The 71,554-nt window shown below is 45.2% G+C and overlaps 2 protein-coding genes across 6 annotated transcripts in view; one reads left to right on the top strand and one right to left on the bottom strand.

The window, feature by feature from the left end:
• Positions 1–31,149, top strand: part of cacna2d3a (calcium channel, voltage-dependent, alpha 2/delta subunit 3a) — a 176,678-nt gene extending 145,529 nt beyond the window's left edge. For 2 of the 5 annotated variants that reach the window (XM_056240465.1, XM_056240462.1), the window contains 11 exons: positions 2,618–2,662; positions 3,560–3,622; positions 3,835–3,905; positions 5,172–5,247; positions 20,822–20,874; positions 21,058–21,110; positions 22,805–22,919; positions 28,457–28,574; positions 29,503–29,580; positions 30,127–30,218; positions 30,393–31,149. In XM_056240465.1, coding sequence (XP_056096440.1) covers positions 2,618–2,662; positions 3,560–3,622; positions 3,835–3,905; positions 5,172–5,247; positions 20,822–20,874; positions 21,058–21,110; positions 22,805–22,919; positions 28,457–28,574; positions 29,503–29,580; positions 30,127–30,218; positions 30,393–30,396 — 768 coding nt within the window. In that variant the 3' untranslated portion in view covers positions 30,397–31,149. Of the gene's footprint in view, positions 1–2,617; positions 2,663–3,559; positions 3,623–3,834; positions 3,906–5,171; positions 5,248–20,821; positions 20,875–21,017; positions 21,111–22,804; positions 22,920–28,456; positions 28,575–29,502; positions 29,581–30,126; positions 30,219–30,312 lie in introns of those variants that run through there. The other 3 variants (XM_056240463.1, XM_056240466.1, XM_056240467.1) reach the window with 3 other exon arrangements.
• Positions 31,150–41,260: 10,111 nt separating this feature from the next.
• On the bottom strand, positions 41,261–51,609 carry wnt5a (wingless-type MMTV integration site family, member 5a). The gene is made up of 4 exons (XM_056240471.1): positions 51,527–51,609; positions 47,191–47,438; positions 43,206–43,498; positions 41,261–41,868 (listed from the first exon to the last, which is right to left on the bottom strand). Exons 1-4 carry the CDS (start codon positions 51,607–51,609, stop codon positions 41,410–41,412), a joined length of 1,083 nt encoding a protein of 360 aa, XP_056096446.1. The 3' UTR covers positions 41,261–41,409.
• Positions 51,610–71,554: the final 19,945 nt, after the last annotated feature.

The raw sequence follows: 71,554 nt of genomic DNA, 5'->3' as shown, positions 1-71,554 counted from the left end.
CCCACACTCTTTGTTTGGGGTTTTTATATGCTGGGGTGCCAGACAGGATTTCTGTCATTAATTAAAGTTCACTTTAGGGAAACGTACAAAGATCTTGTGCATCTGTCTTGTTCTGTCACAAAACCCGACACTTAATGAGATAAAGATTATACACGCATACTCAATACAATAATACCCATAATAATCACTCTTAAATAGACCACCAACCATTCAATACGACAGGACACATAGAACTGCGTTCAAAGATGTATATTCAGCACAGCAGTGAAAGTGAAAAAACAAAAAACAGTTCATAAATTGTCCATCAGTAATCCCCACAGTAATCCACAGCAAAAATAGTTCACATAGTCAGTAGGAGGAAAAAAAGAATAAAATTCCCCACTCAAAAACAGTCAAAGTTAAGTCAGGTCATGTCATGTCAGCGCTGGCTAAATTGTACTCACGACTCCTTTTCCCCTTAAGAGTCTGGTCCACATTTTCCCTGGCTTCTCAGACGTGAAGATATAGGCTCTAGGCTCCTCATCCGTCAATCCAGTTCATGTTTTGGAATTAGGCTACTCACTCGTTCGGTTTCCTCTGCAGTATCTCAACGACAATCAGCAGGTCACACAACGATGAGGATAATTTCCTGTTAGTAATCCATAACGCGATCTGCTTAGCACGCACGCCGACGATACACACTCTTACCGCGGATAAAACAAATAACAGCCGCGGGAGTCTTCTGAGGAGCTCCGCGAGGTACTCACTGCATCTCGATAGCCGGCGCCATGTTTTTATAAGCGATGCACGTCATCCAGATAACTAGGGGCTGGACTAAAGACAGCGCCATCTTGACTCGACACACAGGTTACAATGACTGTAGTTACATAAAGGTACGATGACTGTAGTTTCATAAATGATGGAGATGTTTTGATTTTTGTAAATAATGAGCTCAATGTTATGTACAGATGAATAATGAGGAAATAAATGTAGAACATTTAAATTACAATTTATTTATTTATTTCCTGATGACATCGTCACATCACGCACACTCACACACGCACACACGCACTCACTCACACACGCACACTCACACACACGCACTCACACACACTCACGCAGTCACGCACACTCACACACGCACTCACGCACACTCACACACGCACACTCACACACACGCACTCACGCACACTCACACACGCACTCACGCACACTCACACACGCACTCACGCACACTCACACACGCACACGCACTCACGCACACTCACACACGCACACGCACTCACGCACACTCACACACGCACACGCACTCACGCACACTCACACACGCACTCACGCACACTCACACACGCACACGCACTCACGCACACTCACACACGCACACGCACTCACGCACACTCACACACGCACACGCACTCACGCACACTCACACACGCACACGCACTCACGCACACTCACACACGCACACGCACTCACGCACACTCACACACGCACACTCACACACACGGACTCACACGCACACTCACACACGCACTCACGCACACACACACACGCACTCACGCACACTCACACACGCACTCACGCACACTCACACACGCACACTCACACACACGCACTCACACACACTCACACACGCACTCACGCACACTCACACACGCACTCACGCACACTCACACACGCACACACGCACACTCACACACACGCACTCACGCACACTCACACACGCACTCACACACACGCACTCACGCACACTCACACACGCACTCACGCACACTCACACACGCACACTCACTCACGGACGCACACTCACACACACGCACTCACGCACACTCACACACACGGACTCACACGCACACTCACACACGCACTCACGCACACACACACACGCACTCACGCACACTCACACACGCACTCACGCACACTCACACACGCACACTCACACACACGCACTCACACACACTCACACACGCACTCACGCACACTCACACACGCACTCACGCACACTCACACACGCACACACGCACACTCACACACACGCACTCACGCACACTCACACACGCACTCACACACACGCACTCACGCACACTCACACACGCACTCACGCACACTCACACACGCACACTCACTCACGCACGCACACTCACACACACGCACTCACGCATACACACACACTCACTCACACACACACACACACTCTCTCTGTGTACAATTTGAACAAACCTTTATTTACTTTAATTTTGTGCCCATTTTTACAAACGAGGACCTCCCCAAAATTAGTTTGTCATGTTTAGCTAACTTCTAAAGTATACATGTCCAGCAGGTACACACACATTTTATGTTTTTTTAATTAACCTATATATTTTGTTACATTCATTTGTACAATAATGATTGTTGTTGGCTTTAACGCTCTCCCCAGTAGAAACTAATGGGAAAAGTCACATTACAACCCTTGCAGCTGGTCAGCGATGATGTGTGTGTGTGTGTGTGTGTGTTTTCTTTTTTTTAACGTTAGATGAATGATTTGAACCATTTTGAATTTAATCATAAAAATGATATATTTTACAAGCGCATTGGTGTATCATCACATAGTATGCATTTCTCACAATGTTTTTGCTGTCATAATATTGTATGTCTTCAGTGTGCAGCGCTTGACGGGAAGTGTTCTATCAGCTGTGACAGCGATGTGAGTGTCCATATTCACTCTCTCACTCTCTCACTATCTCACTCTCTCTCTCTCTCTCTCTCTCTCTCTCTCTCTCTCTCTCTCTCTCTCTCTCTCTCTCTCTCTCTCTCTCTCTCTCACTATCTCACTCTCTCACTCTCTCTCTCACTATCTCACTCTCTCACTATCTCACTATCTCTCTCACTCTCTCACTATCTCTCACTATCTCACTCTCTCTCTCACTATCTCACTCTCTCTCTCTCTCACTCTCTCACTATCTCTCACTATCTCACTCTCTCTCAGTCTCTCACTCTCTCACTATCTCACTCTCTCACTATCTCACTATCTCTCTCACTCTCTCTCACTCTCTCACTATCTCTCACTATCTCACTCTCTCTCTCACTATCTCACTCCACGCTCACGCTCTCAGTCTCTCACTATCTCATTGTCTCTCTCTCTCTCTCTCACTCCTTCACTCTCTCAGTCTCTCACTATCTCACTCTCTCACTCTCTCACTCACTCACTCTCTCACTATCTCACTCACTCACTATCTCACTCACTCACTATCTCACTCTCTCACTCTCTCACTATCTCACTATCTCACTCTCTCACTCTCTCACTCTCTCACTCACTCACTCTCTCACTCTCTCACTATCTCACTCACTCACTATCTCACTCACTATCTCACTCACTCACTATCTCACTCACTCACTATCTCACTCACTCACTATCTCACTCTCTCACTATCTCACTCTCTCACTCTCTCACTATCTCACTCTCTCACTCTCTCACTCACTCACTCACTCTCTCACTATCTCACTATCTCACTCTCTCACTATACAGTATTTGCAGTTTACAACTCTGTGTTTGTGTTTTTGTTATTTCTCTTAACCGTTTCTGTTCCTCCACTATATGTAGGATATCAGCTGTTACCTTATAGACAACAACGGGTTCATTATTGTGGCTGAGGATCTGTCTTTGGTGAGGATCATCAGTTTGCGCTTCTGTATACTTGTATAGTCAATATTTTATTCCTATATATTCAGAATTCGTGCCAATTATAATGCCCACTGCATTTCTGGAGGCTGAATCAATTTTGAACAATGTTTAGTATTACTGTTAATCTCACGTGCTTAGACACATTAATCCATTCCATTAGCTTGTGATGTTAACGCTGGCAGTGTCTCCTGCAGACTGGTGTGTTCTTCGGGAAGGCTGAGGGAGCTGTGATGGGCAAACTGGTTTCAATGGGTTCCTTTAAGAGGTATGGCAATGCTGAAAGAGAAGAAGACATGAGATCGTTTGTCTTGAGTATGAGCAGTCATTAAACTAGTCCTGAGTGTCCTAACCCTAACCCTTAGAGCCTTAACATAGGTCCTACATCTGCTAATAAACCTACTTGTTATAATGAATAAATTATAACAAACGGAGCCAAACATTCTGAGTTTGAGTAGATTTGTTTAGGCAAATGGTCACAAACACTTTCACTTTCACTAGAAAACACTAGTTTTCTAACTAATTTAGAGGCAATGAGATGTTCAAAGTTCCCTTACAATATACAAATGGAAGAGTTTTTCAGTGTGGGCTAGTAAGGTGGAGAATTGCCCTTCTGGATCACACGACACCAAAGCTTCCGCAGAAACAGGTTTTCAACATATAGTTCTGTATCACAGATCTCAATCAGGACAATATTAAATAAGAAATCTAACAGAGGCAATAGATGCATTCAGGACTTTGCTGAATATTCCCCATATGCACACGGTCACACAGACAACAGAAGACAACACACACATACATAGACATAAACTAATGCAAAGACAGCACACACACACACACACATATGCGTGGATGTGGAATGAACCTTTCGTACACGTCAGTGTTTGAGGTACAGAAAGAGCTGCAAGCAAAATTATAATTATCTCTGATTTACACTTTAATGTGATGTAAAAGGAGGCCAGCTCTCTCTCACACACACACACACAGACACGCACACACACACGCACACTGTCGCCTTTTTCCACCTTTGTTGCCATTGGCTTTTGGCTTGCTTAGTTGGGGACATTAAATTTAACATTTAATTTAATATTCAGCAATATTATTGATCTCCTGCATTGACAGCATTATATGAGAACTGAACTGAGCTGGACGATGACATCACTGTTTTCTCCGGAGCGGCTGTATATATAAATGAACTAAATTAATAACTTTTTTAAAACAGAAATGCACCATCACTGAACTTACTTAAGCTGGACTGTGACGCTATTCTCTTCTGGAAACAAACTCTGTTGCATTATTGTCCTGTTATCTCTGTAAAGCTGCTGTGAAACACTGAAACACTCTGTGTTGTAAAAAGCGCTGTATAAATAATGTGACTCGACTATTGCAATTGTTTATTGCACAAGTTCATGTGTTCAATAGTTCAGTGAGTTCATACACAAACTCATACACACATGCTAGTCATTGACATTTGCATTTCTGTAATGTATTTTTATAGTAATTATGGCTGAAATGTACTTGTATTTGTGTTCAGGGTGAATCTGTATGACTATCAGGCCATCTGTAGGGTGTACGCACACACCAGCGATACGGCACACACACTCTTACACGTGAGTCCTGCACAACACCGTTACACTGCATCTGTTGCATGTATTCCTCATTCCAGTGTCTTTCTATGGTTTCTCTCATAGTTTTAAAACACTAAAACATCATTATTTGTTCACCCCGTCACTCAAGTGCTTGACACACACATTCTCCTTATCATCAGCTGGCATCGCTTCTCAACACACACGGCCCCATCAAAAAGTGTCATCATATTTGGATACGTTTATGGACATATGGCTATAAATCTATGGTTACACTTTATTTCAATAGTCCGCTTTAGACATTCTACTAACTATGAGTAACTTTGCTGCTACTGTACATGTCAACTAACTGTCATTAGGCCATTAGAGTAAGTGTGCAAGGTTAGGTTAGGTTAGTAGAATAAGTTGACATGTTTGAGAAGGAATGTACAGTCAGTATAAACTCTGTTGGGGGAGCATTAAAACTGACAGTACTAATAGTCTAACGACTGCTAGCTGACATGAAGCTGCAAACTTACTTATAGTCAGTGTTGAGAGTAATGCATTACAAGTAACACAAGTTACGTAATCAGATTACGTAAGAGATTTTAATATCATCAGAACTCTCTGCCTCTTAATCCTCTCTCTCTCTTAATCAAAATAATTGATCGTAATAATTGAATAAGAAAATAATTGACACTACTCTGGCTCCGTGTGTGTGACTGTGTTCTCTTCACTGTGTGTGTGACTGTGTTCTCTTCACTGTGTGTGTGACTGTGTTCTCTTCACTGTGTGTGTGACTGTGTTCTCTTCTCTGTGTGTGTGACTGTGTTCTCTTCTCCGTGTGTGTGACTGTGTTCTCTTCTCCGTGTGTGTGTGACTGTGTTCTCTTCACTGTGTGTGTGACTGTGTTCTCTTCTCTGTGTGTGTGACTGTGTTCTCTTCTCCGTGTGTGTGACTGTGTTCTCTTCACTGTGTGTGTGACTGTGTTCTCTTCTCCGTGTGTGTGACTGTGTTCTCTTCTCCGTGTGTGTGACTGTGTTCTCTTCACTGTGTGTGTGACTGTGTTCTCTTCTCCGTGTGTGTGACTGTGTTCTCTTCTCCGTGTGTGTGACTGTGTTCTCTTCTCCGTGTGTGTGACTGTGTTCTCTTCTCTGTGTGTGTGACTGTGTTCTCTTCACTGTGTGTGTGACTGTGTTCTCTTCTCTGTGTGTGTGACTGTGTTCTCTTCTCCGTGTGTGTGACTGTGTTCTCTTCACTGTGTGTGTGACTGTGTTCTCTTCACTGTGTGTGTGACTGTGTTCTCTTCTCCGTGTGTGTGACTGTGTTCTCTTCTCCGTGTGTGTGACTGTGTTCTCTTCTCTGTGTGTGTGACTGTGTTCTCTTCTCTGTGTGTGTGACTGTGTTCTCTTCTCCGTGTGTGTGACTGTGTTCTCTTCTCTGTGTGTGTGACTGTGTTCTCTTCTCCGTGTGTGTGACTGTGTTCTCTTCTCCGTGTGTGTGTGACTGTGTTCTCTTCTCTGTGTGTGTGACTGTGTTCTCTTTTCTGTGTGTGTGACTGTGTTCTCTTCTCCGTGTGTGTGACTGTGTTCTCTTCTCTGTGTGTGTGACTGTGTTCTCTTCACTGTGTGTGTGACTGTTCTCTTCTCCGTGTGTGTGACTGTGTTCTCTTCTCAGTGTGTGTGACTGTGTTCTCTTCTCCGTGTGTGACTGTGTTCTCTTCACTGTGTGTGTGACTGTGTTCTCTTCACTGTGTGTGTGACTGTTCTCTTCTCCGTGTGTGTGACTGTGTTCTCTTCTCCGTGTGTGACTGTGTTCTCTTCTCCGTGTGTGTGACTGTGTTCTCTTCTCCGTGTGTGTGACTGTGTTCTCTTCTCCGTGTGTGTGACTGTGTTCTCTTCTATGTGTGTGTGACTGTGTTCTCTTCACTGTGTGTGTGACTGTGTTCTCTTCTCAGTGTTGTGTGACTGTGTTCTCTTCACTGTGTGTGTGACTGTGTTCTCTTCTCCGTGTGTGTGACTGTGTTCTCTTCTCCGTGTGTGTGACTGTGTTCTCTTCTCCGTGTGTGTGTGACTGTGTTCTCTTCACTGTGTGTGTGACTGTGTTCTCTTCTATGTGTGTGTGACTGTGTTCTCTTCTCCGTGTGTGTGACTGTGTTCTCTTCTCTGTGTGTGTGACTGTGTTCTCTTCTCTGTGTGTGTGACTGTGTTCTCTTTTCCGTGTGTGTGACTGTGTTCTCTTCTCTGTGTGTGTGACTGTGTTCTCTTCTCCGTGTGTGTGACTGTGTTCTCTTCTCAGTGTGTGTGACTGTGTTCTCTTCACTGTGTGTGTGACTGTTCTCTTCTCCATGTGTGTGACTGTGTTCTCTTCTCTGTGTGTGTGACTGTGTTCTCTTCTCCGTGTGTGTGACTGTGTTCTCTTCTCCGTGTGTGTGACTGTGTTCTCTTCTCCATGTGTGTGACTGTGTTCTCTTCACTGTGTGTGTGACTATGTTCTCTTCACTGTGTGTGTGACTGTGTTCTCTTCTCTGTGTGTGTGACTGTGTTCTCTTCTCTGTGTGTGTGACTGTGTTCTCTTCTCCGTGTGTGTGACTGTGTTCTCTCCTCCGTGTGTGTGACTGTGTTCTCTTCTCTGTGTGTGTGACTGTGTTCTCTTCTCTGTGTGTGTGACTGTGTTCTCTTCTCTGTGTGTGTGACTGTGTTCTCTTCTCCGTGTGTGTGACTGTGTTCTCTTCTCCGTGTGTGTGACTGTGTTCTCTTCTCCGTGTGTGTGACTGTGTTCTCTTCTCTGTGTTGTGTGACTGTGTTCTCTTCTCAGTGTTGTGTGACTGTGTTCTCTTCTCCGTGTGTGTGACTGTGTTCTCTTCTCCGTGTGTGTGACTGTGTTCTCTTCTCCGTGTGTGTGACTGTGTTCTCTTCTCCGTGTGTGTGACTGTGTTCTCTTCTCCGTGTTGTGTGACTGTGTTCTCTTCTCTGTGTTGTGTGACTGTGTTCTCTTCTCTGTGTGTGTGACTGTGTTCTCTTCACTGTGTGTGTGACTGTGTTCTCTTCACTGTGTGTGTGACTGTTCTCTTCTCTGTGTGTGTGACTGTGTTCTCTTCTCTGTGTGTGTGACTGTGTTCTCTTCTCAGTGTGTGTGACTGTGTTCTCTTCTCCGTGTGTGTGACTGTGTTCTCTTCACTGTGTGTGTGACTGTGTTCTCTTCACTGTGTGTGTGACTGTTCTCTTCTCCGTGTGTGTGACTGTGTTCTCTTCTCCGTGTGTGTGACTGTGTTCTCTTCTCCGTGTGTGTGACTGTGTTCTCTTCTCCGTGTGTGTGACTGTGTTCTCTTCTCCGTGTGTGTGACTGTGTTCTCTTCTCCGTGTGTGTGACTGTGTTCTCTTCTATGTGTGTGTGACTGTTCTCTTCTCCGTGTGTGTGACTGTGTTCTCTTCTCCGTGTGTGTGACTGTGTTCTCTTCTCTGTGTGTGTTACTGTGTTCTCTTCTCTGTGTGTGTGACTGTGTTCTCTTCTCCGTGTGTGTGACTGTGTTCTCTTCACTGTGTGTGTGACTGTGTTCTCTTCTCTGTGTGTGTTACTGTGTTCTCTTCTCTGTGTGTGTGACTGTGTTCTCTTCTCCGTGTGTGTGACTGTGTTCTCTTCACTGTGTGTGTGACTGTGTTCTCTTCACTGTGTGTGTGACTGTGTTCTCTTCTCCGTGTGTGTGACTGTGTTCTCTTCTCCGTGTGTGTGACTGTGTTCTCTTCTCCGTGTGTGTGACTGTGTTCTCTTCTCCGTGTGTGTGACTGTGTTCTCTTCTATGTGTGTGTGTGACTGTGTTCTCTTCTCCGTGTGTGTGACTGTGTTCTCTTCTCCGTGTGTGTGACTGTGTTCTCTTCACTGTGTGTGTGACTGTGTTCTCTTCTCCGTGTGTGTGACTGTGTTCTCTTCACTGTGTGTGTGACTGTGTTCTCTTCTATGTGTGTGTGACTGTGTTCTCTTCTCCGTGTGTGTGACTGTGTTCTCTTCTCTGTGTGTGTGACTGTGTTCTCTTTTCCGTGTGTGTGACTGTGTTCTCTTCTCTGTGTGTGTGACTGTGTTCTCTTCTCCGTGTGTGTGACTGTGTTCTCTTCTCCGTGTGTGTGACTGTGTTCTCTTCTCCGTGTGTGTGACTGTGTTCTCTTCTATGTGTGTGTGACTGTGTTCTCTTCTCCGTGTGTGTGACTGTGTTCTTTTCTCCGTGTGTGTGACTGTGTTCTCTTCACTGTGTGTGTGACTGTGTTCTCTTCTATGTGTGTGTGACTGTGTTCTCTTCTCCGTGTGTGTGACTGTGTTCTCTTCTCTCTGTGTGTGACTGTGTTCTCTTCTCTGTGTGTGTGACTGTGTTCTCTTCTCTGTGTGTGTGACTGTGTTCTCTTTTCCGTGTGTGTGACTGTGTTCTCTTCTCCGTGTGTGTGACTGTGTTCTCTTCTCTGTGTTGTGTGACTGTGTTCTCTTCTCCGTGTGTGTGACTGTGTTCTCTTCTCCGTGTGTGTGACTGTGTTCTCTTCTCTGTGTTGTGTGACTGTGTTCTCTTCTCTGTGTGTGTGACTGTGTTTTCTTTTCCGTGTGTGTGACTGTGTTCTCTTCTCTGTGTGTGTGACTGTGTTCTCTTCTCCGTGTGTGTGACTGTGTTCTCTTCACTGTGTGTGTGACTGTGTTCTCTTTTCCGTGTGTGTGACTGTGTTCTCTTCACTGTGTGTGTGACTGTGTTCTCTTCTCCATGTGTGTGACTGTGTTCTCTTCTCCGTGTGTGACTGTGTTCTCTTCACTCTGTGTGTGACTGTGTTCTCTTTTCTGTGTTTGTGACTGTGTTCTCTTCTCTGTGTGTGTGACTGTGTTCTCTTTTCCGTGTGTGTGACTGTGTTCTCTTCTCCGTGTGTGTGACTGTGTTCTCTTCTCTGTGTTGTGTGACTGTGTTCTCTTCTCCGTGTGTGTGACTGTGTTCTCTTCTCCGTGTGTGTGACTGTGTTCTCTTCTCTGTGTTGTGTGACTGTGTTCTCTTCTCAGTGTTGTGTGACTGTGTTCTCTTCTCAGTGTGTGTGACTGTGTTCTCTTCACTGTGTGTGTGACTGGTTCTCTTCTCTGTGTGTGTGACTGTGTTCTCTTCTCTGTGTGTGTGACTGTGTTCTCTTCACTGTGTGTGTGGCTGTGTTCTCTTCACTGTGTGTGTGACTGTGTTCTCTTCACTGTGTGTGTGACTGTGTTCTCTTCACTGTGTGTGTGACTGTGTTCTCTTCACTGTGTGTGTGACTGTGTTCTCTTCTCCGTGTGTGTGACTGTGTTCTCTTCTCTGTGTGTGTGGCTGTGTTCTCTTCTCCGTGTGTGTGTGACTGTGTTCTCTTCACTGTGTGTGTGACTGTGTTCTCTTCTCCGTGTGTGTGACTGTGTTCTCTTCTCCGTGTGTGTGACTGTGTTCTCTTCTCCGTGTGTGTGACTGTGTTCTCTTCTCTGTGTGTGTGACTGTGTTCTCTTCTCCGTGTGTGTGACTGTGTTCTCTTCACTGTCTGTGTGACTGTGTTCTCTTCACTGTGTGTGTGACTGTGTTCTCTTCTCCGTGTGTGTGACTGTGTTCTCTTCTCTGTGTGTGTGACTGTGTTCTCTTCTCCGTGTGTGTGACTGTGTTCTCTTCACTGTGTGTGTGACTGTGTTCTCTTTTCCGTGTGTGTGACTGTGTTCTCTTCACTGTGTGTGTGACTGTGTTCTCTTCTCCATGTGTGTGACTGTGTTCTCTTCTCCGTGTGTGACTGTGTTCTCTTCACTCTGTGTGTGACTGTGTTCTCTTTTCTGTGTTTGTGACTGTGTTCTCTTCTCTGTGTGTGTGACTGTGTTCTCTTTTCCGTGTGTGTGACTGTGTTCTCTTCTCCGTGTGTGTGACTGTGTTCTCTTCTCTGTGTTGTGTGACTGTGTTCTCTTCTCCGTGTGTGTGACTGTGTTCTCTTCTCCGTGTGTGTGACTGTGTTCTCTTCTCTGTGTTGTGTGACTGTGTTCTCTTCTCAGTGTTGTGTGACTGTGTTCTCTTCTCAGTGTGTGTGACTGTGTTCTCTTCACTGTGTGTGTGACTGGTTCTCTTCTCTGTGTGTGTGACTGTGTTCTCTTCTCTGTGTGTGTGACTGTGTTCTCTTCACTGTGTGTGTGGCTGTGTTCTCTTCACTGTGTGTGTGACTGTGTTCTCTTCACTGTGTGTGTGACTGTGTTCTCTTCACTGTGTGTGTGACTGTGTTCTCTTCACTGTGTGTGTGACTGTGTTCTCTTCTCCGTGTGTGTGACTGTGTTCTCTTCTCTGTGTGTGTGGCTGTGTTCTCTTCTCCGTGTGTGTGTGACTGTGTTCTCTTCACTGTGTGTGTGACTGTGTTCTCTTCTCCGTGTGTGTGACTGTGTTCTCTTCTCCGTGTGTGTGACTGTGTTCTCTTCTCCGTGTGTGTGACTGTGTTCTCTTCTCTGTGTGTGTGACTGTGTTCTCTTCTCCGTGTGTGTGACTGTGTTCTCTTCTCTGTGTGTGTGGCTGTGTTCTCTTCTCCGTGTGTGTGTGACTGTGTTCTCTTCACTGTGTGTGTGACTGTGTTCTCTTCTCCGTGTGTGTGACTGTGTTCTCTTCTCCGTGTGTGTGACTGTGTTCTCTTCTCCGTGTGTGTGACTGTGTTCTCTTCTCTGTGTGTGTGACTGTGTTCTCTTCTCCGTGTGTGTGACTGTGTTCTCTTCACTGTCTGTGTGACTGTGTTCTCTTCTCCGTGTGTGTGACTGTGTTCTCTTCTCTGTGTGTGTGACTGTGTTCTCTTCTCTGTGTGTGTGACTGTGTTCTCTTCTCCGTGTGTGTGACTGTGTTCTCTTCTCCGTGTGTGTGACTGTGTTCTCTTCTCTGTGTGTGTGACTGTGTTCTCTTCTCCGTGTGTGTGACTGTGTTCTCTTCACTGTCTGTGTGACTGTGTTCTCTTCTCCGTGTGTGTGACTGTGTTCTCTTCTCTGTGTGTGTGACTGTGTTCTCTTCTCTGTGTGTGTGACTGTGTTCTCTTCTCCGTGTGTGTGACTGTGTTCTCTTCTCTGTGTGTGTGACTGTGTTCTCTTCTCTGTGTGTGTGACTGTGTTCTCTTCTCCGTGTGTGTGACTGTGTTCTCTTCACTCTGTGTGTGACTGTGTTCTCTTCACTGTGTGTGTGACTGTTCTCTTCTCCTTGTGTGACTGTGTTCTCTTCTCCGTGTGTGTGACTGTGTTCTCTTCTCCGTGTGTGTGACTGTGTTCTCTTCTCAGTGTGTGTGACTGTGTTCTCTTCTCTGTGTGTGTGACTGTGTTCTCTTCTCTGTGTGTGTGACTGTGTTCTCTTCTCCGTGTGTGTGACTGTGTTCTCTTCTCTGTGTGTGTGACTGTGTTCTCTTCTCTGTGTGTGTGACTGTGTTCTCTTCTCCGTGTGTGTGACTGTGTTCTCTTCACTGTGTGTGTGACTGTGTTCTCTTCACTGTGTGTGTGACTGTTCTCTTCTCCTTGTGTGACTGTGTTCTCTTCTCCGTGTGTGTGACTGTGTTCTCTTCTCTGTGTGTGTGACTGTGTTCTCTTTTCTGTGTGTGTGACTGTGTTCTCTTCTCCGTGTGTGTGACTGTGTTCTCTTCTCTGTGTGTGTGACTGTGTTCTCTTCTCCGTGTGTGTGACTGTGTTCTCTTCTCTGTGTGTGTGACTGTGTTCTCTTCTCCGTGTGTGTGACTGTGTTCTCTTCTCTGTGTGTGTGACTGTGTTCTCTTCTCCGTGTGTGTGACTGTGTTCTCTTCTCCGTGTGTGTGACTGTGTTCTCTTCTCCGTGTGTGTGACTGTGTTCTCTTCTCTGTGTGTGTGACTGTGTTCTCTTTTCTGTGTGTGTGACTGTGTTCTCTTCTCCGTGTGTGTGACTGTGTTCTCTTCTCTGTGTGTGTGACTGTGTTCTCTTCACTGTGTGTGTGACTGTTCTCTTCTCCGTGTGTGTGACTGTGTTCTCTTCTCAGTGTGTGTGACTGTGTTCTCTTCTCCGTGTGTGTGACTGTGTTCTCTTCACTGTGTGTGTGACTGTGTTCTCTTCACTGTGTGTGTGACTGTTCTCTTCTCCGTGTGTGTGACTGTGTTCTCTTCTCCGTGTGTGACTGTGTTCTCTTCTCCGTGTGTGTGACTGTGTTCTCTTCTCCGTGTGTGTGACTGTGTTCTCTTCACTGTGTGTGTGACTGTGTTCTCTTCTATGTGTGTGTGACTGTGTTCTCTTCTCCGTGTGTGTGACTGTGTTCTCTTCTCTGTGTGTGTGACTGTGTTCTCTTCTCTGTGTGTGTGACTGTGTTCTCTTTTCCGTGTGTGTGACTGTGTTCTCTTCTCTGTGTGTGTGACTGTGTTCTCTTCTCCGTGTGTGTGACTGTGTTCTCTTCTCAGTGTGTGTGACTGTGTTCTCTTCACTGTGTGTGTGACTGTGTTCTCTTCTCCATGTGTGTGACTGTGTTCTCTTCTCCGTGTGTGTGACTGTGTTCTCTTCTCCGTGTGTGTGACTGTGTTCTCTTCACTGTGTGTGTGACTGTGTTCTCTTCACTGTGTGTGTGACTGTGTTCTCTTCTCTGTGTGTGTGACTGTGTTCTCTTCTCTGTGTGTGTGACTGTGTTCTCTTCTCCGTGTTGTGTGACTGTGTTCTCTTCTCTGTGTGTGTGACTGTGTTCTCTTCTCCGTGTGTGTGACTGTGTTCTCTTCTCCGTGTGTGTGACTGTGTTCTCTTCTCCGTGTGTGTGACTGTGTTCTCTTCTATGTGTGTGTGACTGTGTTCTCTTCTCCGTGTGTGTGACTGTGTTCTCTTCTCCGTGTGTGTGACTGTGTTCTCTTCACTGTGTGTGTGACTGTGTTCTCTTCTATGTGTGTGTGACTGTGTTCTCTTCTCCGTGTGTGTGACTGTGTTCTCTTCTCTGTGTGTGTGACTGTGTTCTCTTTTCCGTGTGTGTGACTGTGTTCTCTTCTCTGTGTGTGTGACTGTGTTCTCTTCTCCGTGTGTGTGACTGTGTTCTCTTCACTGTGTGTGTGACTGTGTTCTCTTTTCCGTGTGTGTGACTGTGTTCTCTTCTCTGTGTGTGTGACTGTGTTCTTTTCTCAGTGTGTGTGACTGTGTTCTCTTCACTGTGTGTGTGACTGTGTTCTCTTCTCCATGTGTGTGACTGTGTTCTCTTCTCCGTGTGTGACTGTGTTCTCTTCACTGTGTGTGTGACTGTGTTCTCTTCTCCGTGTGTGACTGTGTTCTCTTCACTGTGTGTGTGACTGTGTTCTCTTCTCTGTGTGTGTGACTGTGTTCTCTTTTCCGTGTGTGTGACTGTGTTCTCTTCTCCGTGTGTGTGACTGTGTTCTCTTCTCTGTGTTGTGTGACTGTGTTCTCTTCTCCGTGTGTGTGACTGTGTTCTCTTCTCCGTGTGTGTGACTGTGTTCTCTTCTCTGTGTTGTGTGACTGTGTTCTCTTCTCAGTGTTGTGTGACTGTGTTCTCTTCTCAGTGTGTGTGACTGTGTTCTCTTCACTGTGTGTGTGACTGGTTCTCTTCTCTGTGTGTGTGACTGTGTTCTCTTCTCTGTGTGTGACTGTGTTCTCTTCACTGTGTGTGTGACTGTGTTCTCTTCACTGTGTGTGTGTGACTGTGTTCTCTTCACTGTGTGTGTGACTGTGTTCTCTTCACTGTGTGTGTGACTGTGTTCTCTTCACTGTGTGTGTGACTGTGTTCTCTTCTCTGTGTGTGTGACTGTGTTCTCTTCTCTGTATGTGTGACTGTGTTCTCTTCTCCGTGTGTGTGACTGTGTTCTCTTCTCTGTGTGTGTGACTGTGTTCTCTTCTCCGTGTGTGTGACTGTGTTCTCTTCTCCGTGTGTGTGACTGTGTTCTCTTCTCTGTGTGTGTGACTGTGTTCTCTTCTCCGTGTGTGTGACTGTGTTCTCTTCACTGTGTGTGTGACTGTGTTCTCTTCTCCGTGTGTGTGACTGTGTTCTCTTCTCCGTGTGTGTGACTGTGTTCTCTTCTCCGTGTGTGTGACTGTGTTCTCTTCTCTGTGTGTGTGACTGTGTTCTCTTCTCCGTGTGTGTGACTGTGTTCTCTTCTCTCTGTGTGTGACTGTGTTCTCTTCTCCGTGTGTGTGACTGTGTTCTCTTCACTGTCTGTGTGACTGTGTTCTCTTCTCCGTGTGTGTGACTGTGTTCTCTTCTCTGTGTGTGTGACTGTGTTCTCTTCTCTGTGTGTGTGACTGTGTTCTCTTCTCCGTGTGTGTGACTGTGTTCTCTTCTCTGTGTGTGTGACTGTGTTCTCTTCTCTGTGTGTGTGACTGTGTTCTCTTCTCCTAGTGTGTGACTGTGTTCTCTTCACTGTGTGTGTGACTGTGTTCTCTTCACTGTGTGTGTGACTGTTCTCTTCTCCTTGTGTGACTGTGTTCTCTTCTCCGTGTGTGTGACTGTGTTCTCTTCTCCGTGTGTGTGACTGTGTTCTCTTCTCAGTGTGTGTGACTGTGTTCTCTTCTCTGTGTGTGTGACTGTGTTCTCTTCTCTGTGTGTGTGACTGTGTTCTCTTCTCTGTGTGTGTGACTGTGTTCTCTTCTCCGTGTGTGTGACTGTGTTCTCTTCACTGTGTGTGTGACTGTGTTCTCTTCACTGTGTGTGTGACTGTTCTCTTCTCCTTGTGTGACTGTGTTCTCTTCTCCGTGTGTGTGACTGTGTTCTCTTCTCAGTGTGTGTGACTGTGTTCTCTTCACTGTGTGTGTGACTGTGTTCTCTTCTCCATGTGTGTGTGACTGTGTTCTCTTCTCCGTGTTGTGTGACTGTGTTCTCTTCTCTGTGTGTGTGACTGTGTTCTCTTCTCCGTGTGTGTGACTGTGTTCTCTTCTCCGTGTGTGTGACTGTGTTCTCTTCTCCGTGTGTGTGACTGTGTTCTCTTCTATGTGTGTGTGACTGTGTTCTCTTCTCCGTGTGTGTGACTGTGTTCTCTTCTCCGTGTGTGTGACTGTGTTCTCTTCACTGTGTGTGTGACTGTGTTCTCTTCTATGTGTGTGTGACTGTGTTCTCTTCTCCGTGTGTGTGACTGTGTTCTCTTCTCTGTGTGTGTGACTGTGTTCTCTTTTCCGTGTGTGTGACTGTGTTCTCTTCTCTGTGTGTGTGACTGTGTTCTCTTCTCCGTGTGTGTGACTGTGTTCTCTTCACTGTGTGTGTGACTGTGTTCTCTTTTCCGTGTGTGTGACTGTGTTCTCTTCTCTGTGTGTGTGACTGTGTTCTTTTCTCAGTGTGTGTGACTGTGTTCTCTTCACTGTGTGTGTGACTGTGTTCTCTTCTCCATGTGTGTGACTGTGTTCTCTTCTCCGTGTGTGACTGTGTTCTCTTCACTGTGTGTGTGACTGTGTTCTCTTCTCCGTGTGTGACTGTGTTCTCTTCACTGTGTGTGTGACTGTGTTCTCTTCTCTGTGTGTGTGACTGTGTTCTCTTTTCCGTGTGTGTGACTGTGTTCTCTTCTCCGTGTGTGTGACTGTGTTCTCTTCTCTGTGTTGTGTGACTGTGTTCTCTTCTCCGTGTGTGTGACTGTGTTCTCTTCTCCGTGTGTGTGACTGTGTTCTCTTCTCTGTGTTGTGTGACTGTGTTCTCTTCTCAGTGTTGTGTGACTGTGTTCTCTTCTCAGTGTGTGTGACTGTGTTCTCTTCACTGTGTGTGTGACTGGTTCTCTTCTCTGTGTGTGTGACTGTGTTCTCTTCTCTGTGTGTGACTGTGTTCTCTTCACTGTGTGTGTGACTGTGTTCTCTTCACTGTGTGTGTGACTGTGTTCTCTTCACTGTGTGTGTGACTGTGTTCTCTTCACTGTGTGTGTGACTGTGTTCTCTTCACTGTGTGTGTGTGACTGTGTTCTCTTCTCTGTGTGTGTGACTGTGTTCTCTTCTCTGTATGTGTGACTGTGTTCTCTTCTCCGTGTGTGTGACTGTGTTCTCTTCTCTGTGTGTGTGACTGTGTTCTCTTCTCCGTGTGTGTGACTGTGTTCTCTTCTCTCTGTGTGTGACTGTGTTCTCTTCTCCGTGTGTGTGACTGTGTTCTCTTCACTGTCTGTGTGACTGTGTTCTCTTCTCCGTGTGTGTGACTGTGTTCTCTTCTCTGTGTGTGTGACTGTGTTCTCTTCTCTGTGTGTGTGACTGTGTTCTCTTCACTGTGTGTGTGACTGTGTTCTCTTCACTGTGTGTGTGACTGTGTTCTCTTCACTGTGTGTGTGACTGTGTTCTCTTCACTGTGTGTGTGACTGTGTTCTCTTCACTGTGTGTGTGACTGTTCTCTTCTCCTTGTGTGACTGTGTTCTCTTCTCCGTGTGTGTGACTGTGTTCTCTTCTCCGTGTGTGTGACTGTGTTCTCTTCTCAGTGTGTGTGACTGTGTTCTCTTCTCTGTGTGTGTGACTGTGTTCTCTTCTCTGTGTGTGTGACTGTGTTCTCTTCTCTGTGTGTGTGACTGTGTTCTCTTCTCCGTGTGTGTGACTGTGTTCTCTTCACTGTGTGTGTGACTGTGTTCTCTTCACTGTGTGTGTGACTGTTCTCTTCTCCTTGTGTGACTGTGTTCTCTTCTCCGTGTGTGTGACTGTGTTCTCTTCTCCGTGTGTGTGACTGTGTTCTCTTCTCTGTGTGTGTGACTGTGTTCTCTTTTCTGTGTGTGTGACTGTGTTCTCTTCTCCGTGTGTGTGACTGTGTTCTCTTCTCTGTGTGTGTGACTGTGTTCTCTTCTCCGTGTGTGTGACTGTGTTCTCTTCTCTGTGTGTGTGACTGTGTTCTCTTCTCCGTGTGTGTGACTGTGTTCTCTTCTCTGTGTGTGTGACTGTGTTCTCTTCTCTGTGTGTGTGACTGTGTTCTCTTCTCCGTGTGTGTGACTGTGTTCTCTTCACTGTGTGTGTGACTGTGTTCTCTTCACTGTGTGTGTGACTGTTCTCTTCTCCTTGTGTGACTGTGTTCTCTTCTCCGTGTGTGTGACTGTGTTCTCTTCTCCGTGTGTGTGACTGTGTTCTCTTCTCAGTGTGTGTGACTGTGTTCTCTTCTCTGTGTGTGTGACTGTGTTCTCTTCTCTGTGTGTGTGACTGTGTTCTCTTCTCTGTGTGTGTGACTTTGTTCTCTTCTCCGTGTGTGTGACTGTGTTCTCTTCACTGTGTGTGTGACTGTGTTCTCTTCACTGTGTGTGTGACTGTTCTCTTCTCCTTGTGTGACTGTGTTCTCTTCTCCGTGTGTGTGACTGTGTTCTCTTCTCCGTGTGTGTGACTGTGTTCTCTTCTCTGTGTGTGTGACTGTGTTCTCTTTTCTGTGTGTGTGACTGTGTTCTCTTCTCCGTGTGTGTGACTGTGTTCTCTTCTCTGTGTGTGTGACTGTGTTCTCTTCTCCGTGTGTGTGACTGTGTTCTCTTCTCTGTGTGTGTGACTGTGTTCTCTTCTCCGTGTGTGTGACTGTGTTCTCTTCTCTGTGTGTGTGACTGTGTTCTCTTCTCCGTGTGTGTGACTGTGTTCTCTTCTCTGTGTGTGTGACTGTGTTCTCTTTTCTGTGTGTGTGACTGTGTTCTCTTCTCCGTGTGTGTGACTGTGTTCTCTTCTCTGTGTGTGTGACTGTGTTCTCTTCTCTGTGTGTGTGACTGTGTTCTCTTCTCCGTGTGTGTGACTGTGTTCTCTTCACTGTGTGTGTGACTGTGTTCTCTTCACTGTGTGTGTGACTGTTCTCTTCTCCTTGTGTGACTGTGTTCTCTTCTCCGTGTGTGTGACTGTGTTCTCTTCTCCGTGTGTGTGACTGTGTTCTCTTCTCAGTGTGTGTGACTGTGTTCTCTTCTCTGTGTGTGTGACTGTGTTCTCTTCTCTGTGTGTGTGACTGTGTTCTCTTCTCTGTGTGTGTGACTGTGTTCTCTTCTCCGTGTGTGTGACTGTGTTCTCTTCACTGTGTGTGTGACTGTGTTCTCTTCACTGTGTGTGTGACTGTTCTCTTCTCCTTGTGTGACTGTGTTCTCTTCTCCGTGTGTGTGACTGTGTTCTCTTCTCCGTGTGTGTGACTGTGTTCTCTTCTCTGTGTGTGTGACTGTGTTCTCTTTTCTGTGTGTGTGACTGTGTTCTCTTCTCCGTGTGTGTGACTGTGTTCTCTTCTCTGTGTGTGTGACTGTGTTCTCTTCTCCGTGTGTGTGACTGTGTTCTCTTCTCTGTGTGTGTGACTGTGTTCTCTTCTCCGTGTGTGTGACTGTGTTCTCTTCTCTGTGTGTGTGACTGTGTTCTCTTCTCCGTGTGTGTGACTGTGTTCTCTTCTCCGTGTGTGTGACTGTGTTCTCTTCTCTGTGTGTGTGACTGTGTTCTCTTTTCTGTGTGTGTGACTGTGTTCTCTTCTCCGTGTGTGTGACTGTGTTCTCTTCTCTGTGTGTGTGACTGTGTTCTCTTCACTGTGTGTGTGACTGTTCTCTTCTCCGTGTGTGTGACTGTGTTCTCTTCTCAGTGTGTGTGACTGTGTTCTCTTCTCCGTGTGTGACTGTGTTCTCTTCACTGTGTGTGTGACTGTGTTCTCTTCACTGTGTGTGTGACTGTTCTCTTCTCCGTGTGTGACTGTGTTCTCTTCTCCGTGTGTGTGACTGTGTTCTCTTCTCCGTGTGTGTGACTGTGTTCTCTTCTCCGTGTGTGTGACTGTGTTCTCTTCTCCGTGTGTGTGACTGTGTTCTCTTCTATGTGTGTGTGACTGTGTTCTCTTCACTGTGTGTGTGACTGTGTTCTCTTCACTGTGTGTGTGACTGTGTTCTCTTCACTGTGTGTGTGACTGTGTTCTCTTCACTGTGTGTGTGACTGTGTTCTCTTCTCTGTGTGTGTGACTGTGTTCTCTTCTCTGTGTGTGTGACTGTGTTCTCTTCTCCGTGTGTGTGACTGTGTTCTCTTCTCCGTGTGTGAGACTGTGTTCTCTTCTCAGTGTGTGTGACTGTGTTCTCTTCTCCGTGTGTGTGACTGTGTTCTCTTCTCCGTGTGTGTGACTGTGTTCTCTTCTCCGTGTTGTGTGACTGTGTTCTCTTCACTGTGTGTGTGACTGTGTTCTCTTCTCTGTGTGTGTGACTGTGTTCTCTTCTCTGTGTGTGTGACTGTGTTCTCTTCACTGTGTGTGTGACTGTGTTCTCTTCTCAGTGTTGTGTGACTGTGTTCTCTTCACTGTGTGTGTGACTGTGTTCTCTTCTCAGTGTTGTGTGACTGTGTTCTCTTCTCCGTGTTGTGTGACTGTGTTCTCTTCACTGTGTGTGTGACTGTTCTCTTCTCTGTGTGTGTGACTGTGTTCTCTTCTCTGTGTGTGTGACTGTGTTCTCTTCACTGTGTGTGTGACTGTGTTCTCTTCACTGTGTGTGTGACTGTGTTCTCTTCTCTGTGTGTGTGACTGTGTTCTCTTCTCTGTGTGTGTGACTGTGTTCTCTTCTCTGTGTGTGTGACTGTGTTCTCTTCACTGTGTGTGTGACTGTGTTCTCTTCACTGTGTGTGTGACTGTGTTCTCTTCTCTGTGTGTGTGACTGTGTTCTCTTCTCTGTGTGTGTGACTGTGTTCTCTTCACTGTGTGTGTGACTGTGTTCTCTTCTCTGTGTGTGTGACTGTGTTCTCTTCTCCGTGTGTGTGACTCTGTTCTCTTCTCCGCAGCCGTACTTCGCTCTGTTCGCTGCGCTGCGATGGATTCTGACCGAGCTCGTCATGTAAGACTCGGATCTTATCAACTCTTCTCTGATGTTTAAGTTTTCCAAATCTGAAACCTTTTGTACATATGCAAAATATAAATAACATTACTGTACTTTTTACTCTATTGTGTGTGTTTTTGGATTCCTTTCTCTCTCTCCAGAAACTGCTTTCATTATTCCCCCCATTCCTTTCCTCTGCAGATTCCTGCTCGAGTTCAACCTGTACAGCTGGACCTCCGACCTCACCGTCACCGGTGTGTGTGTGTGTGTGTGTTTATGAGGCATTGTGTGTGTTAGTGTGTGTTTATGAGGCAGTGTGTTTATGAGGCAGTGTGTTTATGAGGCAGTGTGTGTGGCAGTGTGTTTGTTAGTGTGTGTTTATGAGGTGGTGTGTGTGTGTTTATGAGGGAGTGTGTGTGTGTGTGTTTGAGGCAGTGTGTGTGTGTGTGTTTATGAGGCAGTGTGTGTGTTAGTGTGTGTTTATGAGGCAGTGTGTGTGTTGGTGTGTGTTTATGAGGCAGTGTGTGTGTTAGTGTGTATTTATGAGGCAGTGTGTTTGATAGTGTGTGTTTATGAGGCATTGTGTTTGATAGTGTGTGTTTATGAGGCATTGTGTTTGATAGTGTGTGTTTATGAGGCATTGTGTTTGATAGTGTGTGTTTATGAGGCATTGTGTTTGATAGTGTGTGTTTATGAGGCAGTGTGTTTGATAGTGTGTGTTTATGAGGCAGTGTGTTTGATAGTGTGTGTTTATGAGGCAGTGTGTTTGATAGTGTGTTTATGAGGCAGTGTGTTTGATAGTGTGTTTATGAGGCAGTGTGTTTGATAGTGTGTGTTTATGAGGCAGTGTGTTTGATAGTGTGTGTTTATGAGGCAGTGTGTTTGATAGTGTATTTATGAGGCAGTGTGTTTGATAGTGTGTTTATGAGGCAGTGTGTTTGATAGTGTGTTTATGAGGCAGTGTGTTTGATAGTGTGTTTATGAGGCAGTGTGTTTGATAGTGTGTGTTTATGAGGCAGTGTGTTTGATAGTGTGTGTTTATGAGGCAGTGTGTTTGATAGTGTGTGTTTATGAGGCAGTGTGTTTGATAGTGTGTGTTTATGAGGCAGTGTGTTTGATAGTGTGTTTATGAGGCAGTGTGTTTGATAGTGTGTGTTTATGAGGCAGTGTGTTTGATAGTGTGTGTTTATGAGGCAGTGTGTTTGATAGTGTGTTTATGAGGCAGTGTGTGTGTTTTAGCGTGCGCACAGTCGAAGTTCAACCCTGTTTGTACTCATGTCTTATAAATGAGGTCTGGATGGATCCCATTTTCCACATTAAATGTAAGTGAGAAAACTGCAAGACTTCAGGATGTTTATGGATGTTTATGGATGTAAGTTAACTAGTGCTCAAAGCTCTAGTCAGGCATGTCACAGTGCACTAACTGTCTTCATGATGAGACTTATATATGTCAAAATGCATGAGTTGTGACACTCAGTCACTGGTGATCTGGAGGAATGAAGTGTGCATGTTAAAGCAGGTCGAGCAGAACTGCACTTCTGCCACTCATGCTTGTGTTTACATTATTCTGTACAGTATTTGTATGTTCCTTGAGTGATAGAGCCTTGCCGTAGGAAACAGTTTGAAGAACAATGTCTCTCTATGTCTCTCTCTCTCTCTCTCTCTCTCTCTCTCTCTCTCTCTCTCTCTCTCTCTCTCTATCTCTGTGTCTCTCTCTCTATCTCTGTGTGTGTCTGTCTCTCTCTCTCTCTCTGTCTCTCTCTATCTCTGTCTCTCTCTCTATCTCTGCGTGTCTCTCTCTCTCTCTCTCTCTCTCTCTCTCTCTCTCTCTCTCTCTCTCTCTCTCTCTCTCTCTCTCTCTCTCTCTCTCTCATCTCTCTCTCTCTCTCTCTCTCTCTGTCTCTCTCTCTCTCTGTCTCTCTCTCTATCTCTGTGTCTCTCTCTCTAGCTCAGAGAGGAGGCAGAACTCTGCTGGTCCCCTGTGACACCGAATATCCAGCGTTCGTGTCTGAGCGCACCATTAAAGAAACCGTGGGGAATATTGACTGTGAAAGCTGTGTTAAGTATGTGCAATACTTACAACCACACAAACACACGCACGCACACACACACACACACAGGACAGTTGGGGTCAGCTGAACACACACCACACAACCTTCATATGGTCAGTTCACTCACATATAATTATTTACACTTAAATACTCCTTTTCCATCTAAACAGTGCTGGTTTTCATGAAGGAGAAACAAGACTTGGAAACAATATATTGGTCAACTGAACACTTTGCATTGTGCATTTACATTATCAATAGCTCTGTTTATTATAATGAGAGTAATATTTTTTGTGATATATGTGAATGATGTACAAGAGAGGGAGAGAAAGGAAAAGGGACGAACAACTCAACTTAAAGCTGTTCATTTAAATGCAATTTTACAATGCTATTAATTATATTAGCATTGTAACTTATAAGTTTCATATTTATATATTTTACGTTATATATTTTGCTTTTGCCTTTTTGTTTGTTTAGTTTATTTAATCAGAAACTATCCATTCTCACTCCCAAGTTGTCAAAAACGGAAGTATGGTCAAGCCCCATAGTGTAACTATTAGACACTAAACGTGCACCTACACGTCGCTGTATCGACAAACTATATATCAATGATTTTTATATATATTTATAATTTCATAATTTTTTTGAGTACCAAACCCCACACCGACCATAAACATAAACAATAACCCTAATCAATAACATAAACATAAACACTGACCCTAATCAATAACCTAAACATAAACACTGACCCTAATCAATAACCTAAACATAAACACTCACCCTAATCGATAACCTAAACATAAACACTGACCCTAATCAATAACCTAAACATAAACACTCACCCTAATCAATAACCTAAACATAAACACTGACCCTAATCAATAACCTAAACATAAACACTGATTCTAATCAATAACCTAAACATAAACACTGACCCTAATCAATAACCTAAACATAAACACTCACCCTAATCAATAACCTAAACATAAACACTCACCCTAATCAATAACCTAAACATAAACACTGACCCTAATCAATAACCTAAACATAAACACTGACCCTAATCAATAACCTAAACATAAACACTCACCCTAATCAATAACCTAAACATAAACACTCACCCTAATCAATAACCTAAACATAAACACTGACCCTAATCAATAACCTAAACATAAACACTGACCCTAATCAATAACCTAAACATAAACACTCACCCTAATCAATAACCTAAACATAAACACTCACCCTAATCAATAACCTAAACATAAACACTGACCCTAATCAATAACCTAAACATAAACACTCACCCTAATCAATAACCTAAACATAAACACTCACCCTAATCAATAACCTAAACATAAACACTGACCCTAATCAATAACCTAAACATAAACACTGACCCTAAACAATAACCTAAACATAAACACTGACCCTAAACAATAACCTAAACATAAACACTGACCCTAATCAATAACCTAAACATAAACACTGACCCTAATCAATAACCTAAACATAAACACTGACCCTAAACAATAACCTAAACATAAACACTGACCCTAAACAATAACCTAAACATAAACACTGACCCTAATCAATAACCTAAACATAAACACTGACCCTAATCAATAACTTAAACATAAACACTGACCCTAATCAATAACCTAAACATAAACACGAAACATAAACACTTACCATAAACAATTATCTAAACATAATCAATAACCTAAACATAAACACTGACCCTAATCAATAACCTAAACATAAACACTCACCCTAATCAATAACCTAAACATAAACACTCACCCTAATCAATAACCTAAACATAAACACTGACCCTAATCAATAACCTAAACATAAACACTGACCCTAATCAATAACCTAAACATAAACACTGACCCTAAACAATAACCTAAACATAAACACTGACCCTAAACAATAACCTAAACCTAAACACTGACCCTAATCAATAACCTAAACATAAACACTGACCCTAATCAATAACCTAAACATAAACACTGACCCTAAACAATAACCTAAAAAAACACTGACCCTAATCAATAACCTAAACATAAACACTGACCCTAAACAATAACCTAAACATAAACACTGACCCTAAACAATAACCTAAACATAAACACTGACCCTAATCAATAACCTAAACATAAACACTCACCCTAATCAATAACCTAAACATAAACACTCACCCTAATCAATAACCTAAACATAAACACTGACCCTAATCAATAACCTAAACATAAACACTCACCCTAATCAATAACCTAAACATAAACACTCACCCTAATCAATAACCTAAACATAAACACTGACCCTAATCAATAACCTAAACATAAACACTGACCCTAAACAATAACCTAAACATAAACACTGACCCTAAACAATAACCTAAACATAAACACTGACCCTAAACAATAACCTAAACATAAACACTGACCCTAAACAATAACCTAAACATAAACACTGACCCTAAACAATAACCTAAACATAAACACTGACCCTAATCAATAACCTAAACATAAACACTCACCCTAATCAATAACCTAAACATAAACACTGACCCTAAACAATAACCTAAACATAAACACTGACCCTAAACAATAACCTAAACATAAACACTGACCCTAATCAATAACCTAAACATAAACACTGACCCTAATCAATAACCTAAACATAAACACGAAACATAAACACTTACCATAAACAATTATCTAAACATAATCAATAACCTAAACATAAACACTGACCCTAATCAATAACCTAAACATAAACACTGACCCTAAACAATAACCTAAACATAAACACTGACCCTAATCAATAACCTAAACATAAACACTGACCCTAATCAATAACTTAAACATAAACACTGACCCTAATCAATAACCTAAACATAAACACGAAACATAAACACTTACCATAAACAATTATCTAAACATAATCAATAACCTAAACATAAACACTGACCCTAATCAATAACCTAAACATAAACACTCACCCTAATCAATAACCTAAACATAAACACTCACCCTAATCAATAACCTAAACATAAACACTGACCCTAATCAATAACCTAAACATAAACACTGACCCTAATCAATAACCTAAACATAAACACTGACCCTAAACAATAACCTAAACATAAACACTGACCCTAAACAATAACCTAAACATAAACACTGACCCTAATCAATAACCTAAACATAAACACTGACCCTAATCAATAACCTAAACATAAACACTGACCCTAAACAATAACCTAAACATAAACACTGACCCTAAACAATAACCTAAACATAAACACTGACCCTAAACAATAACCTAAACATAAACACTGACCCTAATCAATAACCTAAACATAAACACTCACCCTAATCAATAACCTAAACATAAACACTCACCCTAATCAATTACCTAAACATAAACACTGACCCTAATCAATAACCTAAACATAAACACTCACCCTAATCAATAACCTAAACATAAACACTCACCCTAATCAATAACCTAAACATAAACACTGACCCTAATCAATAACCTAAACATAAACACTGACCCTAAACAATAACCTAAACATAAACACTGACCCTAAACAATAACCTAAACATAAACACTGACCCTAAACAATAACCTAAACATAAACACTGACCCTAAACAATAACCTAAACATAAACACTGACCCTAAATAATAACCTAAACATAAACACTGACCCTAATCAATAACCTAAACATAAACACTCACCCTAATCAATAACCTAAACATAAACACTGACCCTAATCAATAACCTAAACATAAACACTGACCCTAAACAATAACCTAAACATAAACACTGACCCTAAACAATAACCTAAACATAAACACTGACCCTAAACAATAACCTAAAAATAAACACTGACCCTAAACAATAACCTAAACATAAACACTGACCCTAAACAATAACCTAAACATAAACACTCACCCTAATCAATAACCTAAACATAAACACTCACCCTAATCAATAACCTAAACATAAACACTCACCCTAATCAATAACCTAAACATAAACACTCACCCTAATCAATAACCTAAACATAAACACTCACCCTAATCAATAACCTAAACATAAACACTGACCCTAATCAATAACCTAAACATAAACACTGACCCTAAACAATAACCTAAACATAAACACTGACCCTAAACAATAACCTAAACATAAACACTGACCCTAAACAATAACCTAAACATAAACACTGACCCTAAACAATAACCTAAACATAAACACTGACCCTAAACAATAACCTAAACATAAACACTCACCCTAATCAATAACCTAAACATAAACACTCACCCTAATCAATAACCTAAACATAAACACTCAACCTAATCAATAACCTAAACATAAACACTCACCCTAATCAATAACCTAAACATAAACACTCACCCTAATCAATAACCTAAACATAAACACTGACCCTAATCAATAACCTAAACATAAACACTGACCCTAATCAATAACCTAAACATAAACACTGACCCTAAACAATAACCTAAACATAAACACTGACCCTAATCAATAACCTAAACATATACACTCACCCTAATCAATAACCTAAACATAAACACTGACCCTAATCAATAACCTAAACATAAACACTGACCCTAAACAATAACCTAAACATAAACACTGACCCTAAACAATAACCTAAACATAAACACTGACCCTAAACAATAACCTAAACATAAACACTGACCCTAAACAATAACCTAAACATAAACACTGACCCTAAACAATAACCTAAACATAAACACTGACCCTAAACAATAACCTAAACATAAACACTGACCCTAAACAATAACCTAAACATAAACACTGACCCTAAACAATAACCTAAACATAAACACTGACCCTAAACAATAACCTAAACATAAACACTGACCCTAAACAATAACCTAAACATAAACACTGACCCTAAACAATAACCTAAACATAAACACTGACCCTAAACAATAACCTAAACATAAACACTGACCCTAAACAATAACCTAAACATAAACACTGACCCTAATCAATAACCTAAACATAAACACTCACCCTAATCAATAACCTAAACATAAACACTCACCCTATTCAATAACCTAAACATAAACACTGACCCTAATCAATAACCTAAACATAAACACTGACCCTAAACAATAACCTAAACATAAACATTGACCCTTATCAATAACCTAAACATAAACACTGACCCTAAACGATATAGAACACGTAACAGGCAAATAAAAGTACAGCAGAGTTATACTTCTGTTGCAAGCTTTTATCCAAAGTAAGGGAGAAGATGACGATTAAGAAATGAATCATTATCCTTAAATCTTCCATCTTTAGCCCTAGTGCATTAATGTGCAGGTGAAGAGCTTATTCATGTCAGTTTATGAACACTTGTCTGCCAGATTCCATACAGCATTGACGCCTCTTCATCCACACTCGTCTTCTTTTGGAGCAGATATAGAGGCATTGTGAAGTCTTTGAATCTCCCGGTCTGCCTCCTGTCCTCCTCAGGTCGTTTGTTATCCAGCAGATTCCCAGCAGTAACCTGTTCATGGTGGTCATCGACAACACCTGTGACTGCAGCGAGCTCGGCCCCGTCACCATGGACCCCGTCGAAATTATGTATATCCTTAATAAAGAAGCAGGTGCTTTCACCATCATTTTATTAATTTGGTAACACTTTAGTTTAGGGTCCAATTCTCACTATCAACTAGCTGCTTATTATCATGCATATTAATAGCTTATTGGCTGTTAATTAGTACTTATAAAGCACATATTAATGCCTTATTCTTCATGACCATATTCTACATCCCTTAATCCTAAACTTAACAACTAACTATTGATAAGCAGTAATAAGGAGTTTATTGAGGCAAAAGACAGTTATTAGTTAGTGAATAGTTAGCCTGGTTAAAACCAGAGCATTCTCAGTTGTAACTAAGTTATGGTCTGGCAAAGCGTCATAGACAAATCATTTCCAGAGGGGCGTCACCAACGGATAGAGCTAACCAATCAGAGCGATGAAGGAGATGACGTATGCAGAGCGGCGGAGACACATCTCCGAGTGTTGTTCTTTGCTCGGTTTTTAACTAAAAGGAAACGTTCAAATGGCTTAAAACAGACGCGATAGCTGATTGGAACGAGTGATGTTCGACGGCGGCGTCCATCTTTGTAATGTAGGCTACAAAATCTGCTTCAAAATCCCAGCGCTGTCGTCATCGTGTAACGCCCGGCCCAACGCTTCTGATTGGTGCCTCGATCTCGACGCATTGTAAATGGGCTTGAATGAGCTCTTTGCCAGACTAACTTTCAGAGCAAATCTAAATTTGCCGGAAGTTGTCTGGGTTTTCCCAGGCTAGTGAATAGTGAGAACTGATCCCTAAACTAAAGTGTGACCTATTTTGGTCATTCAAGTATCTTTGCTCAGTCTGAACATAATGCTTATAAGTTTATGCAACTGCCAATTATCTTTTGTAGACACTGTCTCTATGGTCTCTGGTTTCCTCTGTTTTCAAAAGCGTCCTCTGTCGTATTTTCCCCTTAATTTCACTGCACATAACGAGTCTCTGAAATGTGAGCGGTTGAAGTTTCAGAAGGACAGAAGACGCCCGGACACGTGCCACCCCTTCCATCACGAGGTACAGGAGCAGAGCCCTCAGCTGCGACAGACCTTCAGGAAGGATTTAATATCCATTCACTGCTGCACAAGAATTACACGATCAATAAGTTATGGCAATATATGTTTTTACATTGCTTTTACTCAGTTATACAGTTATACAAGATCCAAGTCAGTTTAATGTAATTTAAGTTGAAATGACTTAAACAACCAAGTTGATTGCACTTAAAAATCATCTTTTGTTGCAGTGTGGAAGATGCTATTCGCAGACCAGCATGCATTACTAGCATTTGAACGTATTAAATATTTTATTCTTTTGTAATAGCAATTCCATGGCACCATATTGTCAGCGATCTTTAGAGTAAGAGTTGACTAATATCTGCTGGTTTTTTGGTAGAATCCAAATCATACGCTAAAAACTCTTCATATTCCATTCCTGCAGTTCAGTAGATGGGATGTTACGCTGTTACATGAACATTAGAATCAGAATTTTCCAGCTTTCATACATTGCCATAGAGTTCATAATTCTGATTTGAAGTAATTTTGTCCATGTTTGATCGTTCCTCAGGAGAACTCGATGGAGTGTGGCGGATCCGAGAGCGTGACTCCATCACTAACAGCTTCAGTTCTGCTACTCCTGATAGTCCACCTCTTTCCCAGGTGATGACAACAGGCTCCGCCCCTTTCCCATGTGATGACAACAGGCTCCACCCCCTTTCCCATGTGATGACAACAGGCTCCACCCCTTTCCCAGGTGATGACAACAGGCCCCGCCCCCTTTCCCTCCTTCCCATGTGATGACAACAGGCTCCACCCCCTTTCCCTCTTTCCCAGGTGATGACAACAGGCTCCGCCCCCTTTCCCTCCTCGGCCAGCATGCAAAAAGTGATCATATAAATATCGATTTACACTGGAAAACTTAACTCATCAGAATCACATAGACAGCTACAAAAAAATGATATTTTAAGGGAACACTTTATATTTAAGGTCTCATTTATTAAACATTAGTTAATGCATTGACTAACATGAACTAACAATGAGCAATATATTTTTACGGCATTTATCAACCTTTGTTAATGTTAGTTAATATAAAAAAGTTTGTTTGTGTTAGTTCACAATGCATTAACTTATGTTAACATACAACTTTTTATTTTAATACTGTATTTGTAAATGTTGAGATTAACTAAGATTAATAAATGCTGTAGAAGTATTGTTCATGTTAAGTAATGTAGTTAACTCATGTTATCAAATGAAAGCTTACTGTACAGTCTTACCATATTTTATGTTCACATAGGTAATAGGAAACATCTTACAAGCAAGGCTACAGGAGACTGGTAACTGTGCTAATTAACGGAATTTAAGTAGGATTCGTAAATGTCTACAAACAAAAACAATTGTGTCATAAATTTGAGAGTTTTTGTTCCGTAACTATTATAGTTATACTATTTATGATTTCCAGCCATACAACTGTGACCAATGCAATAGAATAGTGTATAACAAGCGTGGATGTTCTTTGTGAACATTGCCTTACAATAAGAGATACAACTGCAGTTTGTGTACTTTTGAAATAAATCTTTTTAAAAAATACAAAGAGACTAATGAGTTGATCTTTGATGATTTGTTGCTTTTTGACACTTTCATATGTACATATGTCTTACATATTCCCTTTTCAGTGAGGTGCTTCAACTTGATCTTCCACAATTGATGTGAGAGAACATCATAAACCCAGAGCCTCGATCACCCCCCGGTGGCTGGTCCCAGTATAGCTCATAAACCCAGAGTCTAGATCGCCCCCCGGTGGCTGGTCCCAGTTTAGTTCATAAACCCAGAGTCTCGATTGCCCCCCGGTGGCTGGTCCCAGTTTAGTTCATAAACCCAGAGTCTCGATTGCCCCCCGGTGGCTGGTCCTAGTATAGCTCATAAACCCTGAGTCTCGATCCCCCCCCGGTGGCTGGTCCCAGTATAGCTCATAAACCCAGAGTCTCGATCCCCCCCCCGGTGGCTGGTCCCAGCATAGCTCATAAACCCAGAGTCTAGATCGCCCCCCGGTGGCTGGTCCCAGTATAGCTCATAAACCCAGAGTCTCGATCCCCCCCCGGTGGCTGGTCCCAGTATAGCTCATAAACCCAAAGTCTAGATCGCCCCCCGGTGGCTGGTCCCAGTTTAGTTCATAAACCCAGAGTCTCGATCGCCCCCCGGTGGCTGGTCCCAGTATAGCTCATAAACCCAGAGTCTCGATCGCCCCCCGGTGGCTGGTCCCAGTATAGCTCATAAACCCTGAGCCTCGATCGCCCCCCGGTGGCTGGTCCCAGTATAGCTCATAAACCCAGAGTCTCGATCGCCCCCCGTTGGCTGGTCCCAGTATAGCTCATAAACCCTGAGTCTCGATCCCCCCCCGGTGGCTGGTCCCAGTATAGCTCATAAACCCAGAGTCTCGATCCCCCCCCCCGGTGGCTGGTCCCAGTATAGCTCATAAACCCAGAGTCTAGATCGCCCCCCGGTGGCTGGTCCCAGTATAGCTCATAAACCCAGAGTCTCGACCCCCCCCCGGTGGCTGGTCCCAGTATAGCTCATAAACCCAAAGTCTAGATCGCCCCCCGGTGGCTGGTCCCAGTTTAGTTCATAAACCCAGAGTCTCGATCGCCCCCCGGTGGCTGGTCCCAGTATAGCTCATAAACCCAGAGTCTCGATCGCCCCCCGGTGGCTGGTCCCAGTTTAGTTCATAAACCCAGAGTCTCGATCGCCCCCCCGGTGGCTGGTCCCAGTATAGCTCATAAACCCTGAGCCTCGATCGCCCCCCGGTGGCTGGTCCCAGTATAGCTCATAAACCCTGAGTCTCGATCCCCCCCGGTGGCTGGTCCCAGTATAGCTTATAAACCCAGAGTCTCGACCCCCCCCCCGGTGGCTGGTCCCAGTATAGCTCTATCCCAGAGTGTAGATCGCCCCCCGGTGGCTGGTCCCAGTATAGCTCATAAACCCAGAGTCTCGATCCCCCCCCGGTGGCTGGTCCCAGTATAGCTCATAAACCCAGAGTCTAGATCGCCCCCCGGTGGCTGGTCCCAGTTTAGTTCATAAACCCAGAGTCTCGATCGCCCCCCGGTGGCTGGTCCCAGTATAGTTCATAAACCCTGAGTCTCGATCGCCCCCCGGTGGCTGGTCCCAGTATAGTTCATAAACCCTGAGTCTCGATCGCCCCCCGGTGGCTGGTCCCAGTATAGCTCATAAACCCAGAGTCTCGATCCCCCCCCGGTGGCTGGTCCCAGGATAGCTCATAAACCCAGAGTCTAGATCGCCCCCCGGTGGCTGGTCCCAGTATAGTTCATAAACCCTGAGTCTCGATCGCCCCCCGGTGGCTGGTTCCAGTATAGCTCATAAACCCAGAGTCTCTATTGCCGCCCCGGTGTCTGGTCCCAGTATAGCTCATAAACCCAAAGTCTCGATCGCCCCCCGGTGGCTGGTCCCAGTATAGCTCATAAACCCAGAGTCTCGATCGCCCCCCGGTGGCTGGTCCCAGTATAGCTCATAAACCCAGAGTCTCGATCGCCCCTCGGTGGCTGGTCCCAGTATAGCTCATAAACCCTGAGTCTCGATCGCCCCCCGGTGGCTGGTCCCAGTATAGCTCATAAACCCAAAGTCTCGATCGCCCCCCGGTGGCTGGTCCCAGTATAGCTCATAAACCCAGAGTCTCGATCGCCCCCCGGTGGCTGGTCCTAGTATAGCTCATAAACCCAGAGTCTCGATCGCCCCCCGGTGGCTGGTCCCAGTATAGCTCATAAACCCAGAGTCTCGATCGCCCCCCGTTGGCTGGTCCCAGTATAGCTCATAAACCCTGAGTCTCGATCCCCCCCCGGTGGCTGGTCCCAGTATAGCTCATAAACCCAGAGTCTCGATCCCCCCCCCGGTGGCTGGTCCCAGTATAGCTCATAAACCCAGAGTCTAGATCGCCCCCCGGTGGCTGGTCCCAGTATAGCTCATAAACCCAGAGTCTCGATCCCCCCCCGGTGGCTGGTCCCAGTATAGCTCATAAACCCAAAGTCTAGATCGCCCCCCGGTGGCTGGTCCCAGTTTAGTTCATAAACCCAGAGTCTCGATCGCCCCCCGGTGGCTGGTCCCAGTATAGCTCATAAACCCAGAGTCTCGATCGCCCCCCGGTGGCTGGTCCCAGTTTAGTTCATAAACCCAGAGTCTCGATCGCCCCCCCGGTGGCTGGTCCCAGTATAGCTCATAAACCCTGAGCCTCGATCGCCCCCCGGTGGCTGGTCCCAGTATAGCTCATAAACCCTGAGTCTCGATCCCCCCCGGTGGCTGGTCCCAGTATAGCTTATAAACCCAGAGTCTCGACCCCCCCCCCGGTGGCTGGTCCCAGTATAGCTCATAAACCCAGAGTCTAGATCGCCCCCCGGTGGCTGGTCCCAGTATAGCTCATAAACCCAGAGTCTCGATCCCCCCCCGGTGGCTGGTCCCAGTATAGCTCATAAACCCAGAGTCTAGATCGCCCCCCGGTGGCTGGTCCCAGTTTAGTTCATAAACCCAGAGTCTCGATCGCCCCCCGGTGGCTGGTCCCAGTATAGTTCATAAACCCTGAGTCTCGATCGCCCCCCGGTGGCTGGTCCCAGTATAGTTCATAAACCCTGAGTCTCGATCGCCCCCCGGTGGCTGGTCCCAGTATAGCTCATAAACCCAGAGTCTCGATCCCCCCCCGGTGGCTGGTCCCAGGATAGCTCATAAACCCAGAGTCTAGATCGCCCCCCGGTGGCTGGTCCCAGTATAGTTCATAAACCCTGAGTCTCGATCGCCCCCCGGTGGCTGGTTCCAGTATAGCTCATAAACCCAGAGTCTCTATTGCCGCCCCGGTGTCTGGTCCCAGTATAGCTCATAAACCCAAAGTCTCGATCGCCCCCCGGTGGCTGGTCCCAGTATAGCTCATAAACCCAGAGTCTCGATCGCCCCCCGGTGGCTGGTCCCAGTATAGCTCATAAGCCCAGAGTCTCGATCGCCCCTCGGTGGCTGGTCCCAGTATAGCTCATAAACCCTGAGTCTCGATCGCCCCCCGGTGGCTGGTCCCAGTATAGCTCATAAACCCAAAGTCTCGATCGCCCCCCGGTGGCTGGTCCCAGTATAGCTCATAAACCCAGAGTCTCGATCGCCCCCCGGTGGCTGGTCCCAGTATAGCTCATAAACCCAGAGTCTCGATCGCCCCCCGGTGGCTGGTCCCAGTATAGCTCATAAACTCAGAGTCTCGATCGCCCCCCGGTGGCTGGTCCCAGTATAGCTCATAAACCCAGAGTCTCGATCGCCCCCCGGTGGCTGGTCCCAGTATAGCTCATAAACCCAGAGTCTCGATCGCCCCCCGGTGGCTGGTCCCAGTGTAGCTCATAAACCCAGAGTCTCGATCGCCCCCCGGTGGCTGGTCCCAGTATAGCTCATAAACCCAGAGTCTCGATCGCCCCCCGGTGGCTGGTCCCAGTATAGCTCATAAACCCAGAGTCTCGATCGCCCCCCGGTGGCTGGTCCCAGTATAGCTCATAAACCCAGAGTCTCGATCGCCCCCCGGTGGCTGGTCCCAGTATAGCTCATAAACCCAGAGTCTCGATCGCCCCCCGGTGGCTGGTCCCAGTATAGCTCATAAACCCTGAGTCTCGATCCCCCCCCGGTGGCTGGTCCCAGTATAGCTCATAAACCCAGAGTCTCGATCGCCCCCCGGTGGCTGGTCCCAGTGTAGCTCATAAACCCAGAGTCTCGATCGCCCCCCGGTGGCTGGTCCCAGTATAGCTCATAAACCCAGAGTCTCGATCGCCCCCCGGTGGCTGGTCCCAGTATAGCTCATAAACCCAGAGTCTCGATCGCCCCCCGGTGGCTGGTCCCAGTATAGCTCATAAACCCAGAGTCTCGATCGCCCCCCGGTGGCTGGTCCCAGTATAGCTCATAAACCCAGAGTCTCGATCGCCCCCCGGTGGCTGGTCCCAGTATAGTTCATAAACCCAGAGTCTCGATCGCCCCCCGGTGGCTGGTCCCAGTATAGCTCATAAACCCTGAGTCTCGATCGCCCCCCGGTGGCTGGTCCCAGTATAGCTCATAAACCCAAAGTCTCGATCGCCCCCCGGTGGCTGGTCCCAGTATAGCTCATAAACCCAGAGTCTCGATCGCCCCCCGGTGGCTGGTCCCAGTATAGCTCATAAACCCAGAGTCTCGATCGCCCCCCGGTGGCTGGTCCTAGTATAGCTCATAAACCCAGAGTCTCGATCGCCCCCCGGTGGCTGGTCCCAGTATAGCTCATAAACCCAGAGTCTCGATCGCCCCCCGTTGGCTGGTCCCAGTATAGCTCATAAACACTGAGTCTCGATCCCCCCCCGGTGGCTGGTCCCAGTATAGCTCATAAACCCAGAGTCTCGATCCCCCCCCCGGTGGCTGGTCCCAGTATAGCTCATAAACCCAGAGTCTAGATCGCCCCCCGGTGGCTGGTCCCAGTATAGCTCATAAACCCAGAGTCTCGATCCCCCCCCGGTGGCTGGTCCCAGTATAGCTCATAAACCCAAAGTCTAGATCGCCCCCCGGTGGCTGGTCCCAGTTTAGTTCATAAACCCAGAGTCTCGATCGCCCCCCGGTGGCTGGTCCCAGTATAGCTCATAAACCCAGAGTCTCGATCGCCCCCCGGTGGCTGGTCCCAGTTTAGTTCATAAACCCAGAGTCTCGATCGCCCCCCCGGTGGCTGGTCCCAGTATAGCTCATAAACCCTGAGCCTCGATCGCCCCCCGGTGGCTGGTCCCAGTATAGCTCATAAACCCTGAGTCTCGATCCCCCCCGGTGGCTGGTCCCAGTATAGCTTATAAACCCAGAGTCTCGACCCCCCCCCCGGTGGCTGGTCCCAGTATAGCTCATAAACCCAGAGTCTAGATCGCCCCCCGGTGGCTGGTCCCAGTATAGCTCATAAACCCAGAGTCTCGATCCCCCCCCGGTGGCTGGTCCCAGTATAGCTCATAAACCCAGAGTCTAGATCGCCCCCCGGTGGCTGGTCCCAGTTTAGTTCATAAACCCAGAGTCTCGATCGCCCCCCGGTGGCTGGTCCCAGTATAGTTCATAAACCCTGAGTCTCGATCGCCCCCCGGTGGCTGGTCCCAGTATAGTTCATAAACCCTGAGTCTCGATCGCCCCCCGGTGGCTGGTCCCAGTATAGCTCATAAACCCAGAGTCTCGATCCCCCCCCCGGTGGCTGGTCCCAGGATAGCTCATAAACCCAGAGTCTAGATCGCCCCCCGGTGGCTGGTCCCAGTATAGTTCATAAACCCTGAGTCTCGATCGCCCCCCGGTGGCTGGTTCCAGTATAGCTCATAAACCCAGAGTCTCTATTGCCGCCCCGGTGTCTGGTCCCAGTATAGCTCATAAACCCAAAGTCTCGATCGCCCCCCGGTGGCTGGTCCCAGTATAGCTCATAAACCCAGAGTCTCGATCGCCCCCCGGTGGCTGGTCCCAGTATAGCTCATAAACCCAGAGTCTCGATCGCCCCTCGGTGGCTGGTCCCAGTATAGCTCATAAACCCTGAGTCTCGATCGCCCCCCGGTGGCTGGTCCCAGTATAGCTCATAAACCCAAAGTCTCGATCGCCCCCCGGTGGCTGGTCCCAGTATAGCTCATAAACCCAGAGTCTCGATCGCCCCCCGGTGGCTGGTCCCAGTATAGCTCATAAACCCAGAGTCTCGATCGCCCCCCGGTGGCTGGTCCCAGTATAGCTCATAAACTCAGAGTCTCGATCGCCCCCCGGTGGCTGGTCCCAGTATAGCTCATAAACCCAGAGTCTCGATCGCCCCCCGGTGGCTGGTCCCAGTATAGCTCATAAACCCAGAGTCTCGATCGCCCCCCGGTGGCTGGTCCCAGTGTAGCTCATAAACCCAGAGTCTCGATCGCCCCCCGGTGGCTGGTCCCAGTATAGCTCATAAACCCAGAGTCTCGATCGCCCCCCGGTGGCTGGTCCCAGTATAGCTCATAAACCCAGAGTCTCGATCGCCCCCCGGTGGCTGGTCCCAGTATAGCTCATAAACCCAGAGTCTCGATCGCCCCCCGGTGGCTGGTCCCAGTATAGCTCATAAACCCAGAGTCTCGATCGCCCCCCGGTGGCTGGTCCCAGTATAGCTCATAAACCCTGAGTCTCGATCCCCCCCCGGTGGCTGGTCCCAGTATAGCTCATAAACCCAGAGTCTCGATCGCCCCCCGGTGGCTGGTCCCAGTATAGCTCATAAACCCAGAGTCTCGATCGCCCCCCGGTGGCTGGTCCCAGTGTAGCTCATAAACCCAGAGTCTCGATCGCCCCCCGGTGGCTGGTCCCAGTATAGCTCATAAACCCAGAGTCTCGATCGCCCCCCGGTGGCTGGTCCCAGTATAGCTCATAAACCCAGAGTCTCGATCGCCCCCCGGTGGCTGGTCCCAGTATAGCTCATAAACCCAGAGTCTCGATCGCCCCCCGGTGGCTGGTCCCAGTATAGCTCATAAACCCAGAGTCTCGATCGCCCCCCGGTGGCTGGTCCCAGTATAGCTCATAAACCCAGAGTCTCGATCGCCCCCCGGTGGCTGGTCCCAGTGTAGCTCATAAACCCTGAGTCTCGATCGCCCCCCGGTGGCTGGTCCCAGTATAGCTCATAAACCCTGAGCCTCGATCGCCCCCCGGTGGCTGGTCCCAGTATAGCTCATAAACCCAGAGTCTCGATCGCCCCCCGGTGGCTGGTCCCAGTATAGCTCATAAACCCTGAGTCTCGATTCCCCCCCGGTGGCTGGTCCCAGTATAGCTCATAAACCCAGAGTCTCGACCCCCCCCCCCCCCGGTGGCTGGTCCCAGTATAGCTCATAAACCCAGAGTCTAGATCGCCCCCCGGTGGCTGGTCCCAGTGTAGCTCATAAACCCTGAGTCTCGATCGCCCCCCGGTGGCTGGTCCCAGTATAGCTCATAAACCCAGAGTCTAGATCGGCCCCCGGTGGCTGGTCCCAGTGTAGCTCATAAACCCTGAGTCTCGATCGCCCCCCGGTGGCTGGTCCCAGTATAGCTCATAAACCCAGAGTCTCGATCGCCCCTCGGTGGCTGGTCCCAGTATAGCTCATAAACCCTGAGTCTCGATCGCCCCCCGGTGGCTGGTCCCAGTATAGCTCATAAACCCAGAGTCTCGATCGCCCCCCGGTGGCTGGTCCCAGTATAGCTCATAAACCCAGAGTCTCGATCGCCCCCCGGTGGCTGGTCCCAGTGTAGCTCATAAACCCTGAGTCTCGATCGCCCCCCGGTGGCTGGTCCCAGTATAGCTCATAAACCCTGAGTCTCGATCGCCCCCCGGTGGCTGGTCCCAGTATAGCTCATAAACCCAGAGTCTCGATCGCCCCCCGGTGGCTGGTCCCAGTATAGCTCTTAAACCCAGAGTCTCGATCGCCCCCCGGTGGCTAGTCCCAGTATAGCTCATAAGCTCCCCATGAAGTCTAATGGGACATGAGACAAAGAATCAAATCACACTTCAAATCAATTTTTTCCAAAGATATTTTCTGTCATTTTAGGTAGTTTTTATCATGCTGATAAAAGTTCAAGTGTTCTTTTTTTTTTTTTTTTTTTATAAGTTTTGTTTTAGCTAGTTATTTGATGCTATAAAATGGGAGTGTGACGTCATGATTGACAGCTGTGATTGACAGCTTCTCTGAGTGAAGTAGTCACTGAGGAACCAACAGACTTTTGTCGGGAGGAGATTGGAGCTTTAACTTTAACTTTAACTTCTACATCTTTTTTCAGTCTATGGTGTGATGTAATGTCTGGGGCCGAGTTCATCCAGACAGCAACCTGGTAAAAATAATAACAATAATAAAAATAAAATGTAAAATTCTTTTCACAGGAAACGATTTGTCTGATTATACAATATGGGCCAGATTACATTATGGCATTGTCTGAGCTGGAAAGTAGGTTCATCTTAAAAAGGCAAGTAAAAATACCCTCGCCATTTTGCTTCATCAGGTGAGATGCATCACATATTAAATCACTATAAGAGAAATCTAATGGGATGCATAGTGTTAGTGTAAGACTAAACGAACATGGGTTCCATTCATTTATGTTATGATATATACTGTATGTATATAGATATGTATATATATAATAACTACAAACTACTTCCATGTAACTTTAACTTTATGGCTTTCAAGAACTCAGTAATAACTACACCTGGAGCTGGAGCTGGATGAACTGATGCTTCTCGTGCACTTTCATTCAAAATACACCGGCAATGTGAAAAACATACTTTACTCTTTTAATGACTTTATTTACAGGGATTGCATAAAAAAATGTTAGGTATTGTACAGAAATTATATTATTTACTGTAGAAAACTTGATGAATCACAGTGCATACGATTTGTTAGTGTTTTTGATTGTTTTGTTTTGCTATCCAGTGAATTAGTGCAATACTTCTCAAACCTGTCCTGCCCTGTGTCCGAATATACCAACTTCCATACTATATACTTTCCCCTCATGTGAAGCCCTCAAATGAACGGATAAACACTGGATCATGCCTTAAAGGGATAGTTCACCCAACAATGAAAATTACCCATGATTGACTCTCCCTCAAGTCATCCTAGGTGTATACGACTTTCTTCTTTCAGACGAATACAATCAGAGTTCTAATTCGTGACTGGTGTTTTGTTTTGCTCTTTCCTCTGCGCTTCCGCGTTCGGCATTGCGTTGTGCGTCGGGTCACGGGTTAGTCTTCCAATCGATGCATACGGCCGTCTGCCAGAAGCTAGTTATTTTAGTCGATAAAGTTTTAAATATGGACATTTTTTCTATGCATCGCTTTGCTTCAGAAGGCCTTTATTAACCCCCCGGAGCTGCTCGGGACACTTTTATGATGGATAGATGCACTTTTATTAGGATGGATGCACTTTTATGATGGACAGATGCACTTTTATGATGGATGGATGCACTTTTATGATGGATGGATGCACTTTTATTAGGATGGATGCACTTTTATGATGGACAGATGCACTTTTATGATGGATAGAAGCACTTTTATGATGGATAGATGCACTTTTTTGATAGATTGATGCACTTTTATGATGGATGGATGCACTTTTATGATGGATAGATGCACTTTTATGATGGACAGATGCACTTTTTTGATAGATGGATGCACTTTTATGATGGATGGATGCACTTTTATGATGGACAGATGCACTTTTATGATGGATGGATGCACTTTTTTGATAGATGGATGCACTTTTATGATTGATGGATGCACTTTTATGATGGACAGATGCACTTTTATGATGGATAGATGCACTTTTATAATGGATGGATGCACTTTTATGATGGACAGATGCACTTTTATGATGGATAGATGCACTTTTATGATGGATAGATGCACTTTTATGATGGATAGATGCACTTTTATGATGGATGGATGCACTTTTTTGATAGATGGATGCACTTTTATGATGGATGGATGCACTTTTATGATGGATAGATGCACTTGTATGGACTGTGCCCATTCACTCCCATTATAAAGCTTGGGAGAGCCAGGACATTTTTTTATATAACTGATTGTATTCGTCTGAAAGAAGAATGTCATATACACCTAGGATGACTTGAGGGTGAGTAAATCATGGGCTAATTAAAATTTTTGTGTGAACTATCCCTTTAACGACTATTTTCAGTTAAAATCCTCTGATAAGAAAAAAATGAGAAAAGAAACATCTGAGAAAATAAATATATAATAATATCTGCAGTTTTTTTTAGATGTCCTGTACATAGTACTTATAGCAAGAAAACAATCAGTCTTTGTCATAATGGTTTCAGCTCTATAAATATCATGTGTTTAGTTTTCCCTCCTGGCAGGCTCTCGTTACTTGCACACGAACTGGTCGACGGTGCGCGAACAGCGCTTGCACCTGACGTAGCAGCACCAGTGGAACTTGCAGTGGCAGCGCTCGACCAGTTGCACCTTATACTGGTCGTATCCTCGACCGCAGCACATGAGCGCGCAGCCGTCCATGCCTTCAGACGTCTTGTTACAGAGCCGACCCTGAGTTCCCAAAGAGCCGGTGGTCTTGTTCCCTACGCAGTAATCCGGACTGGGCTCTATGTACACCAGGTCGTTGCTGGTAGGAGAGTTAAATTTGGAGTGAACTTGAACGAGTTTCCCCCGGCTGTTCAGCTTCATGGCAGCGGCGCTGTCGTATTTCTCCTTCAGAGCGTCGCCAACCCTGCGGAAATCTGCGAGTTGCAACCAGCATGTTTTAAGGCTGCAGGAGCCGGACACGCCGTGACACTTACAGGAGACGTGAGCGAGATCAGACGCTATCTGTGACAGAGAAACAGTTTATTAGCTAGAAAGAATCATGATAAAGTGAGATGCTAAGAATGCTGAGAGTTTGAATCAAGACCCAGATAGTGTTGCAACCAAGCGGGAACCTTCCGGTCTCTCTCTTGAAACCAACACGGAAGTGACTTAACCTGCAGTTCATCCACTGGCCACTAGAGGCCGGCTGCAGAAGAGACTCAATCCTATAGACCCGCATGTTAAAATGCCCAACTTTACAGCAGAAAAAAACATGTTTACAGCCTGGTACTAAAAGTGGTTTTGGTCTATAAAGCTAATTTTGCCCTTCATGACGACTGTGAGGGGGGGGGGAATATTTTCACAACTCATCCGTTTAAATTATATAAAGCCTTAAAGTTCTTCATAATTAAGGGCGTGGCCACTTGAGTGGCAGGTGGATTGCCACTGTATAGACTGTATAAAAATATGGATGTAGTGTCCGACAGTCTATAGGCTTGTCCGACTTGAACCGGCGCTGCACAGACCGATCGGTATATGACATCAAAATACCGTGAGAGTTATTGAAGAGCATATGGAGCCGTCTGCTCTCTAATCGCTCTTGCGGTATTTTGATGTAATTCACTGATCGGTCTGTGGAGCGCCGGTTCAAGTCGAACAAGCCTTAGGAAAACTCCCCAGACAGCAACATAGTGCCGGCCCAGATCCGGCCCACACCTGGTACATGCGGAATCCAAAGGTTGCAACCGTAGACTGTAAAAAAATATGGGCATATTGTCCGTGAGTCACCCGTAGTGTTTCTGAAGACCATTATTGAAGCTCAAAGTGGGCGGAGCCGGCCGTCGCCATCTTGGCAGCATCACTCCTGGATAAACGAAAATGTGCAGCGAGACAGATTAGCTGAGGTGACGTGACGCTAACAGACAAACGGCTAGCAGTGACATCAGTGGCAATCCACCTGTCACTCAAGTGGACACGCCCTTAATTATGCAGAACCTTGAGGCTTAATATAATTTAAACAGATGAGTTATGAAAATATTCACCCCCCTCACAGTTGTCATGAAGGGCAAGATTAGCTTTATAGACCAAAACCATTTTAGTACCAGGCTGTAAACATGTTTTATTCTGCTGTTAAGTTGGGCATTTTAACATGGTGGTCTATGGGATTGACTCTCTTTTGCAGCCGGTCTCTAGTGGCCAGTGGATGAACTGCAGTTTTAGTCACTTCCGTGTTGGAGAGACAGGAAGGTTGCCGCTTGGGAGTTTTCAGTCTGCTTGTATCTATACAGTATCTAGTCACACGCAGGGTTTATTTTCACTTGGTAAGACACTTACTAAAGGATGGAGATTTGCTGTCTTACCCTCCGTCCCGCCTCGTTGTTATGAAGGTTCATCAGCAGTCTGGCACTTTCCACAGAGCCTTTAGCGAAGTTTTTTTCCCGTTCGCGGGCATCCACAAACTCCTTGCTGAAGCGGTATCCATAGTTGAGGTTGTCTCCGCATCCGCCCCACAGCCAGTCCCTCGGCAGATCCTTCGGTCTCGCGGCTCGACTGCATCCGCAGCTCGACAGCTCCCCCTCTCTGCAGGCTCGACTCACTGCATTCACCACACCGGCCGCGCTGATTGCGAACGTGAACGCCGTCTCTCGGCTCCCTGGGGAATTCAGTTAGCTTTGTTTATTTGCTTTTATTATGAGCAACAGTGTAACAACTAAACCTTCTTCATTTATCTTATGAACACTGACCGATTTCCATTCCATTTATCATTTTCTTGAGATGTCAGAGTTTAAAAACATTCAACTTCAAACTAAACAGCCTAAACTATAAAGGCATGTTTGGATGCATGACATACTGCTAAAAAAAAGTTTATCTAAAACTTAACCTTAAATCTTAAATCTAACTTAAATCCAGATATCAAGAGGCAAAATGACTTAAAGCGATAGTTTACCCAAAAATCTAAATTAGCCCATGATTTACTCACCCTCAAGTCATCCTAGGTGTATATGACATTCTTCATTCAGACAAATACAATCAGAGTTATATTAAACATTTCCTGGCTCTTCCTTTATAATGGCAGTGAATGGAAGGATTTTTTTTGAAGTCCATCAAAGTGCATCTATCCATGATAAAAGTGCATCTGTCCATCATAAAAGTGCATCTGTCCATCATAAAAGTGCATCTGTCCATCATAAAAGTGCATCTATCCATCATAAAAGTGCATCTATCCATCAAAAAAGTGCATCTGTCCATCATAAAAGTGCATCTATCCATCATAAAAGTGCATCTATCCATGATAAAAGTGCATCTATCCATGATAAAAGTGCATCTATCCATCATAAAAGTGTACCTATCCATCATAAAAGTGCATCTATCCATCATAAAAGTGCATCTATCTATGATAAAAGTGCATCTGTCCATCATAAAAGTGCATCTATCCATCATAAAAGTGCATCTATCCATGATAAAAGTGCATCTGTCCATGATAAAAGTGCATATGTCCATCATAAAAGTGCATCTGTCCATCATAAAAGTGCATCTGTCCTTCATAAAAGTGCATCTGTCCATCATAAAAGTGCATCTGTCCTTCATAAAAGTGCATCTATCCATCATAAAAGTGCATCTGTCCATCATAAAAGTGCATCTGTCCATCATAAAAGTTCATCTATCCATCATAAAAGTGCATCTATCCATCATAAAAGTGCATCTATCCATCATAAAAGTGCATCTATCCATGATAAAAGTGCATCTATCCATCATAAAAAGTGCATCTGTCCATCATAAAAGTGCATCTATCCATGATAAAAGTGCATCTATCCATGATAAAAGTGCATCTGTCCATCATAAAAGTGCATCTATCCATGATAAAAGTGCATCTATCCATGATAAAAGTGCATCTATCCATCATAAAAGTGCATCTGTCCATCATAAAAGTGCATCTATCCATGATAAAAGTGCATCTATCCACCATAAAAGTGCATCTATCCATCATTAAAGTGCATCTGTCCATCATAAAAGTGCATCTATCCATGATAAAAGTGCATCTGTCCATCATAAAAGTGCATCTGTCCATCATAAAAGTGCATCTATCCATCATAAAAGTGCATCTGTCCATCATAAAAGTGCATCTATCCACCATAAAAGTGCATCTATCCATCATTAAAGTGCATCTGTCCATCATAAAAGTGCATCTATCCATCATAAAAGTGCATCTGTCCATCATAAAAGTGCATCTATCCATGATAAAAGTGCATCTATCCACCATAAAAGTACATCTATCCATCATTAAAGTGCATCTATCCATGATAAAAGTGCATCTGTCCATCATAAAAGTGCATCTGTCCATCATAAAAGTGCATCTATCCATCATAAAAGTGCATCTGTCCATCATAAAAGTGCATCTATCCATGATAAAAGTGCATCTATCCATGATAAAAAGTGCATCTGTCCATCATAAAAGTGCATCTATCCATGATAAAAGTGCATCTATCCATCATAAAAGTGCATCTATCCATCATAAAAGTGCATCTATCCATGATAAAAGTGCATCTATCCACCATAAAAGTGCATCTGTCCATCATAAAAGTGCATCTATCCACCATAAAAGTGCATCTATCCATGATAAAAGTGCATCTATCCATCATAAAAGTGCATCTATCCATGATAAAAGTGCATCTATCCACCATAAAAGTGCATCTATCCATCATAAAAGTGCATCTATCCATGATAAAAGTGCATCTATCCACCATAAAAGTGCATCTGTCCATCATTAAAGTGCATCTGTCCATCATAAAAGTGCATCTATCCATGATAAAAGTGCATCTATCCATCATAAAAGTGCATCTGTCCATCATAAAAGTGCATCTGTCCATCATAAAAGTGCATCTATCCACCATAAAAGTGCATCTATCCATCATTAAAGTGCATCTGTCCATCATAATAGTGCATCTATCCATCATAAAAGTGCATCTATCCATCATAAAAGTGCATCTGTCCATCATAAAAGTGCATCTGTCCATCATAAAAGTGCATCTGTCCATCATAAAAGTGCATCTATCCATCATTAAAGTGCATCTATCCATCATAAAAGTGCATCTGTCCATGATAAAAGTGCATCTGTCCATCATAAAAGTGCATCTGTCCATCATAAAAGTGCTCCAGAGGGTTAATGAAGGCCTTCTGAAGCGAAGCCATGTGTTTGTGTAAGAAAAATATCCATATTTAAAACTTTATGGACTAACTAGCTTCCGGCAGCAATGCGTAATGCTTCGGGTCAAAGGTAATGTGTCGGGTCAGAGGTCACTCTTTTGCCAAAAATCGATACGTGCGGCCGTCTGTCGGAAGCTGGTTATTTTAGTTTTAAATATGGCTATTTTTCTGCTTCAGAAGGCCGTTATTAACCACCTAGAGCCGTGTGGAGCACTTTTATGATGGATAGATGCACTTTTTGTGCTTCAAAATCTTGTCCTCCATTCACTCCCGATATAAAACTTGGAAGAGCCAGGACATTTTTTAATATAACTCTGATTGTGTTCGTCTGAAAGAAGAAAGTCATATACACCTAGGATGCCTTGATGGTGAGTAAATCATGGGCTAATGTTCATTTTTGGGTGAACTAAAAATGTGGCGTCTTCTGTGGCGTCCTCCTCGGAGCTGAGCTGAGCTGACCAGTGTGACCAAGCCCGTACGGAGGGTGTTATACCGAGGTCCCAAAAAGGGTTTTAGGAGGTTGGGGGGCATGTTTCTGCTTATTGTTGACAATACACAATCACATATCCCAAACTGGAATGGCCTTAAATGGGATAAGTTTCAAGGATTATTTTGCATAGATGTTACATTTCAATCAAACGCCAGTGCAATCCTTCTGTGTCCAGAGGCATATGAGCAATTAGTATGAGCATCAAAGGTTTCAGCGACTTTTTCTTTTGCTAAATTAATCAATGTTTTTGGACTAATCTGTTCATTTAATGGTTCAACTGCTCACTCATAAAGACCAACTACTGGCTTAATGATGCAAGTTACGCAAACACAGACAAGTGGAGTGATACAAACAGTGAAATCTCCCAGTGCTGATACTGGGGAAATATTCAAACACATTCGAGGAATACAAATATATATATATTTATACAATAACAATGCCAATATATTGGTGCTTGTGTTGTTAAATTGAGCTGATAGTTTGCACTGTCATTAGCAAAGAACATATGTACAGTATATCTGTGATAAATAGATAATAATGTAAATCTCATTCTGGGCACAGTATGCAATACCTGCTCTTCCTCTCTCATCTCCTAAAACCTTCATTATACACACTTGAGAAAGTGGTGGTCCGGCCCTGGATGTGAGTACCTGTGTGCAGGACTCTGCCGAACACTGAGGAGTTGTCCACCGTACTGCAGTTCCAGCGGCGCTGGCTGAACTGGCGTTGGCACTCGCTGATGCCCGTCTGAGCGCCCGCTCCGATGAACTGCATGTGGTCCTGGTACAGCTGGCAGAGCTTCCTCTGACCCGGGGACAGTCCTGTGAGCTGACTGCACAGCGGCTGACCCCCGATGATATACGCCTCTGGGATCAGGAGGGGGTTCATCGCCAGAGACCTGGAGATATACACACGCATTCAGACATGATGTATTTGATTATTGCATTAAGGCAAGACACCCCAGGTGAATAGGGTAAACAAAATAACTAATATACAACCAGACTTCAACATAGTGTCGGCCCACATCTGGTAAGTGTTGAATCCACATGTACCGGATCTGGGCCGACACTATGTCACTGTCTGGGTATAACCATACTTCCCCAGTTGATTGATTACATAAAGAATTGCAAATAATTTTGTATTGCAAGTTTTTTTTTAAATGTTATGTTTGAATATGCAAATAAGGCACTACCTAATTAAATATGCACTAATTTGCATAAATTCCTAGAACAAAAACATGAACATTAGAGTCAAAGGGTTTTACAGAGAGGATTTTGGATTTCTCTTTTTATCACTCTTGCATGAATCAGAAAATACTGTCAACAGCCAAAAAAAATGTATTCACAATTTTTTTAGGAGTAAAATGGCCAAGTCTTACAGAGCTGTGGGCCAGAGCGCTTTGCATGACATGGCTTAAACAGCTGCACGAGGGCAGAGCTGACCCAGGGCTGATGAAGGGCTGGGCCAGGGGAGGTCCACTCTAGTGGGTTAGGAACACCACCTATGGCTCAACTTGGCGGATGTGAGGGGGTCTGAGCGAACCCAGTTCCTCAACAGGGCGTTAGGAGAACTCGCTGCCTTCTCACTCTGCCAATCTGAGGAACCGGACCCCGCCCTCACCACGGGTCGCTGCGCCGCCATGCCAGGGCGTCTGTTCCACCTCGCTGCCCCACGGCGGGTACGCTTGTGGGATGCACCCCGCTGGTTCGGTTCCTGGGAGCCTGGCTAGAGCTCCCAGCCCGTCCCGCTGGCTCATCCGAACGATCAGGCTCAGCTATGCGATTCAATTCACCCGGCACCACGAAGGTCGCGGAGGCGGCTCTTACTCCACTCAGGGAGCAGGGTGTTCGTATTCTCAACTACCTCGACGACTGGCTGATTCTAACTCACTCTCGGGAACAGTTGTGTGAACACAGGGATCTGGTGCCCAACTGGGCCTGGTCAACTGGGAAAAGAGCAAACTGTCCCCTGTGCAGAGGATCTCTTTTCTCGGTATGGAGATAGACTCGGTTGTCATGTTCACGCAGATTACGAGCAAGTGCACTCAGTCACTGCTGAATTTCTCATGGACAGGACCCCAACTTCAGTGGCATATCAATTGCCTGGAGTTCCTCGCAGTACGTCTTGCTCTGCACCGCTTCAGGACGCTGCTAAGGGGCAAGCACGTACTGGTCCAGACGGACAACACTGCGACAGGAGCGTACATCAACCGCCAGGGTGGTCGCAACCCGCTCGCCATCTCCTCTTACGGAGTCAGAAGCATTTGAGATCGCTTTGTGCCATTCACATCCTGGGCAAGCTAAATCGTGCAGCCGACGAACTCACGACAGCTCTCTTGCCCAGGGAATGGAGACTCCATCCCCAGATGGTTCAGCTGATTTGGGAACGCTTCGGAGATGCACAGGAGATCTGTTCCACTCTTGCCATCTCCGAAGTTGAAATATATTCCACTCTGTGGTTGGGTTACCTCACATGATTTCCATTACACGAGAGTAGATGTTAAAACTTCATGCTGATTTGTACTCGGCTTTCGCCAAGATAAGCAACACTAAGACGTAGCTTTACAGTAAACTATGCTTCTCCATCCATTTACGCTTCTTTCCATAAGGTGGTGTGACTCTCCTTCTGTCCGGCGTTAACGGCTGCAGTGTACTTGGCGCGTCAGCACACGCGACGGCTGCAACTACAGTGTGGTCTCCCTAGTGGACCAGCACGACAACCGTCTGGATTGAGCTGAGTAGGGGACATCTCTAGGGTCTTTAAGTGGGCACCTTCCGTCCTCAGTGTTTCGTCGACTAGGCCACGACACCTCAAGAGGGCTCGACAGTGACTCTGGCGTCCCAGAGTCACCCCCCTCCGTCCCTCACTCAACTCAGCCCAGCTTACTGACCTCTACATCCCTCCTGCTGCTGAGACCTAACCACAATCTCACAATCTCTCCGCAGCCCAACCATATGCGCCAACCCGTTTGACTAAGGCTGTCGAACCCCACTGGTGCGTTAATGCAGTTTCAGTGGCAACGGTTCCGTATGGCATACCACCTACCGCAAAACACAATATCTGCCCAAACACGAACCCTCATTCACGCAATATACACAGGAACGTAATGACTGTAAATACTATACATCCTATACAAATAAACCAACAGACTCTTCAAGTTTTTCAAGAATTCTACGAAGCCGTAGCGTAGCGGCCTGTACACAGCCAGCTAGAATCTTTCCGTCTCAACCACAGCCAGTTGCTGCTCCTTTCTGCTGCTTCAGATAAGTTTTTTACTGTGCGACGCAACTCTTGGCCACTGAATCCGACGTCTCTGAGGAACCGGGTTGTAGAGTGTGCCACAAAACCTCGACAACCCACTTCCACTGGATAAACCTGGACTCTCCATCCTCGCTGTTCTGCTTCAGTGGCCAGATGAGCATACCGCAGTTTCTTCCTCTCATATGCCTCATCTACCGCATCCTCCCATGGCCTAGGCGGTTCATATGTGTATTATAAGACCTCCCTACTTACATTTTTCCAGACGGGATTAAGCTACCCAGTGTACCTTGGTAACTCTTGCGTTAGCCTAGCCCTTCGCTCGTGCTGGCCTCACGACAGGGAGCTGTGGCTTGCACACAGCCATTGTGGCGTTTTGGATAGGACCCCATTCATCAGTCGTTCTGACATTACGCAGAACGTGACTGACTGAAAGGGAACGTCTCGGTTACGTATGTAACCATTGTTCCTTGAAAGAGGGAACGGAGACGTTATGTCCCCTTGCCACAATCGCTGTGCCGCTGAACGGCCGGGACACACCTCTCGGCTCCTCAGCGAAGAACTTGAATGCGAGTATGCCTCATACACACACACAGAGGGGCGGAGCTCGCGATGCAAATTCCGCAGACCAAGGTACTTTGCATATCATTGGCTCGTTTTGTACCACTCGAAGGTGACCCCATTCATCAGTCGTTCAGACGTTAGATGCAGATGGATAACGCGAGCCATTATTGATTAAAGTCCCTCTGTAGTCAATAACTTTATCCCTTAAAACTCATCTTTGATCACCAAAATTACATTTACAAAAAAATATGCGTCATGCCTTAAAATATCTCGAATGTAACTCGACACCCTTGCCTCATTTAGTATGCGCGGTTCTATGAATATGCAGATGAGCCCCGCCTCCACTCACTCCCTCAGCTCAGAGATCCACTGGTTGACGATCACACGTTGATCTGATTGGTTACAAGGTCGTTTGTGATGTCAGAAACACCAGCGATTTCAAACCGTGTTTTTGAGACTGTCTTTGGTTCACTGCAGTTTTAAGGAGGAAATACTCAGCAATGCTGTCGACTTATGAACTTACACATGGTGTGTCTTAAAGCATATTAAAAACACCACATAGACACATAAACAACATTAAACACTGGATTTACACCACAGGGGGACTTAAACATCTAAGAATGTAAATTAGCTCCGAGTGATTACTGTAAGTGCAGTGCAGTTTGTGCGTCTCTCAGAATCGGAGTTTAACACGGGTAAAATACTGCATCATACACATTTTCTATTTGATACGATTATTTGAAATGTTTGAATTCTTCTAAGAGAGATACATGATATGATGCTTCACTCATTCCCAGAATAGTGATAAAAAAGGAAGTTTATTTAGAGCATTTCTTACACTGGAAATTCAAATTTGAACAAGAAAGAGACAAAGCAAATAAAACATTAACAATAAAGTATGAACCATCTAATTCTTGCAGTATTTTTGAGATGATAGTATCATGATGTTTAGTCTCTTGCCCACTGGAGGATGTGTTCTAGAGAATTCCATCAGTGTTTGTTAATTACAGTCGTCAGTCTTTGAAGTGGATCAGAAAAGTTCATCAAAGTTGTCCTAAGACAAGATCGGGTTTTGTACAAAAAATTCATGTATATCTTTGATGAAAGGTTTTGATCCACTTCAAGTGTTGACGACTGTACAGTGACCTGTGTTCTGTCACGCACCACCAGGAGCTGGCGTCCACAAGCACAATAAAGCAGAAGGCCACGGCCACCGAGACGGAGCTCATCAGCTTCAGCTTCAACATCACTGCGGCCTGGAGAAACAAGAGAGTCACATCTTACTGAAGTGTGTGTGTGTGTGTGTGTGTGTGTGTGTGTGTGTCTTCAACATCACTGCAGCCTGGAGAAACAAGAGAGTCACATCTTACTGAAGTGTGTGTGTGTGTGTGTGTGTGTGTGTGTGTCTTCAACATCACTGCAGCCTGGAGAAACAAGAGAGTCACATCTTACTGAAGTGTGTGTGTGTGTGTGTGTGTGTGTGTGTGTCTTCAACATCACTGCAGCCTGGAGAAACAAGAGAGTCACATCTTACTGAAGTGTGTGTGTGTGTGTGTGTGTGTGTGTGTGTCTTCAACATCACTGCAGCCTGGAGAAACAAGAGAGTCACATCTTACTGAAGTGTGTGTGTGTGTGTGTGTGTGTGTGTGTGTCTTCAACATCACTGCAGCCTGGAGAAACAAGAGAGTCACATCTTACTGAAGTGTGTGTGTGTGTGTGTGTGTGTCTTCAACATCACTGCAGCCTGGAGAAACAAGAGTCACATCTTACTGAAGAGTGTGTGTGTGTGTGTGTGTGTGTGTGTGTGTCTTCAACATCACTGCAGCCTGGAGAAACAAGAGTCACATCTTACTGAAGAGTGTGTGTGTGTGTGTGTGTGTGTGTGTGTCTTCAACATCACTGCGGCCTGGAGAAACAAGAGTCACATCTTACTGAAGAGTGTGTGTGTGTGTGTGTGCTTTTGTTTTTGTGATATATGAGGACACAAATGTGTATAATGACATGCATATTACACTGGTATTACAACTTACACGTGATATATGAGGACATTGCATGAGTCCTCATATTTCAAATAGCTTAAAAAACATAAAAAACAATGTTTTTTTTTTTATGTAAAAATGCAGCATGTCTCCTGTGATGGGTAGGTTTAGGGATAGGGGCAGTGTGTGTGTGTGTGTGTGTGTGTGTGAGATGGGCAGGTTTAGGGATAGGGGCAGTGTGTGTGTGTGATGGGCAGGTTTAGGGATGGGGCAGTGTGTGTGTGTGTGTGTGTGTGTGTGTGTGTGATGGGCAGGTTTAGGGATAGGGGCAGTGTGTGTGTGTGTGTGTGTGTGTGTGTGATGGGCAGGTTTAGGGATAGGGGCAGTGTGTGTGTGTGTGTGATGGGCAGGTTTAGGGATAGGGGCAGTGTGTGTGTGTGTGTGTGTGTGTGTGTGTGTGTGTGTGTGTGTGTGTGTGTGTGTGTGTGTGTGTGTGTGTGTGTGTGTGTGTGTGTGTGATGGGCAGGTTTAGGGATAGGGGCAGTGTAGGGGGATAGAATATACAGTTTGTCCAGTATAAAAATCATTACGCCTATGGAATGTCCTCATATATCACAAAAACACAGCTGTGTGTGTGTGTGTGTGTGTGTTTAACCTCACTGCAGCCTGGAGAAACAAGAGAGTCACATCTTACTGAAGAGTGTGTGTGTGTGTGTGTCTTCAACATCACTGCAGCCTGGAGAAACAAGAGTCACATCTTACTGAAGAGTGTGTGTGTGTGTGTGTGTGTGTGTGTGTGTGTGTGTGTGTGTGTGTGTCTTCAACATCACTGCAGCCTGGAGAAACAAGAGTCACATCTTGCTGAAGAGTGTGTGTGTGTGTGTGTGTGTGTGTGTGTGTGTGTGTGTGTGTCTTCAACATCACTGCAGCCTGGAGAAACAAGAGAGTCACATCTTACTGAAGAGTGTGTGTGTGTGTGTGTGTGTGTGTGTGTGTGTGTCTTCAACATCACTGCAGCCTGGAGAAACAAGAGAGTCACATCTTACTGAAGTGTGTGTGTGTGTGTGTGTGTGTGTGTGTGTGTGTGTGTGTGTGTGTGTGTGTGTGTGTGTGTGTGTGTGTGTGTTAACCTCACTGCAGCCTGGAGAAACACACACACACACACACGTACATCTGAACTGCACATGAACTGAACTACTTCTCATATATGAAATGCACAATTTAAAATGCAGAGTATGAATGTACATATTAGGTCAATTTTAATGAATGAAGCCCACTTAGATACGCATAATGGGTCTCATTCATGAAACATTCGTAAATATACGAGTAAATATGCGAGTGATTTGCGTGTAAAGAGACCTTCCCGAAAACTCTTCTCCTGATTCACAAATACTTCGTAAACGTCAGATGTGATAGTGAAATGTGTGTGTGTGTGTGTGTTAATGAATTCCAATCAGTCGTAAATGGGATGCGTGTGCACGTTCATTCTCAATTACCATAAATCCCGCCCATTAAATCCGACTGACAACTATATATGGGCATCAAATTATGACATGAATGCGAATGAAAAAAAAAATTCTCAGATGCAGAAATTGAAGTTTTATTATCAGAAGTTCATTCAAAACGCCACATTTTATTTTCAAGCGTATGGAATGCCAAAGCTGACTTAATTAAAAATAAATAAATACATAAATAAATATACAAAGAAATGTAAAAAAGTACAAATAAATGAGTATTTATACTTTTATTTCCTTATTTATGTATAATTGTATTTTTTCACACATTTATTTATTTTTTTATTTATACATTTATTCATTTATTTATTTCCACTTTTATTTATTTCCACATTCATTTATGTATTATGTTTTTATGTCTACATTCATTTATTTTCACATTTATTTATTTCCACATTTATTTATTTCCAAATTTATTTATTTCCACATTTATTTGTCCGTATGCTAATGAGGGGGGCGTGTTTTACCTCAGACATCAGCAATCGAGCTCAGAGTGGCAGTGCTGAAGCTTTGAGGCCACAGTTACACCTTGTGGTGTGTGACCAAACGAAATGCAAGAGGTGTGCGGACAATTGCACATTTTAAGTCATGTATATCACCCTAACTGTATGTAGGGTAGACTATATAGGGTTAATAGGTCATTTTATTTTACTGATAACAGCCATAGTGCCTTATTATAATTATAACTGAGTAGTTTATCGATTAATATTAAGAACTTGACATATATGATGATGTATAGCCTACCTATTTAATAAGGTTAGGGTAGATATAAAATCAATTTAATGGGGGGAAATATCAGCACGACCATGGGCACGACAGGTGCTGTTTGATGGGCATGATGATGCTTCTGTCCTCCACTGCATGGCGTGAGATGCGTGGCTCACTCGCTGCGTTCACATGAGCCCCATTTGTTTGATTTAAGAATAATTCCAAATTGATGATTTGTGATTAATCAGTATCTAAGAGCAGCATCTATGAAATATGGGTTGTGTTTTAAGCATTTGAATTGTCACCTGTTATGCATACGAAATTATGAAACGCGAATGTAAACCGTGTATTGAGTCGCGTTTCAAACTCATTGATCAATATTGCGTAGGAGTCAGTGAAATGTGCGCTGGTTTCTCTCCGCGTTCTGCGCTGGTGTGCGAGTCTAATAAATAAAAGTGGAAATAAATAAATGAATAAATGTATAAATAAAAAAATAAATAAATGTGTGAAAAAATACAATTATACATAAATAAGGAAATAAAAGTATAAATACTCATTTATTTGTACTTTTTTACATTTCTTTGTATATTTATTTATGTATTTATTTATGTATTTTTGCTTTTTTACATTTATCCGTATATTTATTTATGTATTCATTTATTTTTTGTGTACATAGTGGCGTATCGGGTCCTAAAAAAAGGAAGCTTGGCAGCATTACAGATGCAGTTACTGGAGTTTCATCTGTTAATCGAACACTCCCAGAAGTGAGAAGAAAAGGGTTCGACATTAAGCTTGAGAGCAAAAAACGAATTAGTTCACTTCGGAAAAATAGTATTCAAACTGGAGAAGGACCACCATCGCAGATGCTATTACTGGCTCTCATAATAAGAAAAACCGTATGTAATTACTATATATAATATTTTTTCAAAATGCTGTGCAAATATGTACCCGATTATGGTGAATTAAAATGCAGCCTTATTAATGAGCAAAACGTTCGGGTGTTAAGCGCACTATTTACGCGTGGCTGGGAGCAGGTGTAGATTTCTTGTGTACCAACTAACATTTGGAAAATACGAACATTTTAATGAATCCGAAAATTTACGCCAGAACCACTTTACACACGATTTACACAAAAATTCGTTCTGCTCGTGTTTCATGAATGAGACCCTGTTGTTCATAATATTATACATTATAATAATGTAAATCTTCTAATAGTTATATTTAGCTGCAAATGTTTACGGTAGCTACACTGTTAACTTTCGCTGTAGATTTAGCAGCACAGTACTGTAAAAACCTACAGTACAATACTGCATTTCTATATTACAGTAAAATACCGTAATTTGCATTGCATTCTGGGTAATTTTGTTTGAGCGGGAACATTTTACAGTACATTTTAGTGTTGCTGTAACCTAGCTGTAACCTGGCTGTAACATGCCAGGCAAATATACAGGGTTGCTGTAAACAGAGAGCGCGCGCGCCGCCTGACTGACGTCAGAGCACAACTGCGGCAGTTCACTCACTCAGCGCGGATATCTCACTCTGCGGATATCTGCAAATTTGGTAAGTTAATTTTGAATTTTATAATAAGGTTTAAGGATTTTACGCTATAGTGTGTAGCCTACATAGCTTTTAATGTGAAATGACAGTGGAAGTTTAGCCAGCGACGGTTGCAAAAACACTGTTAAGTTTGTTAACGTTATCTGCTCTTTCACTGCTTGTCCTGACATTTTCAAATTTAACGTTATAACTCCGTGAATTAACATTACCTTACGGTTTATTTCGTCCAAAACAGATTTGGTGATTGTTGGAACGGTGGAAAGACAAATCGAGATGGTCTTTTGTGAGTTTTATTTTGTTTCTGTCGAGTTTTAATTAAATGTGTTTTACGATGGTCTGCGAGATAAAATTATACTGCATTTGACATGTTAGTCTTACTGTTAGGCCTATCTCTGTAGGGAACACCCGAGCCTGTCAGTGGTAAAAACAAGCACTTATAATAGACATATCTTTATTTTGATCAAACTGCTATAGGCCTATTTGCAGTCCGTTTCCCGAATGACGAACTTAATGATTTTATGATCAATACTGGACCAAATTGAAGTCGTTTAGACACAAAATAAGACGCGTGAAAATAAGGCTTAAAAACACTGCACTTTCCTTTGCAACGCAAAATGGGTGATTTATTTGGGCTTAGAGAGATGGGCTTAGAGAGATTGGCTATTGGTACCAGTTTAGCCTTTTACTTCATTTCTATTTAGGCAGGAGACCCAGTTATATTGATTATTATAATAATTAAAAATATAAATAAAGGTGTAAATTGTTGAAAAACTTCAGACTATCAGAGTTAATGATCTATTAGGCAACAAAGACAAGTAAACTGCATGCCAAAAAATCAAGTTAGAATATTTAGAGAGGTCAAGTGAAGCTTATGTTTTATTAACCTAACTTAGATGTATTGTAAGCAGATTTATGAGATATTTCCTTAACAAGAAACACATAACCGTTAACTGAATACTATTTATTTTGATTTCTTACAGCTCTACAGTGTGGGACAATTTGCAGCCTGGGAAGGAGTTTTATGTAAGTATTAGCCATGTTAATACAATGTTTTAAACTTAAAGTTTTAAAATCTAAAGATTACTTTTTTTTTTTTTTTTCTGTTTTTGTTATTTCTACAAAATTTTCTCTCTTCCACTGTCTGTCTGCTCATCTTTGGTGCTGTGGCTAACAGATTTTGTCATGTGTTTTTGTGTGTCATGTCTTTTTCAGTTTTGGTCATCGGTCCAAGGTTCCAGTACCACCTCAAAATCCCAGCCAAGTTTTTAAAGGGATACTCTACTGGTTTTTAATATTAAACTATGTTATTCCCTTAACTAAGACGAATTGATGCATATCTCTCTCGTCTCAGTGCGTGCACTAAATCGCTGTCTTGCGGCGAAACTTTGTTAGATCTTATCTCAGCCCTGTTCATTCAATACGTGCCAAGAAGAGAAGCGACCAAACACCTCCACGTTTTCCCTATTTAAATACAGTTACACGAGTAGTGTGACTCGACCTAGGACGGTGACACAAAATTTTCTAAGCGTGTAAAATGGATATCTATATTGTATGGCAGAATACCATAGCAAGTGCTTGAGAGCACTTCGACTCGGCGCAGTAATATCATCTCTCGTGAAAAGTCCGCTCCCGTTGAAATGAGAGGGAGGAGGAGAGGCAGCGGGGGGAGCGGACTTTTCACGAGAGATGATATTACTGCGCAGAGTCAAAGTGCTCCCAAGCACTTGCTATGGTATTCTGCCATACAATATAGTTATCCATTTTACACGCTTAGAAAAGCACAACGTTTTATTTTGTGTCACCGTCCTAGGTCGAGTTACACTACTCGTGTCACTGTATTTAAATAGGGAAAACGTGGAGGTGTTTGGTCGCTTCTCTTCTTGGCACGTATTGAATGAACAGGGCTGAGATAAGATCTAACAAAGTTTCGCCGCAAGACAGCGATTTAGTGCACGCACTGAGACAAGAGAGGTATGCATCAATTCGACTTAGTTAAGGGAATAACATAGTTTAATATGAAAAACCAGTAGAGTATCTCTTTAAGTATGTCCAGCTACAGCTGCAAGTCATGCAGTTTCTCAACCTCTCTCTTAAATGCGTTCACCATACATGGTTTTAATAGTGTAATTGATCAATAAATTTTTTTTTTGACAAGAACATTGTTTGGATTGTCTTTTGATTTGCAGTTATTCTGAAGTTGCATTATAATATTATTACCTATAGATTTATATACTGTAATAACTACATATTATATAGTTATAATATCATTAGTAATTTGAAAATTACAATGTTTTGCAATAATGCATCAATATAGATATTACAGTACAATATCGTATAAATTACAACAGAAGCAGACAAAAATGACAAAAATACTGTAAAAATACAGTACAATACTGTTTTGTAGTTTACAGTACTGTTCGTGTGTACTGTAAATTGAATTACAGTACAGTTACTGTAAATCGAAATACAGTACCTTGCTGGCAACCTTGCTGCCAGTACTGTACTGTAAAAATACAAGAAAATTGTTAACAGTGTACTATATAAAGAACTTAATATTAATGGTAAAACAGGGGGATTTGGCCCATAATGATGTACAGCGTTATATAATATTCACTGTAATCACTGAATCAGCGCTCGATCTGTCCTATATGTTTGTCAGAGAGAAAAAAAAGATTAATGTAAAACTAAAATTTTAATGTAAATGTTAAAACTGTCAATACATGTAAAATGTAAAAATTCACATATAATTGTAAATGTAAATGTAGAAGTCAATGGATGTCCTAGAAAAGCATGTCTTATAAATGAAGTTCTCTAAAAGCGAATAATATAATTATTATTCCTTCAGAGAGACCAGAAGATTCTACAATCAAAACCTCGTTAGAATAAAGATTTAAAATACATGAATTAATGATGACAAACTAAAACCGCAAGATGGCGCCATAAACAAAGATAGATAGATAGATAGATAGATAGATAGAGATAGATAGATAGATAGATAGATAGATGCAGTGCCGCTGCTAGCCATTTTGGTGCCCTAAGCATAATTCCTTTATGATGCCCCCCCGCCCCCCCCTAAAAAAAAAAAAAACATTTTAATTTAGGATTTTCATTTAGGGGGGCTAAGCCCCCAATGAGGGTATGATTTATAAAAAAAATGCAAAAATTAAAAAGTAACACTTTAGTTTAGGGTCTAATGCTTACTATTAACTAGTTTCATTACCATGCAATGGCATGGTTTTATAATCACTGGGGTTCCGAATTTGAGGCAGGTTAGTTAGGGGTGTTCGGGGGAAATTTTGGATTTTTCTGAACTACAGATGTGCATTTTAAGATGTTGTGAAGGCAAAAAAAAAAAAAAAATATATATATCGATAACAACAGCTTTAAAACCATGTCAGTGGGCAGCTGATTATTTTTCTCTCCTCATCAGCATCACACTCTTTTTCTCTTTGTTTTTATCTTGCCCTGTCTCTTCCCCTCCTAAAGTTGGCTTTTTTAATTTTCTAAAGGTTACAATTTGTATTTTATTCTCAATATGTACACATTCATTATTAATCCTGTGGCTAACATGATGAAAACGGCTTTGTTCATGTTTCTTGTCCCCTCACAATGACAATAGCCTAAACTATTACACTAGGCTACATGTTACATAGGCCTATTTTCAGTTCAAAATAGCGAAATTAGACAAAACTATATTAGTTTGCCTAATTATTTTTTGTCATTCGTTTAACATTTATGACCTAAAAAAAACTGTCAAATAAAGTTAAGTTTAGCTACTTACATCTTATCTCGCACTTGACCGTACACTGAAGCGTCGAGTTGCACTGTTAAAATTCGCGCTCAGCGTCTGCTCTGTGAACATAAAGCCCGCCTACTTTGATTTGATTGGTCATCTCAAATATTCTGACATTGACGAGCAGTGACAGACCAATGAGGCTCAGATGAACAAACACATGACACACACACACACACACACCCTGTCCTGTGTTTCTGACGTGCTCTCTGTCTCTGCTCGGCGCCGCTGCGGAATGAAGAGGAAGAACGCGCTGAATCTGATTATAACAAGAAGTTTGATGATTGGTTTTTCATTAGGCTATTTTTGGTGCCCCCTCAGCACTTGGTGCCCTACGCACAGCGCGTGATGCGCGTGGTGGGAGCGGCGGCGCTGGATAGATGGATAGATAGATAGATAGATAGATAGATAGATAGATAGATAGATAGATAGATAGATAGATAGATAGATAGATGGATGGATGGATAGATAGATAGATAGATAGATAGATAGATGGATGGATGGATGGATGGATGGATGGATGGATGGATGGATGGATAGATAGATAGATAGATAGATAGATGGATGGATGGATGGATGGATGGATGGATGGATGGATAGATAGATAGATAGATAGATAGATGATAGATAGATAGATAGATAGATAGATAGATAGATAGATAGATAGATAGATAGATAGATAGATAGATAGATAGATAGATAGATAGATAGATAGATAGATAGAACTTACACTTTGTCCAAGATGGAAATTCGGGTTAGTTTTGCTTCCCGTTTCAAACTCAGTCTCAGGAAAACCTCGGCTCTGGGAAGATTGATTGATAAAAATGCAATCCCAGTGAGTGTTTCTCAAAAATGTTCATAAATAGCTACTCCCAATGCTGCCGAAGATATTTCTACCTTTCTCCCCAAGACCTATTAAAAAAATTACGTTTAGGCGGAAAAAAAGTAAATCCAAATATCTGCATGCTACAAAAAAGAAAATTCACACAGGTAATGTCGCCACCGTTATTCCAGGAGAGAGAAAGTCTTCGCGATTCATTCTCATCGAACAGCCTTAAAATATTGATTCTTCATCTCGCGTAAAGATGCTCATGAATCCGCAAAATCATCCAGGCTCCGTGCGTCAAAGCATTTCAAACTGTTGTTGGGAGTAAATGTCCAGTTTTAGCCTGTGTTCCGAGTGTGATGGAGTGATGATGAAGTGTGCAAGAGTTGATCATGTTCACTGCAAACTCCGCCTGTGACGCGCGCGGTCACACACTCGAGGAACACACCTCTACCAGCACACACACTCACACACCTTTCCCAGCGCAACACTAGAGGAACACAGAGTCTGATCATAGAGGAACACAACACACAGAGCCTGATATGGACACACTACACTAGAGGAACAAACAAAATGGGGCTGACAATGTTCATTCATAAATTCCCGACGTGTAACATATGCACTATCGAGAGTTTTATCTCTACTCCTGTTGGCTTTCTTCTCGACGGAAGAAAGTCAATAAAGATTCTTTGGCTCGGATCTTGCGTTTGCCGAGGCAGCGCGTAATGGGTCCGCAATATATATATACTGTAAAAAAAATACTGTATAGCCTATATATATAATATATGCGCAGGGAACTGAGCAGACGGGAGTTTCCCTTTCTCTCTCTTCTGATTGTGTGCAGACTATTTTTATGGTTCTTTTTGTGTTTGAGATTAGGCTATAATATGAATTTTATTTTGAGAAATTACTTAAATGTTAGTCTGGCTTTTAAAGTAGATATAATATATTCTAAGTATAAGATATAAGTGTATATATAATATATAATAGAAAATAATATATTCAACCTTTCATCCAGACCAAGTTCTCTATCTCAGCTGATTTCTGGCTGCATTTAATTCTGATGAAATTAAATGTTAAGTGCTCATCTGTTGATGTCTGTATTAATACACTATATTCAGCCTTTCATCCAGACCGTGTTGACTTGTCTGGTTGATCTTTGGCTGCATTTAATTCTGAGGAAATAAATGGTGAAATTCCTGGTGGGAAATGAATAGCACCTCATTATACGGTGCCCATCTCTCTTCTGTGCCCTCAGGAGCCGTTCTGCCAACCCCATCACCTTGTGTGCTTCGGGGTGCAATGGTCTCAGTGAGTTCTAGTCTCAGACGGGCCCTTATCTCAATGAACGCCCCGGAAACAAAGCGGCGCTGGGATTCTCGCCCCCTCCGAGGAGGGTCTTAGAGCAGTCAGTTCGGCTGTTCCCTGCCGGTGCGCCGCTTCAGGCCACCGAATTGGTCGCTTGAGTAATACCAGAGACCAGTCTCGAGAGGCTGGTTCTCTTAATTTCTGGGGGGAAGTGGTTAACACCGCACTATAAGGAGCCCATTTCCCTTCGATGCCTTCAGGGGCCGTTCTGCCAACCCCGCCACCTCGTGTCAACGGTCTCTGACGAGCCCATATCTCCGTGTCCGCTTGGAAACGTAGCGGCGCTGGGATGCTCGCCCACACTGATGAGGGTCTCAGAGCAGTCAGTTCGGTTGTTCCCTGCCGGCTCGCCGGTACAGGGCGACGGACTGACTGCTCAGCAACAACTAAATCCAGAAGCCAGTCTCGAGAGGCTGGTACCTCTAGTGGAATGTTTGACAGAGTGGAAGCTACTGCCAAATATTTCTCGTTGGGTCCTGCAGACCATAGAAAAGGGTTATCATCGGGTCTCGCCCGCCCAGGTTTATGGGGGTCCTATCCACCGTGGTGGTTCTGGTAATGGAACAAGATGTGAAAACCCTGTGGGAAAAAGGGGCCGTAGAACATGTTCCTCCCTCCAGCAGGGACACCGGGGTTTACAGTCTGTATTTCATCGTTCCAAAGAAGGATGGGGGGTTGCGTCCCATTTTGGATCTGAGAGTTCTCAACGAGTCTGTCATTCAGCTAAAGTTCAAAATGTTAACACTGAGACAAATCGTGCCTGAGGTTTGCTTACGAGGGCAAAGCTTACCAATATTGATATCGGGTCTAGCACTATTACCCCGCACTTTCACGATCAGTCGCATCAGTTGACGGTTCGGCATCGAGATGTCATTCTCGCCCACATGAGAGAGTTGGGGTTACGGCTAAACGCCAAAAAGAGTGTGCTTTCTCCACTACAGAGGACCACTTTTCTAGGCGTGGTTTGGGACTCGATGTCGATGCAGGCATACCTCTCACCGGCACGCATGGAGTCCATCCTGTCAGCCGTGAAAAGAATAAAGCTAGGCCAGTCACTCACTGTGAAACAGCTTCAGAGACTGTGGGGTCTAATAGCAGCAGCGTCCAACGTGATACATGTGGGCCTGTTGTACATGAGACCCCTGCAGTGGTGGCTCAGGACCAAAGGGTTTTCCCCGAGGGGCAACTCTATTCGCATGATCAGGGTCACGCGGCGATGCTTACGGGCCCTAGTTATGTGGAAGAAGCCTTGGTTCTTGTCCCAGGGTCCTGTGCTGGGAGCTCATTGTCGTCGCTTAACGCTTACCACGGATGCACTTGATTACCTGGTGATGATGGATCAGGCTCTACATCCCTGGGCACCAGATTCAGGGAGCAGACACCCTGTCGAGGCAGGGGCTGAGGCCCAGGGAAGGGAGACTCCGCCCCGAGGTGGTGGAGCTCATATGGAGTTGCAGATGTGGCTGTACTGCATCTGTAAATGGTTTCCCTGATACTTCTACTTCGAGGAGTTCTGGAGAACAGAGGTATGGGAGTGTGGGTTTGGGGGGGCCCAACTCATAGGCTCAGGTCTCTCAACTGAGGTTGTTGAGGCCATGGTCGCTCTAGAGGTCCCTTCACAGGACACACACCGGCTTCCTCCGTGGTGCGCTGGAGCAGGAGGAGCATTGCGGCTCTGTAGCCTTGTGTTAGCGGCATCCCTACAAGAGGTGTGTGATGCGGCGGGCTGTTCCTTTCCGCAGACACTCATCGGGTTTACAACCTAGTTTTGGGCTTCACTCCTGGATCCCAGGTGATTCTGTCTTTGTTGTTGTCACGGGCGCTGCTCTGTGTTTCTCTTTGCCGTGTGTTGTGCTCCCTCTACAGGTGCGCTGCAGAGCTACGGGGGAGACACCGGTGCACAGGTGTGCCCGTCTAGAAAAGCATCCTGACTTGTGTTAGTGGACGAGGGATTTTCTCCTTACTCCGATCCCTGGCCAGGACCGAGACGTAAGCCGGCGCTGCTGCGTACTTTGAAAGGCCTCGTAACCGAACTTTTGTGATTGAATGTCTGGAATAAATATATGTTTTTCAACTGCCATCCACGCTTCCCCCTCCTTCATTGTTCCTCCCTGCTAAGGGCATAACAGTTGTGCTCGCCTGGTTTCACACAAGACAGGCACTGGTCACTATGGGAACGATGGTATAGACGTTCCCACAGCGTCATCTCGACGCAACGCGAGTTCCCTTGAAAGGGAACGCCTCTGTTTCGACTGTAACCTCGGTTCCCTGAAGAGGGAACGAGACTTTACTTCACCCTGAATACTTCCGGCGCGCCTGTGATCGACTTGCTTCACCCTATCAGAAGCTGACAATGTTTGGTCTGTGTGCGCTTTATAGCTTCCTGCCATGACGTCTCCCGCCTATACGCCATTGGACTGAGTTTACAAGTGTTTCATGACGCAATCACGCAGAGTGTTCCCATAGCGTCATCTCGCCGCAACGTCTCGTTCCCTCTTCAGGGAACTGAGGTTACAGTCGTAACCGAGGCGTTTCTCCTACTGGCACACTAAGCAAATGCAACCCGGTCACACTTAATGCATCTCTATAGCACACATTGTGTTCATCGTGCAATTTATACGCGAAAATTGTATTACGTGCATATGATACGCATGGGTGGGGTTAGGGTAGGTTTAGTAGTGGTGTCGGGTGCGTGTGTATTATACGTTGGGTAGGATTAGTGGTGTGGGGTGTGTGTGTATTACACGCAATAAAGTGCGTATCAAATGCACGCGAAAATCCTATCATATGCATGTAAAAACTGCATGTACAACTGCATCTTGTACAGAAATGTCATGAAAGAAGAGCTTTAGGTTCTTAATAACCGTGTGTGTATATGATATATGCAGAAATATAATATTATGGCAAAGGTGTTTGCAACGTAAGACAAATGTTTGCTTTTGAGATGTGTTTGTGATATTTTAAATGTAGTGCTTCATTTTGCAAGAGACGTGAGGCATTTTGCATTTTGTGTGTGCAATTCTTGTATTTGTGTGTAAAGTTTTGAAATGTGAAATGTGTGTAAGCAGTTGAAACACACACACAGTGCTGTTTGCCTGGCGGAGAGAGAGAAGATGCTCTCGTGACTCAGTTCTTAAAGCTATATCCACAAAATATAAAATCATAATCATGTTTATTTAATGCATAGAAGACCTACCAATGCTAGAGTAAACAGCACAACCGTGCTGGTGTTGTCACTGGTAGATCCAGTGTTGTTCAGATGTAGTGTAGAGCAGGGGGCATTTCCCGAACGCATCGTAAACCTGAGTGTATAACAGAGAGCGTTCGCAGCGGTGTGGTCGACTCGGGCTGGCGGGGCTTCTGGGAAACTGCCCAACATGCCGTTATACGTGAGATATTTCCATACTAACTAAACATTCTCAGTTTGATATACATGACAATTGCATGACTTGACTAACCATATTAATTTTTTGGTGTTTTCAAGAGGGTTGTGTGTGTGTGTGTGTGTGTGTGTGTGTGTGTGTGTGTGTGTGTGTGTGTGTGCGTGCGTGTGTGTGTGTGTGTGTGTGTGTGTGTGAGAACTGGGCACCTGGCCTGGCATTTAAAGAGCTTTTTAAAGTGCAGAGTAATACTGTTGTTGGTGAAAATACAGTCTAAAGGCTTGAGTCACCTGTTTGTGAGAGAACACAAACCAGCCCCTGGTAATGAGTGCAAAGGAATAATTTTAGCCCTTAAAACTTAAAACTGATCACCAAAATGACATATTGAAGCGTTTGTTCTTTGAATTTTTTTTTCACCCCTTAAAATATCTTGCATGTAACTCGACACCCTCGCCTCATTTAGTATGCGCGGTTCTATGAATATGCAGATGAGCCCCGCCTCCACTCACTCACTCAGCTCAGAGATCCACTGGTTGACGATCACACGTTGATCTGATTGGTTACAAGGTCGTTTGTGACGTCAGAAACACCAGCGATTTCAAACCGTGTTTCGGCGATTTTATTCCTCTTAAACACTAATACAGTTTTATCCTTTTCAATCATCTAACTTTGCAGAGTGTACAGAAGAATACTACATTAAACACATCATTCTGAATTAAGCGCTACATTTAACCTTCTAGATTATCTTGAAGCACTTTTAATATTGTTATCTCAGTATAGTGTGTACAAAGTATTTCCCCCAAAACCTCTGAGAGTCTTTCAAAGCTCGGATGCCTGTAAGCTGCCAAACACTGTGATTTGTTCTTCCTCAGAAGTGCTTATTATAGCAGCCTGTAAATATATCTGTGTGTCTGGGTGAGCTAGTAGAGACCTGTGTGTTCTTGCTCTGTGCAGTTTCATGAGCCGGTAAAGGCACAGATCTCCTGCAGGTATGAGGTGAAACTTAGGAATCAAAAGACTTTCTTTACATTACACTTCTCCAGTGGCACAACACGGAGATGATGGACAACCAGTGAGTGAGTTTAGCATCAGCTGGACGAGATCTGGGCTCTCATTTATAAACCTGTGTGTAGGATCCTCACTGAAAGTGTACGTGCGCCCGAAAGCCAAAAATGGCGTACGTCAAAATATTCAGACTTATAAACCCGTGTGTACGCCAGAACCAGCGCTAAATCCCTTTATAACCCAGTCAGAGGAAGAGTGTGAACATGCGTCTCCTCCCCAAAATAACCATATATGAGCTCACAACGCCTCGTTTACTATATCCTCATCTGCATATCATTAGCATATGCATATTCATCACTTGTTCCCATGTTTAACAGTAAGAAATTAGGAGAATATGAGATATGGATGTGCGTCACTTTACATTACTAAAAATCATTTAGTAGCCGATCCTTGCCTTGTTTTAGAATAAATAAATCAAAATAGTATAAAATACATTTCAGAGAAAGTGTTTCTCAAGCTTTTCCACTGGCCAAATAGTATTTTTAATTGCTTTATTTTTTAATGGAAACAGATAGGCCTTATTGTGCATTATTGATCATTATTGGCGTGTGAATATTTCCTCAGATCACGAGTTCTGCTGTTATCATGCGCTGAGCAAACATTAACACACAGCAGCCTCAGGAGAAGTGTTCAACAGCAGCGCATACACTACTAATATTACTATTTATTAGAATATAAAAAATGTTGTAACTTCTCAGTAATGATTTTTGAATGGCGTACGGCTCGTTCAGGGCCGGTCTCAGTGTATGGCACATCTACAACCAAACCCTTTATCTCCCAGTTAGAGCCGTGTTCTGTGCCGACCCAGCTAGCCTCACATTGGGCTTTAGTCTCTAATGCCACTACATCTTTGGAGTCACTTTTCATCTTTGAAACCTACGGCGTCAACTGCGTACCTCACTTGGCTATAGATGCCAGTGCATAGTCATCCATAGCCTGTGCCAGAACCATATCGGCTTTCATCCCTGAATATGAGCGATTTCACTCTTCAGCCTCCTAGTTAAGCTACTGCGCAGCTACACTTCCACAGTGACACCTCAAATGCCTTATCTGGCACTACTCCCAGCTCCAGCATATCACAGCTCTGTTTCAGCTCTACTTCAGCGCGTTCCTGTCCCATCTCTGCCGAAGCTCTTGGTTGACAGTGTAAGATGGTCCACCAGGCGGGAAGGCTTTAACACAAAGAACATCAGTTCGTCGCCAAGCTTTGAATTTAAGCCATAACGCTCTACCATGGTGGTGCCCAGCCGAAGCTTCTCCAGATGTGCAGGGGCTCCACCAGCAGAAGCTTCTCCAGATGTGCAGGTGCTCCACCGGCCGAAGCTTCTACAGATGTGCAGGGGCTCCACCGGCCGAAGCTTCTCCAGATGTGCAGGGGCTCCACCAGCCGAAGCTTCTCCAGATGTGCAGGGGCTCCACCGGCCGAAGCTTCTCCAGATGTGCAGGGGCTCCACCAGCCGAAGCTTCTCCAGATGTGCAGGGGCTCCACCGGCCGAAGCTTCTCCAGATGTGCAGGGGCTCCACCAGCCGAAGCTTCTCCAGATGTGCAGGGGCTCCACCAGCCGAAGCTTCTCCAGATGTGCAGGGGCTCCACCGGCCGAAGCTTCTCCAGATGTGCAGGGGCTCCAACGGCCGAAGCTTCTCCAAATGTGCAGGGGCTCCACCGGCCGAAGCTTCTCCAGATGTGCAGGGGCTCCACCAGCAGAAGCTTCTCCAGATGTGCAGGGGCTCCACCAGCCGAAGCTTCTCCAGATGTGCAGGGGCTCCACCAGCCGAAGCTTCTCCAGATGTGCAGGGGCTCCACCAGGAGAAGCTTCTCCAGATGTGCAGGGGCTCCACCGGCAGAAGCTTCTCCAGATGTGCAGGGGCTCCACCGGCCAAAGCTTCTCCAGATGTGCAGGGGCTCCACCAACCGAAGCTTCTCCAGATGTGCAGGGGCTCCACCAGCAGAAGCTTCTCCAGATGTGCAGGGGCTCCACCAGCAGAAGCTTCTCCAGATGTGCAGGGGCTCCACCAGCCGAAGCTTCTCCAGATGTGCAGGGGCTCCACCAGCCGAAGCTTCTCCAGATGTGCAGGGGCTCCACCAGCCGAAGCTTCTCCAGATGTGCAGGGGCTCCACCAGCAGAAGCTTCTCCAGATGTGCAGGGGCTCCACCGGCAGAAGCTTCTCCAGATGTGCAGGGGCTCCACCAACCGAAGCTTCTCCAGATGTGCAGGGACTCCACCAGCCGAAACTTCTACAGATGTGCAGGGGCTCCACCAGCCGAAGCTTCTCCAGATGTGCAGGGGCTCCACCAGCCGAAGCTTCTCCAGATGTGCAGGGGCTCCACCAGCCGAAGCTTCTACAGATCTGCAGGGGCTCCACCAACCGAAGCTTCTACAGATGTGCAGGGGCTCCACCAGCAGAAGCTTCTACAGATGTGCAGGGGCTCCACCGGCCGAAGCTTCTCCAGATGTGCAGGGACTCCACCAGCCGAAGCTTCTCCAGATGTGCAGGGGCTCCACCAGCCGAAGCTTCTCCAGATGTGCAGGGGCTCCCCCAGCCGAAGCTTCTACAGATCTGCAGGGGCTCCACCAGACGAAGCTTCTCCAGATGTGCAGGGGCTCCACCAGCAGAAGCTTCTCCAGATGTGCAGGGGCTCCACCAGCCGAAGCTTCTCCAGATGTGCAGGGGCTCCACCAACCGAAGCTTCTACAGATGTGCAGGGGCTCCACCAGCAGAAGCTTCTACAGATGTGCAGGGGCTCCACCGGCCGAAGCTTCTCCAGATGTGCAGGGACTCCACCAGCCGAAGCTTCTCCAGATGTGCAGGGGCTCCACCAGCCGAAGCTTCTCCAGATGTGCAGGGGCTCCACCAGCCGAAGCTTCTACAGATCTGCAGGGGCTCCACCAACCGAAGCTTCTACAGATGTGCAGGGGCTCCACCAGCAGAAGCTTCTACAGATGTGCAGGGGCTCCACCGGCCGAAGCTTCTCCAGATGTGCAGGGACTCCACCAGCCGAAGCTTCTCCAGATGTGCAGGGGCTCCACCAGCCGAAGCTTCTCCAGATGTGCAGGGGCTCCACCAGCAGAAGCTTCTCCAGATGTGCAGGGGCTCCACCAGCCGAAGCTTCTCCAGATGTGCAGGGACTCCACCAGCCGAAGCTTCTACAGATGTGCAGGGGCTCCACCAGCCGAAGCTTCTCCAGATGTGCAGGGACTCCACCAGCAGAAGCTTCTCCAGATGTGCAGGGGCTCCACCAGCTGAAGCTTCTCCAGATGTGCAGGGGCTCCACCAGCAGAAGCTTCTCCAGATGTGCAGGGGCTCCACCAGCCAAAGCTTCTACAGATGTGCGGGGGCTCCACCAGCAGAAGCTTCTCCAGATGTGCAGGGGCTCCACCAGACGAAGCTTCTCCAGATGTGCGGGGGCTCCACCAGCCGAAGCTTCTCCAGATGTGCGGGGGCTCCACCAGCCGAAGCTTCTCCAGATGTGCGGGGGCTCCACCAGCAGAAGCTTCTCCAGATGTGCAGGGGCTCCACCAGCCCAAGCTTCTCCAGATGTGCAGGGGCTCCACCAGCCCAAGCTTCTCCAGATGTGCAGGGGCTCCACCAGCCGAAGCTTCTCCAGATGTGCAGGGGCTCCACCAGCAGAAGCTTCTCCAGATGTGCAGGGGCTCCACCAGCAGAAGCTTCTCCAGATGTGCAGGGGCTCCACCAGCCGAAGCTTCTACAGATGTGCAGGGGCTCCACCAGCCGAAGCTTCTCCAGATGTGCGGGGGCTCCACCAGCCGAAGCTTCTCCAGATGTGCAGGGGCTCCACCAGCCGAAGCTTCTACAGATGTGCAGGGGCTCCACCAGCCGAAGCTTCTCCAGATGTGCGGGGGCTCCACCAGCCGAAGCTTCTCCAGATGTGCGGGGGCTCCACCAGCCGAAGCTTCTCCAGATGTGCAGGGGCTCCACCAGCCGAAGCTTCTACAGATGTGCAGGGGCTCCACCAGCCGAAGCTTCTCCAGATGTGCAGGGGCTCCACCAGCCAAAGCTTCTACAGATGTGCAGGGGCTCCACCAGACGAAGCTTCTCCAGATGTGCAGGGGCTCCACCAGACGAAGCTTCTCCAGATGTGCAGGGGCTCCACCAGCCGAAGCTTCTCCAGATGTGCAGGGGCTCCACCAGCCAAAGCTTCTACAGATGTGCAGGGGCTCCACCAGACGAAGCTTCTCCAGATGTGCAGGGGCTCCACCAGCCGAAGCTTCTCCAGATGTGCAGGGACTCCACCAGCAGAAGCTTCTCCAGATGTGCAGGGGCTCCACCAGCTGAAGCTTCTCCAGATGTGCAGGGGCTCCACCAGCAGAAGCTTCTCCAGATGTGCAGGGGCTCCACCAGCCAAAGCTTCTACAGATGTGCGGGGGCTCCACCAGCAGAAGCTTCTCCAGATGTGCAGGGGCTCCACCAGACGAAGCTTCTCCAGATGTGCGGGGGCTCCACCAGCCGAAGCTTCTCCAGATGTGCGGGGGCTCCACCAGCCGAAGCTTCTCCAGATGTGCGGGGGCTCCACCAGCAGAAGCTTCTCCAGATGTGCAGGGGCTCCACCAGCCCAAGCTTCTCCAGATGTGCAGGGGCTCCACCAGCCCAAGCTTCTCCAGATGTGCAGGGGCTCCACCAGCCGAAGCTTCTCCAGATGTGCAGGGGCTCCACCAGCAGAAGCTTCTCCAGATGTGCAGGGGCTCCACCAGCAGAAGCTTCTCCAGATGTGCAGGGGCTCCACCAGCAGAAGCTTCTCCAGATGTGCAGGGGCTCCACCAGCCGAAGCTTCTACAGATGTGCAGGGGCTCCACCAGCCGAAGCTTCTCCAGATGTGCGGGGGCTCCACCAGCCGAAGCTTCTCCAGATGTGCGGGGGCTCCACCAGCCGAAGCTTCTCCAGATGTGCAGGGGCTCCACCAGCCGAAGCTTCTCCAGATGTGCAGGGGCTCCACCAGCCAAAGCTTCTACAGATGTGCAGGGGCTCCACCAGACGAAGCTTC

The sequence above is a fragment of the Rhinichthys klamathensis genome, unplaced genomic scaffold (genome assembly GCF_029890125.1).
Source record: "Rhinichthys klamathensis goyatoka isolate OS25496 unplaced genomic scaffold, OSU_Roscu_1.1 h1tg000599l_1, whole genome shotgun sequence".
NCBI classification, from domain to species: Eukaryota; Metazoa; Chordata; class Actinopteri; order Cypriniformes; family Leuciscidae; genus Rhinichthys; species Rhinichthys klamathensis.
Note: the sequence above shows the minus strand (reverse complement) of the source record. Positions and strands in the feature narration are given on the sequence as shown.

What these genes read in the sequence shown, in the direction of transcription:
- wnt5a (XM_056240471.1), bottom strand. Translation starts at nt 51,609, where the DNA reads ATGTTGAAGCTGAAGCTGATGAGCTCCGTCTCGGTGGCCGTGGCCTTC. An exon ending in GTGGACGCCAGCTCCTGGTG is followed by an intron (nt 47,439 to 51,526) that starts GTGCGTGACAGA and finishes GTATATCTCCAG; the next exon opens with GTCTCTGGCGATGAACCCCC. An exon ending in CGGCAGAGTCCTGCACACAG is followed by an intron (nt 43,499 to 47,190) that starts GTACTCACATCC and finishes TGAATTCCCCAG; the next exon opens with GGAGCCGAGAGACGGCGTTC.